Below are 58,458 nucleotides of genomic sequence, written 5' to 3'. Positions count from 1 at the left end.
GAAGATTTTCCTGGAGGGGCCAAGAGTTTTGGGACTATGATTCTGGGTAAAAGAAGAAGAAAAGGAAGAGTTTTCTGAGGATGGGAGCTGTGCAGTTTAGAGCTTTTATTTTGTGGAAATTTTGTTTTGATGAGATGTAGTTTTAGTGGAATATGAGAGTTCCAATTTGAGAAAACTCATGTGTTATTTGAATTGTATTTTTCTGAATTTTTTATACAAAAATTATTATAACGATTTGATGTATATGCAGTAAAAAAGGTGATTGGAAATTTTATGTTCATTGAAAAAGTAACAACTTTTCTTTGAAAGATTGCTTTTCATTCTTTCTTCTTCTTTTCCCTATGACAACTCGTTTTCTTTCATTTTGTTCCTTTTTTTTTTCCTCAATTCAAGTGTACCTTTTAGATTATTCAATCTGTAAAGTGGCAGAAAGCATGGTGGAGAAAGCAATTACCAGATTGTGCTAACTGCAAGAACATAGATAGGTCTGGACTAGTTTATATCTAAAAGATAATCTACAAATGAGAGTGTCTAAAGTACAATGGTAGTTAACAATGTTTTAAGAAGCTAACAGTATTTAACAATGTTTCAAGAAGCTAAGAGGCTTTGCTGTCTAATGTAGAGTATTTAAAATGAATGTAGAACAACAAAAACAGATGTGAGCTTGCAGTAATCAATTGCCTCTTTATAACCTTAATCGCTTCTATCAACCATGTTGTTATCCATCAGTAAAGCAGGTTCATTTTCCTGCAAAGTGAAAAAGGCAAAATGAAACAGAGAGTTGTCAAGAGACAGAACAATAATCGGTGTTTCAGAAAAAGAAGTTAAAATCCAGAACTCTAGTCCTCAAGGCAGAAAGATGGAGGCTAATGACAGATCCCAAACAATTAGAATACAGAGGTGAAGATATCACGGACAACTACAAATCTGCAGGATCAAATTCAGAGAAAAAAAAAAAGCCACGAGGGCTCACTCTTAATGAACTTGAGCTGCAAACAGTACGACTTAGATGATTGAAAAGCATTAAAACACGCCCATTAACTAAATCCTAGTTCAGGAACAAAAGATGCTATGAAGCTTAGAACAACATAAATTAATCGAACCTGAGATGCCAAACTAGATAGTACGTTGGCCAAGATTTGGAAGGATTCATATCACTCTTCGTCCCTTTGCTGGCCTTTTCTTAACAGTTGCTTCAAAAATTCCATCAGATCCAAAGACACCTTTAATTGGTTTCTCATAATCAATTGGCCCTGGTAGCTGGAATGAGATGGAAAATTCCCCGCGTGGACATAGATTTTGTGTTTGCATCTCAAAAACCATGGAGTCCCTCCGAACCATTTTTTCTCCAGTTGATGTCAGTCCTGTTATTGTTATTTCCCCATCATGTTGAACATCACATGTGAAATTTTCTGCAACCCAGTGACAAACATACACAAATTACCAATAGGGCAAAAATATTCTAAATTAGTCAAACAGACAGCTCATAAACTAAAGCAAAATATTCTTAAGATTTTCCAGTTACCAAGGCTGGAATTCTTTTTATGTCAGCACAAGCATATCCTTCAAATTATAACCTGGTACCACTTTGATGTCCAGGACATAATGGCATTAGCTATTTCAGTCTTTGCAACAGCTAGTCAAATTCAGAAATTCAATTCAAAAAAAGGGTGGAAAGCTGCTAGCAGCAGCTCAAGAACTAACACAGACCATACAACCGGTAGACAATTTCTAGCTAGGAACTGGTCAGAGTAAAGTTCTACAGACTGAATATTCAAAGATTAAAAAAATAAAAAAAAAGAAGAGAAAAAGGCACAGTGTTTGAATGATAATGATTAAATGAGGACAAAGCAAAAACATAGTATTATGGTGATTTCTGGAGAATAGGTAACTTAATAGATGTGATCTTAAAATATAAGGAAGTACATTATAAATAATAAATAATGGAATCGCACTGTGCCAAAGTAACATGGCTGTAAGATAAAGTAAATCAAACCAACAATGCCGTAAAAGTCAAACTACAAACTCAATTGAATGATGCCAGTTATTAATGAACATGAAACGATGAATAGCTGTTCATTGTTTGGATAACCTGATAAACAAATAATAATTTGTTTGGATAGTGCTTTTATCCCAAATAATATTTCGCTTGCATCATAAACACATTTCCCAACCTACATTTTTATATTTTCAATCACCTTTTTATCTCACATACATCATATCACAAAAAATGCTACAGTAATTATTTCAAATAATATTTCAAATAATACACTATCCAAAAAAACCCAATCCATGCCAAATATTGGTTTGAGAGGAACAATCACTTGCATATGAATAAATATGTTACTATTTTAAGTTTCCTGTGTAGCAAATGAATCTAGATGCTTAACATTCCCCAAAAAAAAAAAAAAAAAAAAAAAATCTCAATGGAGCGCAAGATTCTCTAAGACTTTCATCTCTGAGAAAATATAATGAACATATAATGACAAAGACATGATTAATGCAACTTTAATGAACATATAACGACAAAGTCCAATAATGCAACTTACTTTCATCTCTAACAACACCAGGGAGGGAAACACGAAATAAATATTCATCCTCAGATTCACCAATGTCCACTGATCCTATGGCTGGTCCAACTTTTCCCATTGCAGCACTTCCAGTAAGTGCCACTCCACTTTTAGTGGCAGTTATGATGTTATTCCACTCTTCATTGGTTGGAAGGGAAGAAAGAAATACCATAGCAGGAAGTTCTCCAAAGGAAGGGCCAGGATTGATTTCAACTGATGATGAAGAATCATCACTTTTGGTGGTTGAGGTAGCATTCATATTTGGAGGAGGTCCAGATGGAGCTAAACATTGAAGGGGGAGGACATCAAGAACAGGCTGTACAGGATCCGATGGCCCAGAGCCATTATTTTCACTAAAATGACTCCAGGGTGGGTAACAAGCTCTGAAGTCCACTGATTGGAAACAAGTTAGAATCCATGAGAATAGAAACACTATATACGAAAATCTTGTCCAGTACAAGCATTTTAGTCTACTATAAAAAGTAAAAAAATTTGAAATAAAACAAGCATGCTAACGCACATGAATATATTGCAGGCTTTTCTCTGGTAGGATCATACTTAACTAGTCAGTGCACAATGTTAACAAGCAGCATTGAACATCATTACATAGCCTATTAGAACAAAACTACCATAAAGCACTATCCTGAGGTTGAAAGAATTTAATTCCTTCTTTGTGTTAGTCACAAAGCCATGTAGATGCGATACTACTAAATTAAAGAAAACTTAGGCTGCTATTTATGCTTATAGAGTCTTTGAACAAGATACGTATTACTAATGTAAATGGGAGCCCCAAAGCACTTGGAATTTGTTATTCTGTTGGAAGAACTATACTTTCTTCAGCGTGATTTCATTCAAATCTCTGTTTCTCTAGGCCAGCAGATATCATGAATGTATTGCGTTTCACCACCTTAACAACACAACAGCATTCTTTAACTGAAATAACCAAGAAGCACTCCCAAAAAAAAAAAAAAAAAAAAAAACTCTTGATAGCAGCCAGGATCATTACTTTTTTCCTATTTGAGCCTCAAGTCTTGCTTCTTTCTATGAATTGAATCATAGCAACTAACCCTGACAGCAACCAGTTACCATAAATATTGAATCATACAGCACTAAAATGGCTACAAACTAATTTCGATTAGAAAATACTAAATTCATTATGACTATACTTCTCTGGTACATTGCAGAATGAAAGAAGAATATGAAGAAAACCAGATGCAGCACAAGGCACTAAGTGTGTGTGCGTGTGTGTGTGTGAGAGAGAGAGAGAGAGAGAGAGAGAAGCATCACTGCCCTAAAACTCTCCTTCCCTCTCTCTAATGGCTCATCCTTGTTGAAAATGTAAAAAGTAATGACTAACTAAAATAGAAACATTGAATTTACTGGTAGAAAAGGGAAAGGCAAAGAAGTCAAACAGAGAACTCCTTGTCCCACACTTTCTCAGCAGAACCAGAACAAAATGTCTATCATAGGCAAATATCAACACTGACGAAGGAAACAGTCTCAATCTTCCTATGCATTTTCGTCTAAAATGTTTTTCTGTTCGTTTCCTATTTTGATTTTCCTTCTGCTCACCATGGCTGCTGCCACTTTATGTATAACCATGTTTTCAGACTGAAAATGTATAAATTGCTATAGTCTTCAATCAGAAGACATTTCTGTGTGAATTAAGAAAAGCATTGCATAAGCAAGCTTAAGAAAGAAGAGACGTGTATATACATGTAATGAAAGCTGCAAACAAGTTAATCTATGTAAAACCCCAACATAAACTTAGACATGAACGGTGAACTTGGGACAAGCTTTATCTCCTAGTAATCCTTCAAGAGAACAATATGGGTATCCTATTCCCAGCAGCATACGCAGTTATATACATCCTGTGGCCCTATCCATAATAGAAGACTTGTGAATAATCATTAATAGACTGGGATTACAAACCAACGAGACAATTGAGATGAGTTATTTTTCTTTGAGCATCTTATATCTGCACAAATACCAGGCATCCTACATCTGATACACAAGCCTTGTTTGGATTGCTGTTTTCCGTTGAAAAATTACATCGTTTTCCATAATCACATTTCCCTATTACGTTTTTCCCTCATATACATCAAATCGCTACAGTAATTTTTCCATGAAAAATCATGAAAAATGCAATCCAAACACAAAAAAACAGGTTATTCTGCAAAGTTAAATAAACCCCCAATTTTCCTCACAGGATTAATGATTTTATGTACTACAAAAGAATAAGAGTTACATGCTAGCTTGAAGGAAAATGCTAAAGGAAAGGAAGATATTTATTTGCAGATATTCTTCTGTGGTGAATTACAAGCCTAATTAGACAGACCATGATGACTCTGCAATACATCTTGACCCTTGACAGATGAACTCATGCCTAAATGCCAAAAGCTCATGTCATATATAGTCAAAGCTGCAATAGTAGAACAATCATATTGCTTGAGACGCCAGATAGTTTCTTGAAGTAAACTCTAGAATAAAGGGTATAGCATTAAAAAAAAAAATAAATGAATAGACATAACCAAATAAAATAAGAAGACACCACTCACAAAATAAGCCACAGACTTGATCATTGCATAATCTGTGATTGAATAAAAATTGAATCTTTAACAATGTTCCAGTACAATAATAGAGGAAAAACAACATATGTAATGGGCTGCAAAACCAAGCATACACAAATGAAAATGTTAACATATGGACACAAATAAGCTCATTCAAACATGATAAAGTAAATAGAATGAGAACCCAGATAAATTAATCCTCTAATCTTGTCATCAATCTTAAGAGTAACCAAGATATACAGACACAAAGAGGAAATATCCGGGCGGAATGAAAGGGTGAAGACAAGTACCTATTATTTGAAGCCATCAAAGTCTGAGAGCTAAAAACAGGAATTGGGACAAGGATTCTTGTTCTGGTCCTTCTGGACTTGGAGAGGTGGAGAGAGAAGAGGGCAGATTTTGTTCAGAAGTACTACTAGACAGGACTACTATTAGACAGAATCTTGCAGAAGTACAGTGTCTGCAGGCAGTGAATTGATGGATGTGATATGTATATACATGGAAAGAACTTCAAAAAGGAGCGGTAAACTCGTCATGATTGTCAATTAATGCTACCCTAAACATCAAGATCCATTTAAATGGATCCTACTAATATACCTAAATTACACATAAGTAATATGTAACGATCGCACTTGTTAAGAAAAGCTTACAACCTCTGTTGATTATAAGAATACAAAAAAACGTATAAATGCAAGATGACCAATTATGGAAAGTGTATAAATTTACAGAAAATTAATAATTATTAGTTTATATATATACACGTTAGGTTGTAAGAAATATATGTATATTAGCGAATGTCCAATGACACATGGTATAAAATTTCAATATATAAATTTACATGTTTGCAATTTTTGGATTCTTTCCTAAATTAATTACACTTTTTCAGAAAATGACATCTAAGAGTTCTTTTAATGAGTGTCATTGGACATGTAGGCACCAATAGCCAAACCGAAAAATCAATAAGTTTTTAGATTAAATTAGGAGTAATAGGCCCAAAAAAGCAGAGCTTTTGCAATTATTTGTAAGCTTTATTTGTGAGCTTTTTTGCAAATTTAACAAGTTGTGTCAATATCATTTGGCCACACCTACATTTACACTATGCTTTGGCAACTAATGAATTCAACCTGAAAACAATAATGAAACACTATACCATATTGGTAGTGTGTGAGTAAGAGATAGATTGGACTATAGTCACATTTGGCTGCAAGCTACACTTCTGCATTTTCATTTCCAACCAATTCCCTAATTGGCACAAACTTCATAGTAGCACATGGGACAGTGACAAATTCTTTGGTGCTCATTACCGCTACTTGGGATGGCAACACATGGGCTGTAACCCAAAGCTGAAACTGAAGGCCCAATGCTATTTTGCTAGAATCCCAATAAAATAAATTCAGTTGCCTGTCGTGGCAGTGCAATGCACTGCATGGCCAACGTCTCAGCAGTTTTTTTTTAAAATTTTAATTTTTTGTAGAAATCAATGTCTCAGACTCTCAGCAGTGGAATCTGAGCTGAAAAGCCAGAATGTATTTTGTATTTGTCAATTACTACTACTCACCGTCTTCCTTCCTTTTACCATGCGCTCTTTCCTGTTTTCTCAAAGCTGATGAGCCATCTTTGAGGTACGCATTACTGATCGTATACTTTTTTTTTTGCAGTTAAGTCGGTGGTTAGATACTTAGATTAATCAAGTGATTATACATTGCTTTTTAGCTTGTCAAGTGTTTTTTTTTCAATCTATACTCTTTATATGGTATACATATGTCCTTGTTACCATAAAAGCTGCCCAAAAGAGAGAATTAATGCCTCTTAGTTGTGGAGAGTTGAAAGTTGAACGTTTTGTTTTGCTTTGGATTGAAACACTAAGTTCAAAAGGCTGTGCTGTTTGGAAACTTTGATGCTCTAGTGTCTTCTTTGGTACGTGTGGATACTTGAAAATATAAAAGAGTAATTTTAAGGAGTTAATGGAAAAAATTCTGCATTGATTAGTTTAACTAAATTGGGGAACATATAGGTAATTTTTCTCTTCGGTTGTGTATCAAATATTTGGAGAATGAGAACTTAGCAGTTCGAAGTTTCCATTTAAAGGAAAAGTGAACATTCTTTTAAAATGGACTATATTTGGTTTGAGACAGAGGGAGTATCCGCATTTGTGTTCACAGATTGCTACACTAGTTTTCTCTGTGTAGTAAAATATATGTATATCGTCCCCTATGAATCAGTGCTGCAGAGTATCAAACTTACTTATCAACAGACAGGTGACATCTTTTGATTTACTTTGCTCAAAAGTTAGAACTTTAAAGCAGAAGCAGACAATTGATAATCTTCGTAGTCCACCTAAAACTTCTTGATTCAACGTAAACCTGGGTGAATTTCTCTCTTACTAATCTGGAAATTTCGATTTGGGGTGACAATATGTGAGGATACAAGCATATTACAAATGTACAGGGTAATTCCCATGCTCTAATTCTAGATGCTAGATTCTCTGGAAAGTCTCAAGCTTTATATTTTCACATATCTGGTGAAATGACCAGTTGTACATTATGGATAAGTTCTTTCTAGGTCCTCTAAGCCTTCCAGAGTAACTAATGTGCTTTGATCTCAAACATAATATATCTTATAATTAAATTTTGCAGGCCCCAATGCTTATATCTGTTTAAGCTGAATAGTTCAGGGGAAGGTTTACTGCAGTCTGTGCAATGCACAAATGCAGTGAGATCTAGAGTAGAGAAGTTGCTTTAAGAAAGAGCCTCCTGTTGCGGTTGAACCGGGACTAGCTATGGATAATCTATCTACTGATCTGATACCAACGGCAGATCAGTATTTCCTCTTGAACTTTATCATAGGGATTTACTTTGCACCTGATCTCAAGGAAGAAAAAATCCGCAAGCCTGTATTACAAAGATATGTTGAAGGTCTTCCACCATACATTTCCAATCAATTGGCTGGTTCATTTATGAGTATGGTAGAAATGGAAAGGGTGTACTACTGTGTAGTAAGAAAGGCAAGTAGATCTGTCATCATGAAACCCCCAATGTTGCGCCTGTTCTTTCAAGGAAATCTTCCTGCCCCGGTTGAAGACCCCAGCTTGGCTTACCCACAATTTGATGATCTCTTCCCTCCTAAGTTGCATCCCCGTACACAAAGTGGAAACCAGTATGATATGGTTCAGAATATTGTTTTCATCAACGAGCCAGACATCTCATACATAAAGCCAGAGGATATTGACAGGTTTAAGAGGCTGACAGGACTAGAAGAGTTCCATCTGGACGGAGAGAGTTCAATGTTGCACAATTCTGTAGGGGGTGAGATGGTATATGATCTGGTAGGGCAAGAAGAAGATCAGTCTGAAGATTTTCTACACCGTGGTTCTGCGCAAAATTTTAGTGCTGTACCATATACTGGTACACCAACTGAACATAATATGCCATCTAATGGTACGCTACCTTTAGGCAATAACTTTGCTAATCCTCTAATGGATGGTGCCACAATTCCATCACCCACAAAAACTAGTTCTGCAGATGACTATGAGCCAAGAAAGATATTCCTTCCTTCTTTTCCATCAAGGGAGGTTTGGAGTAACATCATTGCAGCCACTAAGAATGGATTTTCTGTGACTGGGAGTGCAGCAAGGGGACAAGTAGGGCCTGTTATAGGACTCGTAGATATCGGCGAGAGCGATGATTCGTACCTATTCCGAGTGTCACTTCCTGGAGTGAAGAGGGATGAAAGTAAGTTGTACAATTTACTGGAAAATCCCACGTTATGACTTGCTTGATATGTTCAACATTTTGTTTTTTTTTTTTTTTTGGTAATAAAAATGCATTAAAATAAAGTCAAGTCAACATTTTGTTTCAATGCAGACAACCATTCCATGGACTTTATACAGACACTACAAGACTTAATGTAGGATACATGCTAATATACAGATATCAAGGGGTAGTTATCTGTCATATCAGTATCCACCATCTGTTTTATATATGTTTGGCCTTGATTGCTTCCTTTAACAGCTGTGCTGGTTCTTTTCTTTATTTTCTTATCAGTCAAGGAGGTTAATTAATTTCTGTCTCAATACCATTTATTTGTTTATTTAGTTTTTTGGTAAGAAACTTTTCACTTTCACTATCTCATGGCTGCAGGAGAGTTCAGCTGTGAAGTGGAGAATGACGGTAAAGTGTTAATCAAAGGAGTTGCAACAACTGGTGAGAAAACAGTCCACAAATACTCTCAAGTGTTTGAGATGCAATCTCAGAATCTTTGTCCTTCAGGAAATTTCTCCATCTCCTTCAATCTCCCTGGTCCAGTTGACCCTCGTCAATTTTCTGGTAATTTTGGTACTGATGGGATCCTTGAGGGAATTGCAATGAAAGCTGGACAATGCTAACAATAGCACGAAAAAGCTCACTCATTGGCTTCACCATTTTCTATGAGTGTGCATCTCTGACATATCCTTGCCTTGTACATGTGACAGAAAATGTGACTTTTGGATATAAAAATTCCTGTTAATTGTTGCCCAGTTCGTTGCATAGTTTGTACTCAGGATGATATCATCCCTCACCTTTGTTCTTTTTTTGAAGAGAAATTTAGCAGAGTTTTGAGTTTGTTTAGGTTCTTGATTCTTTTGAGGTCTAATGGGTTGAATATGAAATAGCTGCTAATGCAAGCCAAATTGAGCTCTTTTCTTGTTCCAAGTCTTTTTTTTTATTGCGAATCCTCCATTTATTTTTCAGCTTGCATTGGCTGTTGTCAAAAATCAATCAAAAGACTCAAGTGACTCTTTGCTAGGCAATCACCACTTTGCATGGCGGACTGAATCTAAATTTCAAGCAGGAGGCTCTGCATTATTGATCTCACCTGTTTTTCAGCAGGTGGCAACTCTATGCTAGGGATTGCTAGCAGGCTTGATGGACTCGTATAGAACCTAGTGGGGAACCCCTTCGTCTAGTGACTAAATGGACTCAAGAAAAGGCCACATATTATCAAAGTTATTTGTCATTAGATGGTTGTTGTGCAGCCAATGGGGGTAGCGTCACATGGGATCCTCAGCGTCACTTCTATATTTATGTCAACTGTCTTGTTTATTTAATTTGTTATGTGCTGTTTATTTAAATTCCTTCACCATCACGTGATAAGTGGAATTGACACTGGATTTGGCATCGAGTAGTAGCATAGAGGATCCCAACTAACGTGGTATATATACTTGTAAATGCTATATAGTTCACAAGCTGCTCAGAGGTGAAGTCAATTTTGGAAATTTCACCTTCAGTGCTAAGGTTATACTATTAGGAAATTTTGACCTATATGCAAAGGTTACATGTTTCTAGCCATATCAATCATATTATTCTCTACTTAGTTCCTGTCTTATAACCCAATTCATAAATTTAATGAATTTAGATTTAAATATGTTTTGAAAACTAAAAATTGAACATCTGAATTAATTAAGTGACACTGAATTTTTTAGATAAAACTTGCTCCCAAAAATACGTAATAAACTATTCACTTATCACTGAATGTGGTGATATATACTCAAATGTATTTGATTCAATATTCAACAATTCAATAATTTAATAGATTCAGACTTTAAATTTCATATTTCATATTTCAATTGTCAGATTTCAGTTTTATCAAACGCATCCTTAGACAGTGATTAACTAATTTGCTGTATCCTACAAAGGATTTATGCTCTTAACTAATCACTAGTTACGTCTATAGCAATTAAAAGAAAGATACTAATACACTATTTCCTGAAAATGTATTCAATTACCCTCTTAGCTAGCCATAAGTTAAATATGTTGACATTAAGAGAAAGGTAATCACTGATAGCCGAACATCTGAATGCCTTCAATTTATGATTCATGAGTTCCATTAGGCCAAGAATGGAGAGGAGATTAACCAAACTAGTCAACTGAATTACATATTAGCTTTTCCAACCTGGTTTAAAATCTATTATGTTTTTTCTTTTTTGTGGTACTTCAATAAAAAAAAAATATATGTAACCTTTGCATGATATGATATTTCGTACAAAGCAAACTTATGTTTCTCTTCTTCTTCTTTTTTCAATTTTCTCTATCCTTTTTCTTTTCCTTAACATACGAATTAGTGAACTTTGAGTATTTATCATGCATGGTTGTTGGCAGTTGAACCATCTTCCTATTCTTTTTCGGTGTTTAATCAATGCCTTGGAATTTTTTCTTCTTTTTTGCAGTAGATTCTACGTAATCTGGTTGAATATTTACATCTACTGAGCATTCAGCTATTGTTCATTATTGATCCCAACTCAATCATAGTAACTTATAACTTTACAATTATATATGCGATACAAATATATATTTTTTTATTGATATAGTTATCACATTGCCTCTTATGCAAGGGTGTAATTAATTCATATCATAATTTTCCTACCATTGTACATCTCTTATTGAATCGTTGCATATAAAAATTTTTTTCCGAAATAAGTTTTTACCTTCTTGCCTAAGTTTAAAGATTTGTTAATTTATTATACTTTCTTCGTCGATTTCCAAAAGAAATACCGATGCATTTCTAAAACCCTTCCCCAACAATTTTCTTCCGATTCAAAGTTGGAATTCACAAGAAAGTTGAAATACTTTACTGTAGCAAGTAAGAAAAGGGAAAAAACTTTCTCATGAACTTGCAATGAGATAATTATGGTAACCGTGCAGCCAATGCAGTATATAGTGCTTAAAAATGCAATGTCTAACTTTGGAAATTTGGCCTACAATGCACAAAAGGTCATACCCATTTAGCAAACGTTTATATACCTATAGCCATGAATCATATTCTATACTTAGATAATAATTAACAAGTGTAGGTTTCAGGACATGATACTGTGTAAGTAATTAATTGTGTGAAGATGTGATTGCATCTCCATCATTAACTGTTCAGAACGATTGAGGCCTAAGTGTTGATATCTCAAATCCCTGAATGGCATATTAGCTTTTCCTAGCTGGTTTAAAAACTTTGCTCAAAGCAATTTTGTATGTCAAATTTTGACACGTGGCCCGAATGGTTGTCAGTAAAATCGTTCGGATCAGTTTTGTGTAAAATGCACAAGATGTAACTTTGCATGCATATGATGTAACTCACACTCAATAATGCGTAACTATAGAATAAAATTTTGCGAACCCCATAGTGTGAAAAACTATGTACAAGATGCAATCTGAATTTTACATTTTTTTTTTTTTTGCCAAATCTTGACCATAAACCTTTAGGAACGGTTGCATTCTGCAACCGTTCTTATCCCTCCTCCGTGAAATTTTGACCTAGGGTGAATGGATTACACTCTTTTAGACATTTATGCGGTTTTTTGTCTTAGGAAATGAGTCTACATGTCAAGACACAATGCAAATGAAAATAATTACGTTAGACTCTTCAAATGTTGTAAAGATGCAAGGATCGATGTGAATCATTGCAGCCAACTATTCAAGAAAATTGAAACCTCAACCATTGAGACCTCAGATCCGTTTCAAAATTCTTATGAACTCTATTAAGTTTTTACTGTTTATAAAGGAGATTTCCCCTAATTAGCTACCCCTACACGGTTGGTTGCCAAACAACTCAACAATTACAATAGCATCGGCAACTGTTGCATTTGGATTAGGCAAAAGAACTGAAAGTCATTATCTCGAATGCTTCATTGGCAACAATCTAATTATACACTGCTACTGTCCCATTCATTTCTCTTTCCCTCCTTAATCACTAGAAAAGATACTGCAATTAGAACTGAATTAACTCTTGTGGACAATTGGTCCTGGTCTAAAGCAAAACTTCACTAATTTCAAAAGGGATACCTTAAAGGGTGTAGGAAGTTCAAAATTTTTATATAAAAAAAAAAAAAAAAAATTCTGTCTACTTGAAAATTGTTATTCCCCCTCAACCCTGGAAGGAGAAGAGAAAGGGCAAGCTTTAATGAGGTATCTTAGAAAGGAATGCATATACGACCTCTACAACCGATTAGCAGTATACACCATGTTGTGCATGGAAAATGGAATATAGGCATTTGGTATAAGAAAAGAGTATATTTGGCAAGATCTGAAGTGTTCAAAAATCTTGTATGATTAAATTAGACTATTTCTTATTGAAGATAATCGATGCCTCAATGATGATTTCCTAGTATTACCAGGACACCAGATACAACTTTGGTATTACTGCAAAGGTAATTCCCGAACACCACAAGAAATGCAATTCCATCATAAGACGTTGTAGTAAACAGGCAAAAGAACATGCTTTCATCGGTAGCATCTACATAACCAGCTGCCTTGGGTGTTAAAACGGTACATTTAAAGTTTATATATGGTTATCACATACATAAAATATTTCACATCAGGATAGACGAGCATTATGGTATTTAAGTTCACATAAGAAAAAACAAATCCACAAGTTCTACATTACATCATCCACTTAATAAACTTAAAGATCCTAAGTTGCTGTTCTGACCACCCTCTGATCTTTCTTGTTTGACAAGTTTTTCCCCAATGATTGTGGTAAATCTGCATATCAAATCCAGGTCCTTTGGGGAACAACCAGGAGCCAAAATCTGCAAGAGAATACAGTATTGGAATGCTAGACTTTATATTCAGCTAGCAACATGTGTAATTAAGATGGAAACAAAGCTTTGAGTTGTAAGTAGACAAGCCATAATTAATTAAATATACAATCATCAGTCCATGATAGTTCTCTTTACCGACTAAGAATCGAAAGGTGATTGAGGCTGCTGTGGTGCGGGTGCCTCTGACCATAAGTGCGGAGCTACTTGGTCCGACTTAGCATGGATCTATCATAATAACCATATCCAGTGTAGATCTATAACTATACACTTATAATGTAATAATATTTGAGCATTATGACATTTATATGAACATAACATATATCTACATGAAGGTAAATGGAATATATTCACTTGGATATTCTTGCTGTGAAACTGTGTACCAGCAAATGTGACGCAGATCTCAATTTGAGAGAGGTAAGGAAAAATGATATAGAGAAAGGTATGAAAGGAAGATAACAAACAAGCCTTAAGAAGGTTTCTTTGCAGGGAATGCATACTCAACAATTTGCTAGCAACATATTTCTAATGAATTGAAAGCCAATAACTTTGTCATTAAAAACTGCAAAAAAAAAAAAGAACATCTCTTAAAGAGTTGAAAAAAAAACTTTGTATATGGAATTTGCACCTACACATGCATGGATTAGCAAGCTTTCATCAATATTTGCAGTTTGTTTGTCTTGGGAAATGAGTCCACATGTCAAGACACAGTGTCGATGAGTATATCTGAACAATGTAACATATATATGTTGTTTTGGAAAATATGTACTGCAAGTCTGCAACTTCAACATCAACAGTATGTATAAAGCATTGGCAGAGCCAAAACTTGACTTGGGCAGGGGGTAGGGGGACAAGACTAGTAAAGAAGGGATTTGGGGCACAAAAGGTTTGTCGGATTCCACAAAGTGTAATTCATTGTTTTCATGATGTGACTCACTTTTAACAGAAAATAACTATAGAACAAATTTTTTTGGGCTTCACACATGCATTGAAAATTATGTACATGCAGTGATCTGAGTCTTACATTTTTTTTTCAGCTAATCTTGACCGTTAACTGCTCAGGCCGCAAAAAAGTACAATTTAGACGGCATCTGTACATTTAAAAAAAAAAAACTTTAGGTGGCAAAGTTTAATATTTTCAAGGATATAAGTGAAAATTTATAAGATTTTAATGGGGTATAACAGAATTACTAAAATCTTGGGGGGCAAGTACAATTTTTAGAAAAATATAAACAAAAGCTTTAATATTGTAAGGAGCTATTGAAGAATTTTCGAATTCTTCGGTGGTGCATCCGCCAGTGTCCGTTTCAAAATATTTCTATTAAGTTTTTACTGTTTTAAAGGAGAATTTGAAAGAACCGAAAGTCCAACCAAACTGATCCTCCTTTGGTATCGTCCCATTCCTTTCTCTTTTCTTTCCCTACCAATGGTTACTCTGGTGTATGCTAGTTTAAGATGGGGCATGTTTATGGTGGTTCAAAGATGTTTGAATCATTTTTTTTAATGATTTCATTGCTGAATTAGATGGTTCACAAATGAGAAATATGCCATCCTGTGCCCCTGAGCAATCAGAATAAGCCTGCAATGCTCTAGTTCATACCCATCTTCCAAAAGAATTAAGGAAGGAATGTGTTCTTGAGCTTAGTTTCATAATTCCAACCAGTCTTGCCATGCATAGAGGTTTCTCAAGCAGCTTTCATACCTTTTCCATTTCTTTCCTCGTCTAGTAGACTTTTGATGTTCATCATCAAATCCTTGTCAAGCAAGATGTGGATATCTGCATTCGTAGCTTTAAACAACAGTCAAGCTATGAGAATGATCATTTCTATCTCAAAAATATTGCCAAAAAAGTGAATGGTTTGTTTAAGATGATAATCACTTTTGTGGACAACTGGTCCTGGACTAAAGCAAAACACCACTAATTTCAAACGGTATACCTCAAAGGTGACTGGGAATTTCAAGAATATTTATCATGAAAATTCTAAGCCCACTTGTAAACAAGAAAATTTATGTATACATGCAAAATTTATCATTCCCCTCAACCCTAGAAGGGAGAAGAGGAAACAGGTACAGATGCCAAGAAGAGCAAGAGCAAGCATACACGAGGTATTCGAGATGGGAATGCATAAAGAACCTCTGCAATCTTTGACAGCATATACAATGTTGCTTTAGTCCAAAAAACAGAACACAGGCACCTAGAACAAGATAAACAGTGGCTAGATCTGAAGCGTTACACCATCGCTTATTCAGGACAACTGATGCCTCGGGCTCTAAATCGTCTCACAATACTTGGCTATTTGTTTACCTTCCTGTTCCCAAATGAGGATTTCCTAGTATTAACTGCAAACCAGGCACAACTTTGGGGTATTACTACAATAATAATTCCCAAACACCTCAAGAAATGCAATATCATCATAACGCTTTGTATCATAGCATCTACGCAACAAGCGCTGGATGTTCAAAAAACGGATCTAAATTTTATATATAGTTATTACATTCAGAAAATAATGCACATCAGGAAAAACAAGCTATATGGTAGAAAAGTTCAAATAGGATAAACAAAATACATAAGCTCCACAACATCATATGCACTTGACAAATTTAGACATCCCAAGTTGCTTTTCTGACCACCCTCAGAATCCTGATCCTTCTTGTTTGACAAGGTTTGCCTCAGTGATTGCTGTAAAGCAGAATATAAGGCCTAATGCGGAATAAGCAGGAGCCAAAATCTGAAGCAAACCATGAATACAGAGTGCGATACCCATTTTCAGCTGGCAGTGCAAGTTGGAAACAGAGCTCTTAGATTGTAAGTAGAGAACCTATAAGTAACAAATCGTACTTCCATCAATCCATGATAATTCTACTTACTGACTAAGAGTCAGAAGGTGATTGAGGCTGCTGTGGTGCGGTCGCCTCTGACCATAAATGTGGAGCCATGTAGGGGTGAGGCTGCTGTCCGTACAGAGTAGGATCAATAGCAGGCGTGTTCACGGGTAGTCCAGGAGCAGGAGGCCTTGCCGGTGCCATCTGCTGTGGTTGCATATAATAATAAGGCAGAGAACCAGAAGATTCCCCTAACGGCATTGCATTTCTAGGCACTGCTAGGAGCGCTTCATCTTTCAGATCTTCCCTTGGTATTATATCAACCAAAAAGTCAAATACATCAGTTCTTGCAATTGCTGCAGCAATATCATTCTTTTGAAGCGTCCTCCTTTTGTTTTCTTCAGTGTGATTCCAAGCACGCAAAGTCAGTTCCAAGATGAACATCTCACAGGCCCTGGCAAAGACAATTGGTGCCTCAGCTGATATCATTCTTACATCTTCATCAGCCTTCATGATCTTCTTAATCCTTGCCAAGGGAAGACTATGATTCTTAAATTCAGTAAGCCTATCAATCTCTTGGCGCTGATTTCCCCAGAAGGACTGAAGTTGTTGCTCCAATTCCTGTTGCTGCTGCTGGTGTATCTGCTGGTATGCACGTTGTTCTCCAATCTGAACTCCTGTTGTTTGACCAGTAGGCTGGCTGGCTACAACTGATGTCACCAATGATCCCTGACCAGGATTTCCAGTGTACACATTCGTGGCATACGAAAGCTGAGGCATGCCACCAACTATGCCACTGACCTGCGGCTGGCTATGATCTTGCTTATCCATTCTGTTTGCTTATCATAGAATAGTTCACTGACAAAAAGATAAACACAAAGTCATTTAATAGTTCATAAAAAACAAATTTCTTGAAAGACAACAAAGCAATGCATTTTATGTCAGCTAGACCATTATTTCACTTCTTTCCAAAGAAATTCCATCTATTATCAGAGGGCCTTTTAGAAACATATTCGGATATTTCCCAAAGTAAAATTCTGTTCACTGGAAACCACCTTCATAACATCCTAATTCGCACCACACCTGCATGTGGAAAGAACTTCTCAACTAACACAAAAAGAATAATACAAATGTTGCCTTATCAGAACCCTGAATGTAATAAATGCAGGAAACCCATGTAGGTTTTAACTGCAAATCCCATCCTACAATCTGCCACAACAATCGAACCAAAACTCATAAACACCTACAATGACAGAGTCATGTGCAACCAACCAGAGTGAGACACACATACACCGACAATCAATCCAGACGTCAACTGACTAGAAAATGAAAAAGAAACCATACTGCAATCAGAAGGGGAGTAAATCGACAAAATTGTCAAATAACCGTTGTATAAGAGACTTCTTAGTTTTTACAACCACTAACCTTGAACATAAAGCCATTCCAAATCAGGCAAGAAGCACAGAAGTGGCTACCAACTGCAGATAATAATATTCCAGCATAGCACATCTAATAGTATTCAATTTTTGAAGCAAAAGACATAGTAGATTAGTTGCTTTAGATTGCATTAGTCAATCAAACCACATTTCTCCATTGTGGCTAATCCACCATGCCAGATTTGGGTTACGATCACGAACATTCCAATCATATATATTTACCATCAGCGCACCTCTTACACTGCCATCCAACTTCCAAATCCAACTAAGAAATCACTTCGTGATTTTCTAGAAGCACCATTCATTGATTGTAAAGTAAAACCTTTTGTGGCACATCTTTTACTTTTCGCAGCACAATCTCGGCCAGGTAAAAAGCCCTTTCTCTTGTAGTGATGCACAACAGAAATTCAGGCAGCACTAGTGATTGTTTTTCATTTCAGCATCATAAATAACTGGAATTCTATAAATGGCAAAAGCTATACAAACAGACCTAAAAACTGAATGAGAAAAAAATTAACCTGCATGTCATTTTCCTACCATCTTTTATTCCATTTTATTTCTTCTATGCTACCATTAAGTCTAAAAATCACCTGAGGATCATAGACAACTATTCTATGGTACTGTGGTTAAAGTCCTTTTTTTTGGTCTTACAATTAAGTTTTCGGTTCTTCAATTTCTTAGTCTTCTCTTCCCCATCCCTGCATCATCCTTGCCCCTTCTCAAATTCTTCTATTTCCTTTTTCCCTTTTAAACAAAAAACAAACAGCCAAAAGTTACCTTACCCCATCAACATCAAAGTCAGCATAAAAAGAAATGTACGGTGAGAGTCAGAAAATTAATCCTAACGGAACCACACAAATTCATAATCATGAATGGACAAAGCAAAAACGTATTATACATACATCAGTCATGCACGTTGGAAACTACTAACGAAAACATAAAATCACACCCCAAATACAAGACAAGGACAATAAACAAAATTCAAACCCGAATTGTAAAAATCAATAAATCACAATCCCACAAGCACCAAGAAAATTTTCCAATACGGGCTTTCTCAGTTTTTTGTAATTTATCTTTTTTCTTGTCAAGAAAACATAAGAACACAGAGAAAGAACAAAAGGGTACCTGGTGAATCCGAAATTTTTTATGCGGGCTGCAGTGGTGTGAAAGGACAACGAGTAGAAGAAAATCTTCCGCAAAGACACGAGGACAAGATATGGTTCCGTACGTTACATAGAAATATGCAAGAAAGTCAGTCCGCTTTTGAGGTTTCGATATGGTCTAGGTTCTGGTAACTGACAACAGGACAACAGAGGCGATCAAATGATTGTCTGGTTCTGCAACTGAAAGAGAGTTCCATCTCTCATGGATTCTGGAGGACCCCAATTTTTTCATTTTTTTTCCTACCCTTTCATTTCTTTTTGTTAGCCCCCTTTCTAGCTTTATGGCCTTTTAGGCCTTTAACTTCACAAAAACTAGTTTCTTGGACCTTGGTGTGCGCTTAATGTAAAGAAAATATCGCATCTTCTATATATAAACGTACATCCAATGTGCGTGTAATTTATAAATAATTATTATTTTTTACTAATTTGTAAAATTTTATTTTTGCACAAATAAATTTTATAAGAATTTTTCATTAGAAAACTTCAATTTATAAGTAATTTTTCCTTCAATTAAAAATAAATAATTTGATAATTGCAATATTTAGAGTAGTTATAAGAGGTTATGTCGACAAATCTCATCAGGTAATTAAGGAAAAAAATTAATTTTTCTAAGGATAAAATTAAAAGAAAAAAAACAAAAAATATTTACACCAACTGTCAACTGTCATTGCTTTCCCTTATGTAAGGCATAAATAGTAAGAAAAAAAATTGGTTTTCATTTCTTGCCCCATCTGATGTGGAAATATAGACGTAGAATTGCGTCTGTGGATTCCTTCGTCATTTATTCGCTGAAATCCAATGGTGCCAGAATGGAATCTAATATGGGTCAAGGGGAAATGGGGCAGGGACGGTGCAACCGTCCTTGAACGGTTAATGGCCCTGATTTGGCCTCAAAAATTTGTGCGGCTGAAATTACAAGTTATAACTCGATTTTCACGTCATGTGTGGATCTCACAAAAATTTGCTCTAAAGTTACGCGATGTGCAAAAAAAGTTACACGATGTACAAAGAAAGTTACGCGCAGTTGATAATGACCAAAACCGTCCGTGCCTGGGTAGAGTCATTCTCTCTCTAAAATGAGAGCTCTCTCTCTCTAGTAGAGACCCTCTCTCCGGTGTGAGAGCAAAAAAGCTTTTCAAACACTCAAACACACTCAAATTTCAAATTTCAAAGCAAACAGTCCAAATTTCAAAAACAAGCCCCAGCACCGAACCAAAAACCGCCAATCAATTGTGCACGAGCTATCCAGAGTACAAACTACCATTCTTCTAGCAAACTACCAAAATCTTGTTTTCAGTTCTGAGTTTTAGTGGAGGCTGTCTCAGAAAGGGGATGCAAGTCCCTACTCTGTTTCTCTTTATTAATCGCAGGAAGCATTGATATGTCGGTTGTGGGGTCATAAAGGCAGCTCAACCCCACCTTGTGCTTCTACAAAAGAAAAAAAAAAAAAAGTTTACCGTCTGGCCTAGGCTTTTATTGTTTTACGTACTTGTTTTTACATACTTATTTTTTATCCTCTGTTTTCTTGTGGTAAATGCAGGTGGCTCTAACTCAGATACCTCCAAGGAGTGGGCAAATCTGATTAAAGCGGCTGAAATTGATACAAGCACCATTGAACAACACCACAGTATGGCCGAGAACCTTACAAAGGCTTTCCATAGGTTCGATCTTAGCAGCACAGAGATGGAAGGAATAGATCTGGAAACAGAGGATGTGTTAGCTGGAGTCGAGGAATGTAAGCTGACCTTGGTAGGAAGAATCATGGGAGAGAAAGTTGCAAATTTTACAGGGGTTAAAAACTACGCATCACATGTGTGGGGCTACCCCAGAAACCTACAAGTCAGTGAGCTCGGCCCAAATGTCTTCCAGTTTAACTTTGCAGATGAAAAAGACAAGGAGAAAGCTCTGAATGGGAGACCATGGGTCATTGATAACCAGTTACTAGTTGTTAAGCCATGGTCACCGGGAATAGAGAGGAGTCCGGAAGCATTCCATGAATCTCACATGTGGATACAAGTGTGGAACCTCCCAATCCACTGGTTGAGTAAAGCGGTGGGTTTTAAACTTGGACAAATGTTCTCTGCAGTAAAGGAAGTAATCATCCCACCAGGAGGGGGAAAGGAGGGGAGACATATGAAAATTTTAGCAGAAGTGGATATATCACAGCCACTGGCGAGAGGCACTACTATAAAGTTTAATGGGAACCCAATATGGGTTGAATTTCGATACGAAAAGTGCCCAGATTTCTGCTACAAATGCGGAATAATAGGACATGGAGATAAAAATTGCAAAGCAATGGTGGGTAGAGAGCATAACCAGAGAGAAGAACAATTTGGGACATGGATGAGAGCAGGAAACATCATGGCTTCTCCGTTAAGAGCAAGTAGAACGTCTGAAGGAAGTACCCTAGAAATGGTTGAACCACAGAAACAAAAAGAGAGAGGGATGTTAGAGGGAGTAGGGGTAAGAAATCAAGAAGTTAGGATGAATAAAATTAAAGTGGGTACAGTTGGAGAATTGAAAAAAGATGAGAAGAGTAAGGAGCAAAATGAGGTGAAAAAATCAAAGGAAGATGAAGAAAAACTGAGGAAAAATGAGGGAGTAGTGAGGGAGGAGGAAGTCAGTGGAAGTATAGAGGGAAGGAATGTGAAGGAGAATAAGGAGAATGTAGAACCAGAGGAAAAGAAAAAAGAAGATGAAAACAAAATAGCACTTGAAATAGTCCAGGTAATGGAGACGGATGAAGGAGAAGAGGAAAGGGTTTTGAGTAAAATTGGGGGACAAGGGGTTGAGGAGAACCAACCGCACACGGTGCATGGCAAAGACAGAAATGCAAGGGGAGGGGTACAGGCTAGGAGAAGGCCATGCGTCACAAGGAAACCGCTGGCAGATATCACAACTGAAATGGGAAAACCCAAGATGAGAGGTAAGAGGAAACTGACAGGTAACAATCTGGTAGATAGCATGATGGAGATTGATGAGGTAGAGGAGCAGAAACCAAAAATGATGAAGCTGGGGGAGATTTTGCATATATAACTAGGGGCATTGGAGGCAAGCCCAAGAAAGCCTCCACAGTGTAAATGAGAGTTGTGGCGTGGAACTGTCGAGGTGCTGGGAGCCCCTTGACAGTTCCCCAACTCAAGGAGGTATTACGCCTCCACTCTCCAGAGGTAGTGTTTTTATCAGAAACGAAAAATCAAAAAAGAGTCATTGATGGTATCATGAAGCAGATTCGTTTTGATCATAATGTAGTAGTAGAACCAGTAGGAAAAGCAGGGGGTCTAGCTATGATGTGGAAAAAGGAAGTAAAAGTACTACAGCTCCATACTTCAGAATTCTCAATTTAGATGAGAATCTATGATGAGGAAGTAAAAGAAGAATGGTGGTGCATTGGAATTTATGCAAGTACGGATGATGCAACCAGAAGATTGCAATGGGAAGGGCTGGAGGAAAGAATGAAGTGGGGGGGAATAAGTGGATTCTGTTGGGAGACTTCAATGATATTCTATCAAATGAAGAAAAATGGGGGGGTAGGAAAAGAAGTGAGGGTAGCTTTAGATGCTTCAGAAACTTTATCCAGAAAGCTAGCCTGGTAGACATACATTTCGAAGGCAACCCATGGACATGGAGTAACCAATGGGAGAATGGGGGAGAGATTAAGCAAAGGCTGGATAGATGTCTGAGTAGCACAGAGTGGTTCCAAATCTTTGGGAATGCAACCTGCAAACATGTGGAAAATGAGGCTTCAGACCACTCAATGCTGGTGCTGTCTACTATACCAGTTCAAAAGAAAATGAAGAAAAGGTTTGTCTTCGACCAAGTCTGGGCGCAGAGCCAAGAAGCAGAAGGGGTAGTGAGGCAGGTCTGGGCAAGACCACAGGTGGGCTCAAAAATGTTCAAGATTACTAGGAAAATTAGAGAGTGTCGGATAGCTCTTCTAAGTTGGAATAGACTGAATAAAAAAAATGCAGCTATACAGATTAATGAGATTAAAAGGAAGATACAAGAGCTAAAAGAATCTGCAGTTCAAGGGAAAAGTAGGGAAATGGCTGAATTGAAACTAAAGTTGAGTAGTGCCTATAAAGCTGAGGAAATATTCTGGGCACAAAAGGCAAGGAGCAAATGGCTAAAGGAAGGGGACAAGAATACAGCCTATTTTCATGCTTGTGTGAAGACAAGAAGGAAACGGAATCAGATAACAAGTTTACAGAAAGGAAATGGAGAATGGTGTTCAGATAATCAACAAATCATCCAAGAGATTTGCAGGTACTATGAAGACCTATACACCACATCTCAGCCACGAGACATGGAAGAAGTGCTGGAAGGGGTGCCTGTATCAATTACTAGCAGACTAAATCAGACTTTGATACAACCTGTGGAGGAAGCTGAGGTGAGAGTAGCCGTGTTCTCCATGCACCCAAATAAAGCACCTGGACCTGATGGTATGACACCCTTATTTTTTCAAAGATACTGGAATGATATTAAAACAGATGTGGTGTCTGCTATTCAAAGCTTTCTAAGCCATGGCCACCTTTTAAAGAGCATAAATGAGACTAGCATAATCCTCATTCCAAAGGTTGAAAACCCTATAGCTCTGGCAAACTATAGGCCTATCAGCCTCTGTAATGTACTTTATAGAATCTTAGCAAAAATTTTGGCCAACAGACTGAAAAAAGTTATCGCTTTGTGCATTAGCTCTTCTCAATCTGCCTTCGTTCCTGGAAGACAGATTGTTGACAACATCATTTTGGCCCATGAAATCATGCATTTTTTAAAAAGCAAAAGAAAGGGTAATACTGCTTTTATGACCTTAAAGCTTGACATGGCAAAGGCTTATGACCAGGTGGAATAGAAATTTGTGGGCAGAATGATGTTAAAAATGGGGTTCTGTCCTATTTTTGTAAGATGAATTATGAGTTGTATGTCCTCTGTGTCCTATTCTTTCAACATTAATGGGGAAAGGGTGGGGTATGTGAAACCTAGTAGGGGTATTAGACAGGGGGATCCCTTATCCCCCTATCTTTTCTTGTTCTGCTCGGAAGGGTTGTCTAATCTCATGGCAAGGGCAATTGAAGATAGGCAGATTACAGGTCTCAAACTGAGTAGAAATGGACCAGTGCTATCTCATTTATTCTTTGCTGATGACTCTTTATTTTGTTGTAAAGCGCACCCACAGGAAGCTAGAGCCATGCAAAGGATACTTGCAAAATATGAACTAGCCTCAGGACAGTGCATTAACTATGACAAATCTGCTGCTTTCTTTAGCAGAAATTGTAGCAGACAGCATAGGAGGCAGACATGTGAAAAGATGAACAACATCAGAGAGGCAAACAATGGCAAATACTTGGGACTTCCCCTGGTGATAACAGCATCAAAAAAGCAAGTTTTCGCCTACATTGTTGATAAAGCAAAATCCAGAATGCAGGGATGGAAGCACAACCTACTCAGCTATGCAGGAAAAGAGGTACTACTTAAGTCAATCGTAATGGCTTTACCAAATTACACAATGTCATGCTGTAGGTTGCCTAAAGGACTTTGTAATGAAATCTGTGGTCAAATGGCAAAATTTTGGAGAGGTCAAAATAAAGAGGATAGGAAGATGCAATGGGTAAGTTGGGAGAAAATTACACAGATGAAGGGAAATGGGGGTCTGGGCTTTAGAGATCTAGAACACTTTAATAGTGCTTTGTTAGCAAAGCAACTCTGGAGGATATTGATGCAACCAGACTTATTAGTGAGTAGAGTGCTAGGAGCAAAGTATAAAATAGCGCAAACAGACTAGGATGGAGCAGCTCCGAAGAATGCATCATGGGTGTGGAAAAGTATATACAGCTCTGGACTGGTGCTACAAAAAGGAATGTGGAAGAGAGTGGGAGATGGGACTACTATCAACATATGGAGGGATAAGTGGATCATGGCAGCACCAAATGGGAGAATAGCAACTCAGAAACCTCCAGCTTGTAACTTGCAAACTGTGGCAGACTTGCTGATAGAGAGGGAATGGAATAAGAAGCTGATTGAGGAGACGTTCTCAGAGCAGGAAACCTCACAAATATTACAGATGCCATTAAGTTTGTTTCCTAGAAAGGATGCGGTCTATTGGAAATACTCAAAATCAGGAAATTACACTGTGAAGTCAGGATATGCAGTAGAAAAGGAAGAGGTCAACGAAAGAAACAAGGAAATTCATGGAGAGGAAGGAACCAGCTACGCACAGCATAAAGGAAAAGTGTGGAAGAGCTTGTGGGGATTAAAGATGAAGCCAAAGATAAAACATTTCATATGGAAATGCCTACACAACAGCATTCCTGTAAATGTGTTGATACACAAAAGAACAGGAAGAGGCTCGCCATTATGCAAATGCTGTGGGGAGGGGGAAGAGACAGTGGAACACATGATGTTCTTTTGCAATAATGCTGAACCTATATGGAAGCTGGCCCCAATACAATGGGAGGGATTATTGCAATGGAGATCAAATTTCTGGAGATGGTGGGAAGGTATATTAGAGGCAAGGAGAAGACAAAGAGGTGAAGACCATATCACCTTAACAGCAAACATCATCTGGCAAATTTGGAAGGCAAGGAATGCTCGACAGTTTGAAGGGAAACGTGGAGAGTACATGACCATACTAGAAACTACAAAGAACGAATGGCTAGAGTTTCAAGAGGAGCAGGTGGAAAATGAAAAAAAGCACAGGACAGGAACAAGTCACCAAATGCAAAACCACCAATGGAGACCACCAGACGCAGGGGTAATGAAGATAAACACTGATGCTGCGATTACTACTAAATCAGCAGGAGTTGGATTAGGAATGATTGCGAGAGATTGTGAGGGAAACATTGTCCAAGCAAGAGGCATCAGGAAGTATAGCAGTGCAGGTGCGGAAATGGAAGAGGCAGATGCACTTCGACAAGGCCTGCTAATGGCTAGAGAAGCTGGCTGGCGAAGAATTGAAATGCAAACTGATTGCAAAGCCACCATTGAGACAATATGCAAGACAGGCTTGGGTGAAACACCAATTGGCACGATCATAGAAGATATTAGACATTTGAGTGACATGTTCCAAGACTGTACCTTTTCTTTTGTGTATAGAGATGGAAATAGAAGTGCTCATAAAATGGCACAATTTGCAACTAAACTTGTTTCCAAGATAATTTGGAAACAAAGTTTCCCCCTGTGGCTCAAAGAGAGTATACAGGAGGATAATAGGACTAATGTCCCTTTATGTAACTAAAATCTTGTATTATCAAGTTCATATATGTATAACAAGAATACCGTTTGAGAAAAAAAAAATTGAGTCAAAATATTTTTCACATGGTTTCTTCCCCTCCAATGGTACACAAGGACTTCTAGTTTTTTTTTTTTTTTTTCCTCATCAGGAGAGTGAGGGGTGAAATTTAAGAAGCGGGAAAGGTAAGGATAAAAATCATACATTATACATGTGATCTATCAAAATTAGAAACACCGCATGGGGAAAATTTTGTATGATATTTTAAAGTAAATATAAATACAATAGTAGGAGTGGTAATTTTCGACACGACCTGAAAGCAAGACATGAATGTAATACCAAATTAATGGGTTTGGATTGAGATTTCACGAGTTCAGATCAGAATCGAATCGGGTCGAATCTGATGAACTCGAAAAGAAAACAGATCGAATTCAGGTCACCTACGGGTTGACCCGATAACCCATTTATAAATTAAAAATAATTTTATGAATATAAAAAATATTTCATCTAATTAAACTAAATTATTTTTTTCCCAAAGGCATTAACCACTTAATCATAAATGAATTTGTTTGATTTGTGTGAAGTTGGAATTGTTATGTTTGGACAAATGGACAAATGATGTATTACATTATTTTTACTTTTATCGTGTCTTAATTCATTTCAAATCTGGTTTGGAATAAAACATTTTTACGTTCATTCATTATGGTTTCAAATCTGAATTGATTTTGTTAGAAACTACACTGATAAATTAGTAAATTGGAGTCATATTTCAGGTCATTCAGTGACCTATCAACTCAAAAATTTTGGAGTCAAGTCAGATATCCTAACTTGCCCTAAGTTGACAGATTGTGTTCTGGTCAGCAGGTTTTCTATTGTAATTGGATCTCAACACAACCCGCTTTACCACCCCTATACAATAGGACACATTATTTCCACGTTGAACTACAACATATGTGAATGAGGATATTTCAAGTAAGTTTTCCAATTCAGTTGATTATCAACCGGTCATGACTTTATCAAATTCAGCGACTTTCAACTTCGAAAACTTCAGTTTCAATATTCAGAGTTCAGACTTCAACTTCGAAAGTTACCAACAAATTTACCAGCTGATGCTAATACCAAGTGAATTGTAAAGGTCAAATGGAAAATTAGATGGGACCTTTTCACCTCGGAAAAGGGTCAGAATAAGGAGTAAAGGCAGCATGTTTCCTACCAAGAACAACTACAGATGAATATATTCATCATTTACTATATGATTCCACCATTCATGTTCAATGTAAATAACAAAAGAAAGAAAGAATTTTCTTTGATAGGCATCTGTAGAGGTGGCTGCTATACTTCTCGGGTACCTTTGGATTACAGACGAGGCGCTAATAAGGTATGGTATTTTGATACAATCAAAGGTTTTGCTGTTATTCTTGCAAGAATGGAGGGTGACTACCAGAAGTTATTAGTAAGGAAACATAAGATCAAAAGCTGTTTCTCTTCACAGGAAAAGGAACCCACGGTTCTGTAATTCTTCGCACTCAATCTTTGGTGAGGCGTAATTCTTCAAAAATGATCAAACGCAAGTCCCTCAATTCTTGCTCGATCCTCCTTTATCTTCATGAGAACAGGTCCTGTAAGTGAGTTCTTTATGACACATCTAACCTGTTCTGCAGATGGTATGCGCAGCAGCTTAGATTCTTCACCATCATCAGAATCATACCCAGAACATTGCAATGATCAGGCTCAGTATCATGAAAATAACGTAAAGCCCAACAAGGCAGAACCCCCAGAATCTTGGAACACGGAATCGGTGCCAAGTTACCACCAAAATGGATCCCATCAAGCTCAAAAGCAAGAAAATAAACGCCATAACGATACTAACATGGAAATGGAGGGCGTATGCATCTGGATAGACGTTAGCTGCTTGCATCACCAAAGCTGTACCAAGCCCAAACAGCATGTTAAACATTGGACAAGCAAAGCACCCGGCCATAGCCATCGCCGGCTGGCCAGCTTTTGCAAGTGCTACATCAGCAACTAGATCACCGACAGAGTTTCCCCATGCAAGCACTGTCAACCCAAGGATTGCTGGGGGCAGTTTTAGAAGTGCTCCAAGAGCTGCAAGGCAATTCAGGAGCTCGCCAGCAACAGTCGAGATCCAGAATACACTCATCACAAATGCTACAAGTACTACAGGTATTTGCTCAGTTTTGGGGGGTTCCTTTTCGACTATGAAATGAAGAATAGCTAGAGAGCAGCTTCCGCAAAGCACTATAAGCCAAAGAGCAAAATGAACATTCGAAAAAAGAAAAAGAACAGGATGATCTAACGGCATAAATGATCTGCAAGAATACAGAAGAGCAAGAGGACAAAGTGCAATATTTGCAGATTGATAGAATCTGCTCCACTCAGAAGGTGAAGTTTGGGGAATGGTGAGTTTGAGAAGCACTGAGACCGGAAGCTCCCATACTTGTGAGATCTGTGAAGAACGAAGAAAATATCACACCATAACCCACATTAATGTCTATAAACTAAATATTTCATACTCTCATACGGATCTGAAGTACAAGAAAACTACGAGTTATACACAACTTAGTACTTGTTCTACATCTACAACACATGGACATATTTTTTACAGAACATAATTGGAAACTATTTCCATATCCATGTTGAAACTATGTATTTGCTGCTCTAACTGGGATGAAGTCGTGCAAGTCCAGCTAATTATTTCTGAAAAGAAAAACAAAAATTTTCACTTAAAAGGACAATTTCCCCATAAAAGTTTGCCAATCCAAACCTCAAAAAGCCTTTAGATGAATAAAAGAGGGTTTCAAGCAACTGTTTATGTACTTCCCCGTATTATGTTTCAGCAAAAATGACTAATACATCACTAAGCATATAAATGCTGTTTTAAAATTAATGACTTCTTCTCTTAAGGAAGTAACGTATTTGACAAGATACTCCAGTATCTCAGTGTATTTATGTACCATATAAACCTGTTAAAAGCTAAAAATGTTTCAAATAAGCTAAATGGTCGCTACTGAAATGGTAAATCCTTACACAATAGCAAACTACAATGTTGTGCTACTCTCTACTTTCTTTCCTACAATTTTTGCTTCACCTACAAACTGAAGGCAGGTGCAGTAGTTCTTAGGACTCAACTCTCAGAAGAGTAGCTCATTGCCTGGGTAGATAATGTTAATTGTATGCATCTCCTTTCATCCCTAAGCCCAAAAGAACTCAATCCATGCATTTCTCAATGGCTTCCTCCATGGTAGGGCTGGGCTTAGATTGGATTAAGCTAGATTCCCTGTTTTTGCTATTGTTTCCACTCTTCCACCCCTAGTTGAAACCTATGTTACATGGACTCAGGTGCAGGGGTTGGATATGGCTAAGTGTCGAAGTGTCAGAATTGCATATTTGAAAATTGTAGGATCCGGAGATATCTGTCCAATTTTGGGTAAAGGTAGGGGTTGTGGGGTTGCACTCCTTAAACTCATAGATGGATAACATTTTTAGAAATAAATCATTCTAAAATTTATGCACAATGATGTATAAAGTGTATTTTAATAAAAAATTTCAATTAAATGTGCAATTAGGTTGAAAAGAACCATAAGCTTGGTTAGAAAGGTAAAATTTTCAAGTATGAGGGGCTGAAATTATATTAAAAAGTGCAAAATTGTAAAGAGATAAGTTACTTGTTGAAAATGATAATTACAGTCAAAATACAGGGATTTAGTTGCAAAATAAATATCATTGTCAATTCCTATATTCCTCATCCCTCATTCAGCTGTGCCGTCACCTCATTTACAGAGCATTTAAAACGAATGAGCACCTCTTCTCCGAAAACAAAGCCACTCTTACTCTTAGATGCCATTGTTGCTACAATCCCATATCTGCCAATGAAAGAGAATCAACAGCCGGCCTGTATTAAGTGAAAATATAGCGGGTGTTGTGAGTATTTTTCTATTCAAATCTCTAGCAGCTTTCTTCTCCTTTCTTTCTCCCCCGCAGAGCCACCCTTCTTTTCCTTCCACTTTCTTACCACTTCTTGTCCATCTCTCCTCCTCCGCCATCAACATCACATCTTGCACATCTCACATTAGTCAACGTATCCAAAAAAATTTTACCATATCAGGTACGGATTCTGTACCCGTACCCGTATCGTGTCAACACGGGTGCTTCTAGGTGAATGGCGAGCCCGGGTAACATAGGTTGCAACATGTATTGCTCATAAGCCTCCATAAACAGTTTCATGAACTATGCGGTTACAGCCATATACCATACTCTTCTCTAAGATCCTATCAAACATTTCTCGTTTCTTAATAAAAATTTTTTTGTTCCCTTTACAATAATTTGCTTCCATTACCTTCATTCCTAAATCTAAAGGCCAACTTCTTTCATCTAAATGTGCCCAAAGCTATATGAATCCAATGATTCCCAGCCAAAATCTGTACCTTATCTTCAAGTTTCAACAGGGATTTCTGTTAATGGGAAATCCAACTTTGTATCTTTTTTTAAATCGTGTATAGAGACTTCTAGTACCAGAAACCAATGCAAATCTTTTTCCTGTTTTTAATTAAACCAACCAACAGTTGTAGCACTATTGGTTTAGGCGCTCAATCATCAGTTGATTTGTTATGCATCAAGCACAATCAGACAAAGTAGAATGATTAATTCAAGATAGTGCAAGGTAAAGAGAGGGTCACAAACTACAGAATTTATAGGATGATTCCCGACTAATCCTATCCTCTACTGTTTCAATTCAACAACATCACTTGAAAACAAACTCCCCTTTATATTCAATTGATATCAATACTCTCATAACAAAGAAAGAAACAACAAACAGATATTTTAGCAAACGGAAAAGAACTGGTAAAATCATTTCCAATGATACTGGAAAGTTGAGCATGACAGCTCAACTATGGGCAGAACAAAAGAAAAAATTAAGTCAATGAGTCAAAAATAGCTCAATAATTTGGATTGTGAAAAGAACCTTGAAAAGCCACTCACAAATATTCATAATTCAACACCAAGCACGTAATCTCTAGTAAGTCACCCAGCAACAACTACCTATTTGCTACCTGTTATTGAGAGAAAACTAAACACAATATGACACTGATCAGATGGAGATATACATGATATATATATATATATGTGTGTGTGTAATCTTTCCGCCGTTTGAACAGTGAAATTTGTCGCTATACCAAAATTACAAACCAAAGAAGGCATATACCTACAGCTATAGCTTCTCAAGAAGTTCAACGACAGACTATACAAAGTGACAATACAATCAATGTGTCGCTTGAGGAAATCCAACAAAGAGGTTGTTATGTTTTCAAATCAAATTTCCCCCGTTGGTATTTCTCCTCCTATTACTTTCCATCAATATAGTCGATACAAGTGCTAAAGGAGCAATATAAGGTGACAATCTTCTTCCTTAATTTGCATGTAAAGCATTCAGTAAATGGACTGTTCTCAATTTCCCAGGTTCTCTTCAGAAATAACTGCATGCCCTATTGCTCACATTAAGTGGATGTAGTTCGAGATATAAGCACACAAACTAGAGACATACACTTTATACCAGACAGAACCCTTCAAAAGGCTATCTTTCTTCCAGAATTCACATTTTTCTCTACCCAAGCTAGACATGATACCCCAATCCATTTGCTCCAGTTATTACATAAATTTGGGTGCCTCCCTTGACAATCCCTATTCTCCCTCCAATTGGTTGAGTTCCAACTTCTTCATGCTATCCAATGTATCTTTGACCACACCTCAGTCTCCTCCAGAACTCATGGTCCAGGGCTTCTTTGTCACATCCCTCCACCCACTCTTACGGAAAATGACTGTCATCAACTCCAACAGCTTGCCTCAAAGAAACCACGTCCACTATCAACTGGACATCCAAGCGAAATTTCAAGAGACAAGGAGTAAACACTTTGATATGGTATGCATTGATTTTACAAAATGCTGGCTAATTTCCCCCTCAGACTCCCCTATCTGAAAGAAGTCACGCTCAAACCGTCACTTTTACCAAATTGACTTCATCTTTTAAGGGCACATAATCTAAGTTTGTCCCATCAAGAACATTAAATGTATTTCCAAGATTTTCCTGCTGTCTTTAACCACTGTTCTTTTGTAAATGTTATTAAGCCTTAATCAGTGCTCTTCCTCGTCTACTATTACTACAAAAATGGCTTCCCATGTCAACAGTTTACCTCTTAGATTCCCCTGCAAATAAATAGATTCCCCTGCATATAAGTAGTCAAACTAGCACCATCAATTTCCCCAAACTGACTTCTTATCCTGTACATAAAATTCTATGGGTACTTGCCACTGACACATACTTTGAAGACTTTGAAGGTCCTACTACAGTCCCATGGCATTCTATGACCAAAAAGATAAACTTCCATTCGCCTCCTTCCCATACCTAACCTATCTTCCTTCAATATTACCCAGCCTTCAACATGCAAAATACTGAAAAATTAGTCTCCCCACAAAAAATTGCAGAATGGCAAGTTTTACATTTACTTTAAGGTTACTGAATAAATTGAAGGAGTTTGCAATTGTTTTCCTCTCGATTTGGTAGCAATAATCTTAGGTCCCGTAAACACTATGAGCCCACCAATTAGTCATAACATCTTTTACCATAATTATAGATGTCGTTAGCTTTAATTGTTGACTTGCTATCCATATAAGTTTCTGATAAGTGAGTTTTCAAATTCATGACTGAGAACAGTTTTTTCTCCATTTCTTTTGAAAGGGATAATTGGGACTAATGAGAAATGTCCACGATTGTTAGTCCTGAAAGGTAGTAGTAACTTGTATACTTTTTGGCTGAGATTTTACCAGATGTTCATGCTTTAACATTGATTAAGTTCTTTCTGTAAACAAGCCCCGAAAAAAGTCACACTCTTAACAAGAGAAGGTGCTATGCTATACCTAAAACCAAAAACCATCCAAGGAGCATGGAAGTGATAAGAAAACAGAAAGACTTCAACCTTGTACAGAAGAGGAACAAAGAGAATAACATTACAAGGCCTTTAAGATTATAGCTTCATAGCTTATACGCATAGTAACTTGCATGAATTTTATTGGAGATTCCTTTGGCATTAGTGATACATTTTTTTGGCCGTGAAATCTTTGCAAGTTCTTGATCTTTTAAACCCTAATTAAATGAGAATTCTTATTGTCACAATGTCATATTTCCCAGGATTGGTGAAACTTCAATATGGCATCTCAAAATACTTACCTATTCCAAAAGCAAAACTACAATTTATTCCATCTCATAACTTAACAAGTAAGGTACACCACTTTTGTCACCAGCATATATGCCATTTTTTTTACTCACTAAAACAAATACAACATTTTCATTTAGGTAGCAATCAACATCAGAGTAGAAGCAGTGGGTCTGACCAAAACAAAATAGGTAGTTCTCAGTGTCTGCATCCAATCGTTCTAATTTTTCTACTAACAAAACCGTACCAAACAATACCTCTATGCTTCCCCTTGCAGTTGACAATAAGAAGCAAGTGTAAAGAAGATTAAAATCCAACTTTTGGGCCACTACCCGACATCACTCCCTTGTTACAAAATGTTACTCAAATTTCACCTTTTTTTCTTTTTTGTAAGCTCCGTTTTCATTGATCAAGAGATTTGAGTGTACAAAGTGTGGGGGATCCCCAATACACATCAGCAAAGTGCTGAGCATACATCACTGAGCAGGCTATGATCTATCTTGAATTTACAAGGTTCATTCCTAATGCAACACATCCCTATCTAGCTGAATTCGACTGTTTATTACATGAAAAATTTCAGATAGTTCCGTTAATGCAATATGATAATACAATTTCAGAAATGTAACTAAAACTTGTAACACCCATGGAGAGCTATGACCATTTTTTTCTACTTAGATGTCGCTTGCTTTTTTGGATTGTAGGAATACTATTTTCACAGGAAAACCATTTTTCCTGCCTATTCTCCCAGCCCCCCAAAAACTGCTTATTTATCTCTACATCATTGTTTATGAATGATATATTTGTAACAGCCTTTGAACCGTTTCATTCCTATGCTGCTGTTAGCTCTCTCTTTGCAAATAAATGATGCTGTCTAGCTATTGATTGTGCTCTTTCCACCTTTGTATCCTCTGCATTTCACAGTCAGACTAAAGCCCTGAACTAAGCATAAGTTAGGCAAACTAGTGCCACTTCGTCTAGATCCCATAAGTAAATTTCAGAAGCAATCCAATCTCTTACTACATTTGTCATCTTTTTCATTACCACTATACATTAAAAAAACAGCACCTTATACGTCCTTCTAATCACCAAATCAATCAAGAACCAGATTTCATACTCATGCGACAGTAATGACAGGAGAAAAGCATCTAAAATAGAAAGCACAACATCAACGTCCATCAATTATACAAATTGCACTGGTAAATGATAACAAATATCTTTCTTAAAACAGGACTCACAACTTTCTATCATTATCAACAAAATGGAAAAGTAACAAAAATCCATCCAACCAGAAACTGAAAACATACCTTTCCGAGAACTCGCCAAAACCCATAAATCTGCTTCTTGCTATCTTCAGATTTCATTAGAACTTCTCCACTTTCATAATCCATCTCTATCAACCCCTTCTGCTCCTCCTCATTCCCAATCAGCTCCACCTCACTCCCATCACCACCGCCACCAATCCCCCTCCTCTTCCCCTTCCCGCTACTCGTTCCCACATCCATCCAAAACACAATCCCAACGAAAAACAAGTAAAATCCAACAAACCCAAGCGCCTGCCACAAAAAAATCTCGGCACTCAAGTAAACATAGAACAGAAACAATGCAGCAATCAAGTAAAACAACACATCCCTTACAAAAGGCCCAGGATCAACCGCGAAGGGCGCGGCGTAAATGGCCACAAAACCAACAACAAAAGCAGAGACAAAAGTCCCAGCTGAGAGAATTGCGCCAAAACCAGTCCTAGCTTGTCCTCCCCTCACTGCAGCCACTGACGCAAAAACATCAGGGGCACCATTACCTAAAGCCAAAAGGGTCACAGCACCCATCGAAGGAGAGAGCTTCAAATGAGTACAAAGCTTTGTGACCACCACAGAGAACCGGTCTTGGGCGGTTTTGACAAGGATATAGAACTGGAGGAGGACAGAGAGAGCAAGAAATGGGATGGAAAGAAAATGGTTTTCTTGGAAGAGGCAAAAATGGAAGGAGAAGTAGTTGAATAGGCCATTGGTGGATGTCAGATTGGAAATTGAGCATGATGGGATAGTGGGACTGGTGTGAAGTGATCTATGGGGAAAAGATGGGATTTTGAAGGGGTTCTCTGGAGGATTTAGGAGTTGGGTTGGTGGTGAAGGGATGTACAGGAGGTAGAACAAGAGGGTTGTGAGGATTGTCAATGAAATTGCTGTGGATTTGAAGAAATTTGATTGTAAAGATGGTGAGAAGAGAAAGGCCATGCCATTCCAGAAAAAAAAATGGAAGCTTTCTTTTTTATTTTGTTTGGGAGCTGCTGAATTGGGAATTTTCAGTTATATCTGTTGGATTTAGAGTGTAAAAGTTCAGTTCAGTGGCTTTTGGAGTTTGGAGAATCCGTGGATCGTTGGTTAGCAAAATGCAAATCTTCTTTTCATTTCTGCTTTTGTGCTTTACGCGTTTTTGAGGCCTTTTGGCTTATGATCGGTTGCAGGATGTTGTTTGATTTGTTTCATGGAAACTTCTTTATTTAATTTAATCTTTGCGATAACGACTGAAACTTCTTTTGGTTGTGCAAAATTAGCTTTTCAACCTTGAGATTAAAATCCGAAACTTCTTTGTTAGTTCGAAAAAAGGAGATTAAATTTGAAAAGCATCTAAATGCGTGCAAGGAAAAGAATAGACATGATTATGTGTATTCGTATGGTAAATTCGATACAGCCATTAAGAAAAAACACAAACACGTAGATTTTGTGTATGTATTTGCCATAAAAACTAGCAACTTGGATCGTTAGAATTTTTTTTTTTTATTGGTTAGTTTGTTTTTCCAATTAGCTTAAGCAAATATGAAACTAGTTTAAAGTTTTTTTTTTTTTATTTACTATGGGGAGGTACTGGATATTAGAATGTTGATCAAGAAATTCGATCTCTTAACTTACAACTAAATCGAGTCTTAAAACTTTTTTGATATCCAATTACTTCATAAGTATTAACTAATTTACCGTTCAACATACTCAAAATGTCATGTTGGTACAAGGACTACTAACGAGTTTAGCCATTTGCAAGTAGCTTGTGAGCAGTTTGGTTATATACTCAGTTCGAGTTCAATTAACTCGATGCATATACTAAATTGAGATCAAGTCTCAATTTGTGCTACTCAAGTGCTTGTCAAGATGTCTGATTATTGGTATATTATTTATATTATATTTTTATTTTAATTATGAAATGACTGATAAGGATTTATATTTTAATTAATTTACCATAAGTGTTGCTTACTCAATAAAATTCATAAATGGCAAAAATGCAATATTGTAAAAACCAAAAAAGAAGTGAAGATTTTAGATAATTTACCATAAATTTTTGAGGATTTTTTTTCGAGTTTTATTTCCAATCTTAAAACTTGTTAGTCTCGAAATTTAACGAGTTGAATTCGAGTTTAGAATATCGTCGAATGACCGAATCAAGTTGAGTTACATAGCCCCTAGGGCATATGGCACAGCGGTTGAGGGGTCAGCCTTGTGTTGCTGGCTTCCCTACTGACCAGGGTTCGATTCGCGCCCGCTGCGTCGCACATCTTGACTCGCCCGAAATAAGCCGTATGGGGTTGTCGGCTTCCCTTCCGGTTTGGTGTGCCGGCTCGGGTTCTAAGGGCTCGGGTTGGATTTTGGGTTACAAAAAAAAAAAAAAATTGAGTTACATATAATTTTTTGCTCGCTCAAATTCGAACTCGAACTTGAATAAGCTTATGTAACATCGAGTTCCAATTCGAACATAGGACTACTCAATCTTGATTTGACTTGTTAACATCCTAGTTGGTACGTTTAGAAAAGAAAAAGGGCAAAAAAAAAAAACAAAAACCAGAAAAATAATCAATATAAGTTTCCAATTGGGCTTGAGATCAGCGATGTGGCTTTCCCATGCAGAATGGATGGAGCATACGTTCTTCCCTGTGAAATGTGAAGCTTCAGGAGTGAAGGCAAATTGACCAGCGATTTGAAAGTTAACCGGGCCAACACATTCTTGTTCCAGGCTTCTCATTAGGGAAAGACAATCAGGCCACCATTTTCTTTCGGTGTCTGATTGGGTTAAATCAGGTGGACTGGGTGCTCCCCAAAAATAATAGACCATCGGCTTGCAGGCTTAGGAGCCCAATACTCAACTTTGCTTGACATTTCTCCATTCTTTGCCATCAGAAGTTCAGAACTAGCAAACTGGATCATAAGCATTTTCTTTGTTTATTAGTTAGGCCATTTTTCCATAGGGGTAATTTTGGAAACCTTCCCTGAGGTTTCTTCTAATATCACTTAATATCCCTAAAGTTTTTGAAATCTTACCTCCTTTATCAGTTTCACAAGGTTAGATATCCCTTGCAATGATAAAAAATCGATGGCACTACCCCTGCATTCTGTTAGGTTGCATTTTTGTTATTAAATTTATGATTGTTTTCTCCTTGATTTTTATCAAATATTATGTTAATTGGTAGATTCTACTCATATATTGATAATTGGCGTTGGTTGTAGGGATTTGGAACAAAAAAGAATTAAAGATGTGATTTTCACTGGACTTTTATATTGTTTAGCGCGGCCATGTAAATGTCCATGACTCCCTGTATTACCCTGCATGTCCGGGAAGCTCGGAATTTGGCACGTAAGAAGATCTCCAATTCTAAATCAAAGTCATGAGGATCAGATTTTCCTCACCGAATGAATAGTCTTTCACTTTTAATAAGATATTAGTCTAATCTATCTATCTTGACTTTTTGGAAATAATCATTGGCCAATCGGGAATTTGATTTCGTTTAGGAAAGTAATTAGAGTAGGAGTATAAAACGAAGCAAGAAACAATTCAGTTGGTATCTTACGGTTGGGAGAGGAACGGGAACGACGTTCTCTTTTACCTTTTTCCTCTTGACTCTTTATTTGATAATCGAAGAATGGCTTGGCGATCAACTCAACTATTTTGCATGTGATTTCTTCAATGAAGATGAATTAAGCTTTTCATTATAGTCAAGGAACAACAAAAGATTTGGTTTAACTAAAATTGTAAAATCAAATTGACTATATTTGTTTCTTTTATTTATTGGTATCCATATATTTCCTGATTTAATTTCTTATGATTATTACATTATTTGATATCTGGAGGCCGGTATTTGAATTAATCAAATAACCTAGAACCAATTAGAGCAATTAAATCCGTAATTGTTTAATTACTTCAAAATAGTAATAACTGATATGATTGGGTTTGTGTCAAGGGAACATATGGACTAATTTAAAATAACCCTCATAGCGTGTTATTTGGTTAGAACATGATTTCTCTAATTCTTAAGGCAATTGAGAAATTGAATTCTAAAATCGTACTTAGAGTTGTTTCTTGATTGGGGTAGTGGTTAACGGTCATACCTTAATCACCATCGCTTATTTGACAGTTATAACTTGTTTATCACTGAATAAATGGAATTATTATTGCTCAATGATCAATTGAATAAACCATCTTTGAAGTTATTTCTTAACTAGAGTTTATTTATTATCGATTTAATTGTAATAAATTGTCATTTAGTCTTTTTATTTGAGTTATTTAATTATTCTCATTTTTATAAAAATCGCCCTTACTCTATGCTCCAGAATAAACGAATTTTTCCCAATTCCTGTGGATTCAATCCTGTTCACCACTATATGCAAAATTTCTATTTTTCTTAAGTAGGTTTTTACTATTGCACAGGATCGACACCTGTCATATTTTTAAATTATTTAACAAAAAATTCAAAATTAAAAGAGAATTTTTAACCCACAAAATATAAACAAAAATAACCAAATGACTATCCAATATTAGTCTCCATATATCTCTATGTTGAGATGGTAGTAAGGCAGCAAAGGTGGTGGTTAAGTTAAAATTAGTAACGTCAATCGCTTCAAAGGATTTTGATAAGTAATTACACCTTGAAAAACTTTCCAAGATGGATTTAAGGAAGTGAAGCAATGTTTTTAGGAAATATGTTTTAATACATGATGTAATTCAAGTTCTATTTCAAATTAAAATTATCTTTTTTACACAAGCGATTTGCATGTAAAGCATAATTATAGAAAAAAAATTATAAATAAGCCAGCATTGAAAAAATTAATAAAAAATTATCTCATGACCAAATATCGAAACGTTGCCTATGCTTATTTTCTTTTTCTCCCTATGAAAAGAACATATGCAATTCTAGATATTTTCAGCTTTATTTTTTAGCCTTATTTTAATTTTTTATTGTTGATGTAAGTATCATAAATATGATAACATGTGGGTAGTATTGGAAGGAAAGTTTTATCTTTCTTGCTTTTCCCCAGAAGAGGTTGAAATGTTACAAAACATTTTAATAAAAGAGAGGTAAGTTAAATTTTAGAAACCTTAGAGGTGCTAAATGATATTATGAGAAACCTCAAGGGAGGCTTCTAAAATTGCCCCTTTTCCATATGCACGCCAAGTCCCAAATGGAGTATGCCATGTGGCCACATTTTACCTGTAATAATTCAATGATGCATTATTCTCACATAATTAGCAAATTATTTCAAATTTGGAAGCATTTTTCTCATCCAAAATTAACTAAACTATAATACAAAACCATCTTCTTTGTCATGGGTTGAAACAGAGGTTGGGAAAAAATGTGTATAGGAGTTGGTTTTGAGCCAAAAACAAAAAAGGATTGGAGCTAGTGTATTTAATTGTAAGTACAATTCTTTTGGTTTTATTTTTAGAAGCTATAGTTTTATATTCGTGGTGACAGTATGAAAGATGGTTTTGAAAGTAGTGGTAGTTCTTCAAGTAAACAAAGTGGTATGGGAGTATTTTTTTTTTTTTTTTGGGACAAAAGAGTAGTTTAGGGTTTCCATTCAAAATTTTGATGTTTTTAAGGTTTTGTTACACTGTAATAAAAGTAAGAAAGGTATATGATAATTCTAAACTTCGAGGGTGTAAGTTATATTATGAGAAATCTCACGGTAGGTCTTTGATATTATCCCCAATTTGTGGGCTTGGGTCATGGGTATGAAAAAAGAGGTTGGACAAAAGGAAGGTGTACTAGGAGTTGGTTTTTGAGTAGATAAAATTGTTTTGGTGCTAGTGTATTTCTTTATAAGTAATTTTTTTTTTATTTTTAAAAGGTATATTTCTGTAGTTGTGGTGGCAGTACTAGAGATGGTTATATAGGTCGTAGTAATAGTTCTGCTAGTGAAAAAAAGTGACGGATGAGTTTTTTTTTTTTCCTTTGAGCAAAAGAGTGGTTTATAGTTTTCATTCAAAACTTATCCATTTAGATTAACTGTTTTTAAGAGTGTTTTTAAAATATTTTACTGTAACAGTGTATATGAAAAACTTTCACTATGAATGTTTTTTGTGGTGTTTATGGAAGGATTTTTGGAATATATTTTGGATATATTCTGGGGTACCTTTTAAAATAAAAAAAAATTTAGGATACTTTTTAAAAATTAACACTACCATCCCAACCACCAACCCCTCCCTACTCTGTTCTCCTCCCCCTCCTCTTCCTCCTCCTCCTCTCTCTCTTCCTTCTCTCTCTCCTTCCCTCTTCCTTCTCCCCTCCCCTTTCCCAAGACTTTCCACCCCCTTCCCTCTCTCCCTACCCCTGATTTGGCCTCGACTAGGTTGCTGCCTTTTTGTCGCAATCTAGCCTCAATTTGGTCGAGACTATATCGGATGAGAGGGGCGGGGATTGGCGGGGAAGGAGAGGAAAGGAAAAGAGGGTAAGGGGAAGGAGAGGACAAAGGAAGAGGGCAGGAGAGGGAGAAGGAAGAGAGGGGAGGAAAAGGAGGGAAGGAGGAAGGTTGGTGGCAGTGGCGGGTGGTGGTGGTGATAGGTGGAAGATATTGTAAAATTTATTTTTTAATTATTTTTGTATATTTGTGAGTTGATTTTGATATGTTGTATGGATAGAGTGTTTTTGAAATTGTTTTTATTTATGCATTACTGTAACATTATATTTGAAAAATTAGCTTTTAAAAAATAGGCCAATCCTCTCTATTGGATTTCTCTTTATTGATTTCTCCATATGCTTATAATTAAAAATTTAAAAATCCACAAATTTATCCAATTATGTCATTACTTTTTTTTTATCTTTAAATCAACATATTAAAAAATGATATTCTTTTGCAGATACTTTGGCATTCAATTTTTACGAAACATTTAAATGGTAAAAAACGAGTCAAAATTGTAACAAATTTGTAATGATTAATTAGAGGGCAAATTTTATTTAATTTCATATGAAATTTTATGTATGGACGGTGTTGACTTTCAAAAATAATTATAGAGTTAATTTTATTGAAGTACAATAGAGTAAATTCTTTTCAATGCAATGAAGAGGAGTTTAGTCCAATTCTCTGGTATTATCCCTAAAAGGAAAATCTCCCCTACCCAAGCCCATAAAGGTTATAAGTAAAAGACTTAGGCGTCAAGAATGGCATGTTCTACGTTTTCTACCATTGAAATTAGCATCATAAGATGCATGTGGTTTACTTAGACTAAAAAGTGGTAAAAAATAAGAGTTGGGATCACAATGAGGTGCTTTTTAATATTTAAGGGATTAAAACGCATTAATTCGGAGGTGGGAACTTCCACAATGCAAGGAGTCAATATGCAATTAATTCGTTTATTAAATACCAAATTTCATTTATTAATTCGTTTAAGAATGTCGCGATTTTTCAACTGGACTCTTTCTAATAGAAAAATTCTTTATTAAGTAACATATGATTGAAGTGACAGAAACAAATTAAAAGACAACTCACCTTCTTGATTTTAGAGATTCTCATATATTTGTATATTTCTGTCTATCACTTCGATTTTGTAGGTGGACTCTTTCTAAAATAAAAGCAAAAGAAGTACCGCTCAAGTGTCCAACAATTTAGAGGGCTAACTTTTATGGAACTCGTCCTGTCTAGTTTAGATGGCTAGTGTGGTTTTGCTTGGCTTGGTCCTATTGTTGTATTTAATGACTCAATAGTATTATATTGATTGAACCAGTTTGGATCGCATCTTTTAGGGATTCTTGATCGAATGTAGTGAGTTTTTTTAGATGGAACGAGATAAAAAAATGATTTAAAAATGTGTCTAAAAAAATATGGTTAAAAAATTAAAAAAATTTTTGTTCTCCAAAACTACCAATCCATACATTGATATAGAGATGTTCGCGAGCCGAGCTACTTGCGAGTAGCTCGCGAGTAGCTCGGTCAACAGCTCGACTCGAACTCGGGTTGATCGAGTTCGAGTCGAGTTTCGAGTAACTCGACTTCCAATCGAGTCGAGTTTCGAGCCGTATTATCCCGGCTCGTGGCTCGTCGAGTAACTCGACGAGCCGGAGTTAATTAAATAAATATTTATAATTTAAATAATATACATTTCTTCCTTCTCTGTGCCGACTGTGCGACTTTCTTCTCTGTTCGAAGAAAGCCTAGCAAAAAAATTCAGTTTACCAGCCGGCAGCTGACTCTGACTGATTTAGATCTACACCCTCACTCCGTTCGTCGCCGACGCCGTTGCTCGCCGCATCTGTGAGACTCCATCGCCATCGCCATCGCCTTAACAAGTCCCAAGTCCCAAATCGAAGCTGCTCTCTGCCTCTCCGGCCTCCGCCAGTCCGCCGCGCTCTACGTCTCCTGTCGGCTGTGTCCTGCCGTGCTGGTTCATCGCTCCAAATCGAAGCTGCTCTCTGCCTCTCCAGCCTCCGCCAGTCCGCCGCGCTCTACGTCTCCTGTCGGCTGTGTCCTGCCGTGCTGGTTCATCGCTGCCGAGTGTCGAAGACGAAGCACCAAGATCTCACTAGTTCATCGCTGGTTCATCACTGCTCATCTCTGGCTCACTTAGGTAAGTGCTCCTCTGTTTTTGGCTCTGTGTCTCTGGCATTAAAATGGGCCAAGATCGACTAGGAAACTTGTTATCCTGAATTGATAAGGGGACGAAATCTCTCAGAGACCCAGAGATTTCAATCCATCTGCCATTATCCTATTACTCTCGGCCAAAAAAAAATAATAATAAAAAAAAAGAACCGACGGGAAACAGAGGAGGAGCAGCCGCCACTGCTGGGTCGTCGGAGTTTGCCCATACCGCCACGGTTATCCAATTCTTCATTTAAAACGCCCCGTGAGCTATTCTTTGCTTTCCAACTTGAATTTCAATTTGATATTTTCTGGAACCATCTTTTGCTAGTTTCTTCTTGAATTTTTTTAATCTGGAGTTATTTACAATTTTCATGGCTGAGTATACTCTTTGGCCTTTGTTGGACCGAAATCGTATTTTGATTACAAGTTTTGGGTCTTTCTTTCGTTGGAATTTGATGGGGATCTTTAGAATTTTCGTATGCCCTTCTACTGTTTGAAGAAATGCCTAAACGAGAACTTGAAATAAAGAGACAAATCTCTTGTATCTGTGCTCGTGGGGAGCAGCTCCTATCAGTCCAACGCTGATAGGAGCCCGTGAGTTCGGCGGAAATCCATCAAAGACCCAGAGATTTGCTAGTAATAGTATGCGTCATATGAGGCATCTGCGGATTTCTAAGTACTTCAATTCTGTGGGCGCTCAAGAAGCGCCAAATACCTGATGCAGATTTAGGAATCGTGCAATATTTATGTAAATAATTTTAATTTGTGCTCTTAAAAAAATCAGACTTAGGATAATGGTGTGCAAAAATATAGCTAAGACTGACTTCAAAATCCTTTGTGTTATGATTTGACCAACTAGGTGTGATGAATTTGCCCAAATTCGGATTTGAGCTTGTGGTAGTTGGGATATTGTGGCTGTTTGAGATAATTGTTTGTCTCTCAATTTGGTGGCTCAGCTCATGTTTTGCTGAGTTTTGAAATTTTGTGGGGAATTTTGGTTAGTTTGGGTACTTTTGCAGCACACTTAGGAACTATGATCCGAGGAATTAGAATCATCCATATTTTCTGCTCTTGTGGGCACCTACCGATGGTGGGTAATTGCTGAATTTGAAAGTTTCATGTCAAGCAATCCAGCAAGTGGGAATTTCCCTTTTTTCTTCTCTATTCTTCTTTGTGGTGAATCTGATTTTTAGGGGTGTTAAAGATGCTAACTGTGGGAGGTAGAATGTGGATAATTTTAGTTGTATTTGTATTGATGAATCATGGATTTTATGCCTCATTTACTCCAGCTGATAGCTACTTGCTTGCCTTTGAATCTTCCCAAAACATCACCTTTGATCTGTTTTTTTCGTCAAATCGAGTCAAAAAGCTTGATAAGACTCGACTTGATAAGGCTCGATTAAAGATCGAGCCTTATCGAGTCGAGTCTCGAGCCTGAGGAAATTCTTCGAGTCGATCTTCGAGTATCGATTTTCTTGGCTCGATCGAGCTCGAGTCGAGCTCGAGCCTCTGTGTGTATGAGTCGAGTCGAGCTCGAGTATAGTGATACTCGAGCTCGACTCGGCTCGATTACATCCCTACATTGATAGCAACATCACTAGCCTAACGTAAGACCAATTTTCTTCTTTCCCTATCTAGCATGTCCCTGTCCACGTGTTACACGTTTTGGTTTCAATTTCCACTTGGTGGGCTCCGTGATGTGCAAAATCCACAGAGTAAAGACAGCAGAAGCAAAATGTGAGACTTATGATCTGGTCCAAACCATAAAAAATGCTGTTCTAGTCATAGTTTTTTGTTTTTTTTTTTTGAGCAAACATTGAGATTTTCATATATCAGGAACGATACAGTTTACAGTTACGCATGAAAATCTTTTAGCCTTTTATATTGTAGTGTTTTAGTGCCAATAGATAAATTAGTATACCAAATATACCCACCCAATGGAGGGAAATTTGGGTTGCCATTTAAGGTTTCTCAAATAGGGGAGGTAGGTATCTTTTCTTCAGCTGGGAATGATATGTATCCTTTTGTGCTTAGAATTAGTCTTGTTATGCTAAGAAATTTGGTGAATTGTTTGCTTAACTATTAGATTGTGGTTCAATCTGAAATGAGTGCTATGTATTGCTTGGTAATAGGAGTGATGTGTATCATCTCATGTTTGGAGGTGTCTTATTTCCTAATAATAGAGAAATATTAATTATTTGCTTCTCTAGCTCTATGAAATGTTCTGGCTGTAATTCACTTTTATTGCATTAATTTTGAAATAGATAAAGTTTTTCTTGGAGCAGTTGTATTTTCGGTTAAGAAATGAGGAACAAGAAGCTGTTTCTTTCATATAATACTCCCTCGGTCCCATTTTATTTGTCTTGATTTCTATTGGCTTGTCCCAAATTATTTGTCATGGTCCTAAAAGGGTAATGAAAAAGCATTTACCTCCTATTTTACCCTTCATTCAATTTACAAAAAGAACATTAAAGTTATGTTTCAACATTAAATGTTCTAACTAACTAATGTAAAATTCAAAGATTCAGAAACAACTAACAAAATTTGAATTTAAATTAAGGAGCAATGATGGAAAAAGTTATCTAATAGTTGGTCAAAATTTAGGTTTTTGAAATTATGTATAAAGTTGGTCATGACAAGTAAAATAAGTTGAAGGGAGTATATAATTAATAAGCACAAGCCACTGCTTAAAATAAAGTCACTGTCTACCTCCAATTATAAGGGTAAATTTGTCTTTAGATTTTAATTGTTAAAATTTGATGTCAGTTAGTTTAAGTCCGTTAAAAGGCGAATAGGAATTGCAACTTAAAGGGGTATTTTGTTTATCTCATGAATACGGGGATGAACTGAAACCAATCTCTAATTACAGGGGGCAATATGTTTTTAAGCCTAATAATTAAGAGTCCAAAATTTGTACAATTCCTTTGGACCATTCAGCCGTTAACCACTAAGGGCAGACGGAAAAAGACCCAACAAATTAAAACACTTTGGGGAAATGTTGGAATAAGAGTATAACAAACAATTCAACCTCTTTCCTCTCTCCTCGCCATGTACCAGAGTGTGATCTTCCTCTTCTGTCCAATCTTGCCATCCTGATAAAAAGCTTTATTCTCCACCACAGGCTATATAATTTGCAATTTTTTGAAATGCAAATTGGGTTTCTGTAGATAAATTTGGAATTTTTTTTATGGATAAATACGATCTCCTAAGAATTTGAAGTCAATATCTTGGGGAATACGAGGGGAATAGCTTCATAAGTTAATTTCTTCTTCAACACTTTTTTTTTTTTTTTTTTTTTTTGCATCTCAAACAATGTACTTTTTTTTTTTTTGGGCTTGGATGCAGAAAACTCCTAAAAACTGTTACAGTAGTTGCACTTTACACTCTAAAGTATTTCAATATGCATATTGCACCCTTGGTCAACTAAAAAATAACATGAAAATTAATTTCATTTAAGTAATTGATGAAATGACCAATTTATCCTTCATTAAAAACTTAAGAGGCAGAAATACCATTTTGATGGGAAAGATTACTACTTTAAACAGACTAATACTCATTTTATAAAAAAGGTCTAATTGTTAACACATAAAAAATATATTGCATCACTTCGAATGAGATTTAAGATTAGTGGGTCAAAATGGGAATGATAACTGCTGTAATTTTTAAAATCTCATAATTTTTTTCCAACACATTATAATGCTATAACTTCATATAATCAGCAAAATTTCACTTAACATCTTCACAAGAATAAAACTAGCGTAGAACCCAAAATTTATCATATGAATTTAACACAATAATTGCAATAAAGATTCAATACCAAACCAAAATTAAAACCCACATATTAGTAAACAAAATATTGGACTTAGAAGTTTCAATAAAACACCTCAATTATTTACTTTTCCTTAATCACAATCTTTTCTTACCTAGGCTAACTTGACTTATGTATTAAAATAGGGTCGTTGAGATTATTGAATTGAATTTATTCCCTTTTTTCTTTTTTCCCCTATTTTGCTTGTTTTAATTAGAATTTTAGTATGAAGTGATCATATATATGTTTGCAATTAGAATTTTATTATGAAGTGAAAATTAATTCATTTAAAATGAAAGGGCATTTTTGTCTTTTACAAATTTTTAATGGAGGATAGATTGGTTGTTTTATCAATTATTTCAGATGAAGTAAATTTTCTTATTGACTAAGGGTGTAAAGTACCTCTTAAAATAGTTTAGGATGCAAAATGCAACTAGTGTAATAGAATCTTTTACATTTAACACCTTTTTTTGGGAATATACACATAAACTGTTGATTAAGGCACTGTTTGTTTTGAGGGAATGGCAAGGAAGGGAAAGGAAATGAAGGGATAAAATTTTTGGCATTTGGTTTGGTTTTTGAGGAGGGAAAGGCAAGGATTGGGAGGAAAAGGGAGGAATAAGATTTAATTATTTTTTGTCAATCTTCTTGTCCTCCAAAAGTGGGCGAAAATAGAGAGAGATCACACCAAAATTAACGAAAAAATTAATATTTTTTTAAAAAAAACCTACTATGTATTTACAAATTAAACTTTTAAATTATGAATAAAATCTTAATTGATGCGTGATAATTTACTTTCCTTTTCTTCCGTAATCCAAACAAAATGGAAGGATTCAGATTCCCTCTACTCTCGTTTCTTTCTTTTTCCATGAGGGTCTTCTCCTTTCCTTCCCTTCCCTTCCCATTCCTTCAATCCAACGGTGCATAATGTTCTATTGCTCCTCCATTATAGTTATTCATAATTGGATGACAGTAATATTAAGCATCAAATATCGAGATCTTCTTCGGTAAAATGGGGAGTTTTAAAACTAGTGATCAACTCTTTCTGTATTCTACTGGTATATGATATGACAGCTTCAAAACGATTAAATAGTAGTACTATGCACCAAGCCATCATTAATGGTCTCTGAAAGCTGCTCAACCTTTGAAATAATTTTCCCATTGCAAAAGTTTCACAAGTTTCTTGGCCTGTCTAAGCTTTGTTAAATGTGAAAAAGACTCAGAAGACCAGCATAACCAGCAAAATTTTACGACGTGTCCCAGCAAGACCAACCAATCATACAGATACCGAGTACAGATCATCATCATCTCATAATTTCTTATATGTTCAATCAGGAGCCTGATTAATTTGCACGCATTTTCTTACTCTCCTCAACCCCACGGTCTCCAATGGCTGCCGTGTCTTCTCTAGCTTTCTTATCTCTCCTTATCTTCCTCTTTTGCATCCATGCAAGGATAGTTGCTGCCTCTTCCGACTACGGTTATAAAACCTACATTGTTTACGTCTCCGAGTCCGTAAAGCCACCCGTTAACACCTCCCACCATGACTGGTACTCCTCTATTCTCCAGTCCCTCTCTCCTCTATCCACTGATCTTGACACATATTACTCCTACTCTTTAGTTTGCCCTGCTGAACCATTGTCCACGGTACTTCCATACCAGAGTCCAAGTAACGTGTATTATGACCTTCCCAAGACCAAACTCCTCTATTCCTACGAGCACGCTATCCATGGCTTTGCCGCCCGCCTTAGCGCCTCCCAGGCTGAAGAGCTCCGTCATCAACCCGGAATTCTGTCTGTCATCCCAGACAGCATCTCCCAGCTTCAAACCACCCGCAGCCTTCAATTCCTAGGCCTAGCTGACTCCTGGGGCATCTGGCCCAACACCAACTATGGTGAGGACATCATCATCGGCATCCTTGACTCCGGCATTCGGCCTGACCATCCTAGCTTCTCCGATGCAGGCCTTTCTCCTGTTCCATCAAGCTGGAGAGGAGGATGCGAAACAGCGTTGGACTTTCCCTCAGGTTCATGCAACAGAAAACTCATTGGTGCCAGATCTTATTACGGAGGATACGAGGAATCCATGAGAAGGTCCTTAGAGGAGATGGGAGAATCTAGGTCGCCTACGGATGACGACGGTCACGGAACGCATACGGCGTCTACAGCAGCTGGGTCGGTGGTCAGGAGTGCAGGTTTCTATGAATATGCTACAGGCGAAGCCAAAGGAGTGGCGATTAAGGCCAGGATTGCAGCATACAAAGTCTGTTGGGGAGGTGGATGTTTCGATTCGGATATATTAGCAGCCATGAATCAAGCTATATCAGATGGAGTTCATGTGCTTTCGTTGTCCCTCGGCAGAAGCCCAGCTAGGCATTATTACGAGGATCCAATTGCAATTGCTGCATTTCATGCTGCAGAGCGCGGAATTCTTACTTCTGCTTCAGCGGGAAATTCTGGTCCTAGCTACGGGACTGTCGCCAATATTGCACCTTGGATTCTTTCTGTTGGTGCATCCACCATCGATCGGGAGTTTCCAACGGATGTTGTTCTTGGCGACGGAAGCATTTTACAAGGTGTGTCTCTGTACCATGGCAACCCTCTAGTGAATGCTCTGCTTCCCCTGGTTTACGCCTCAGGTGCTGGAAACAGATTCTGTCGCCAAGGAGAACTCGTTCCTTCCATGGTCACGGGAAAGATTGTGGTGTGCGACGTTGGGGGTAATACTGGGGGAGTTGCCAAAGGATATGCAGTCCACCTCGCCGGTGGCGTGGGGATGATACTCGCCAACACTGAGGAACAAGTGGAGGAACTCAAGTCGGAAGCCCATCTAATTCCAGCCACCATGGTGGGGGTAACAAACGGCAACATAATTAAGAACTACGTCAGGTCCCAATTAGCACCGACGGCTACAATTATCTTCAGAGGAACGGTGGTGTGGATAACACCATCGGCGCCACGGGTGGGGGTATTCTCCAGCCGTGGTCCAAATGTTATTACACCGGAGATTTTAAAACCGGATGTTATTGCTCCTGGAGTGAATATCTTAGCCGCCTGGTCCAAGTTTGCTAATCCATCCCGTTTTGACGGCAACATAGATAAGAGAAGAGTGGATTTCAATATTATATCCGGCACCTCCATGGCATGCCCTCACGTCAGTGGAATAGCAGCTCTGCTTCGCAAAGCTCGTCCCTACTGGTCTCCGGCAGCGATAAAATCAGCTATTATGACCACTGCCTATAATGTCGACAACAATGGGAGTAACATTGTGGACCTTGCCACTGGTGTAGCATCCACCCCATTTGCTCACGGCTCGGGTCATGTGGATCCTAACAAGGCCCTTAATCCGGGCTTGGTTTACGACATGGGAACTAGCGATTACGTGCAGTTCTTGTGTTCTATTGGGTATACTCAGACTAGAATTGCAGTCTTTGTTTCGAATCCGGAGAGCTGCCGTCCAGGGATTACACCTGGAGACGTCAACTATCCCTCTTTCTCTGTGGTTTTCAGTCGTCAGAGAACCGTAGTTACGCATACAAGAAGGGTTAGAAAAGTCGAGAGCACAGCAGCCGCAGTGTATACTGTCACAGGGATTCCTCCTGAGTTTGTGGAGGTCAAAGTGACGCCAGATAAGCTGGCGTTCGACCAATACAGCGACACCTTGTCCTACCAAGTCACCTTTACGAGTGCTGCAATTGAGACAATAGGCAACACTACTTCTGCTTTTGGGTATCTGGAATGGACTGATGGGCAGCAGCATATTGTGAGAAGCCCCATTGCAGTCCTGTGGAATCGTGATCCTTGGGTGGATGCAATGTAAGGTTTCAAGGGAAAAAATGGTAATGCAACCTTCTGGCTGTTATATGGTTGCAAATCTAGTATGCAACTTTCTGGCTGTTATATGATTATCGTTGTGTGCATCTATCTGAGATATATTTGCATACTCATATGCGAGTATCTCATTCAATAAGAAAAAATTACTATGTTAGTTTATTATCTTTGTGGTTAAGATTACTATATATAGTTGTAGTTTGTTCATTTATGATAACTTATTCACTTATAGTTCTCTTCGGAACGAAGTGGACATCAAGATCCTCAACCTGTGTGCTTTTTTTTTGTTGTCATGATAGACCAACACCTTATCCAAATAAGCCAAATATTTCCACATTTTCATAGCTAGGTAATACATATGTTCATAGGTAGGTAATCGTAAAGACTTCATTATGAAAAGGAAAAAATCTAATAATACCACAAAGCACAAAACAAGAACCACAAAGAGAAACAAATAGGGTCGTTCGTATATCCATGGCAGGCAAAATGATCAAATCAGAATTCTGGTCGTTATCCAACTTATGGCGTAGGGTCGAATTTGAGCTTGTCACAGGTAGTGGAATCAGCCTTTAGGGTCAACCTTAAACCCAACCGAGACCTAGACAGATCATACTCAAATATCTGATGCTTCAACTGACATGCACCCAAGACTATTGGAGCATTGGGCTCGTACGCTCCCGGCCGCTTGGACAATGGTATTTGAACACTAAACGCGTCGCGGTTTTGCTTCACAAGAGTAGCTGTACTGACTTTGGGAACTGAAGGAGGCAACTAGAGCTCTTAAAAGGAACCAAACTATTTGCAAGCTCAGCTGTAATTGTTTATAATTAGCAACTATTCGGCCTGGTTTATTTCTTACTATTTCAGCCTGGTTTCTTACCATAAATACAGGTGAAGAATGGAGAGAAACCTCACTGGAGCTTGGTTTATTTGTTTAATTAAATGAGTCAAGTTTGAACATAAAATTAAGCTCGTTTAGTAAATAGACAGGCTTGACTCAGCTGTCGTTTATACATGTGATGGAGTTAGTATATCTAATTTACTTTGGTAATTATGTACAGTTAGATTGTCGTTGTTTAGAAAATATATTGTATTAAGCATGTAAGTACCTTCTTTTATTTGGTATTTTACCTATTCAGTAGGTTCATTAAAATGGACTCGTTAGGTTGAAATTTTGTGTAGAACTTTCAGGTTTATTTGAGCCTTTTCAAATTCGAGTTTGGACTTGAACACAGAAATTTTTTTTTATCAGTCAAACTCAAACACAATTTCAGACTCATTTGATATATTGGTCAAGCTCAAGTCGGGCTCATTAAATAATCAAATCGAGCTCAAAACCCAAGTACTCAGCTCCTTTTAGCTCGTGTATGGCTCTGCAAGCAACATATTGAAGCATTTTCCAAAAGATGGTACAGGATTCAATTGAGATGCGCCAGTGACAGTGAATTCATCGTTCGTCAAACACTGAGTTCTTGAAAATTGAGTGCCCTATGACAGTACATGGATCATTGTTCCGTCAAAGCTTATGGCTCTTGAAAGCAAAGCAAAGGTGCGTTAAACTGGACAAGCTTGTAATTTATCCGGATTAGCATTTTAAAATGCATTATTGGGGTGAGCCCTGGAGTGGGGCATTCTTCAAATGGCCCAAGGCAATTGCTTGTGCTATAAGTCTTGTTGGGTGTTCCTCCTTGACTGTAGAGGAAGCGCCTGGACATTTGGGCCATTTTGGCCTTTTTTTTTAAGTCTTAATTGAGACCTAATTTTCTTTCAAACATACATTTCTTCCTTTTCCATTGATATCAAGATATGATTATTCTCTGCTAATATGATTAGATGACTAATGTAGGGTTAGACTTTAGACCTTGATCCTTTTTTTATTTTGTTTTGAACGGAACATAAGCTGCAGGTTTGAGCAATTGAGCATTAGTCTTAATTTGGACACTTCAATGGTCATAATTCCTAGTAAAAATAGAATAAAATTCAGGATATTAAGTTTATTGTCTAAGTTTGTCGTCCTTGATTTTATCGCGTAAGTTTGTTATATTTTATTTGATTGTGAGTTTAAATTACCATTCCATATTGATACTTGTTGTGATTTGTATTTGTTTGAAACATTTGTGGTTGTGCTGATTCTGATAAGATTGTACTCGTTAGAGAATAATATTTAGTTATATTTTATTTCTTAGTTTTATCAAATTTTTTGTATTTATTAGTAGTGTATAGTGGTGCATGTGTGCGTGTCTATAATATGTGTGTACGCATATTTGTGTACATGTATATAATATATTGACTGTAATTTTTTTAAAATTAACACATTTTTTATGCTTTTTAATATTTAAAAACTCAAAATTGGTGAGTCCTGTGAAGGTTTCGCCCACCTAAACAGATACTAAACACCCGTACAAGTCTAACAAGTGACATGGTTTGGATTAACTGTTTTTGGGGATATTTTTGAAATATTTTACTATAGCATTATACATTAAAAATTTTGTATGTATATTTGTGAGTTGTTTTTGATGTTTTGTATGTATAAAATAATTTTATACATGAGTATGGAAATGATCAGATGAGTATGGAAACTTTGAGAAGCAAACTTAGAGAGTTTTAAGAGTCAAAAATGACAACTAGAAACAACTCATTTGGCTCTTGAATCCTCTATATATAGAAGCCCTTTGAGGATATTTTAACAATTTTGGAAGGCTAGAGAAACTCACCAAAAATGTAACTTTTACTAGAGTTTCCTTAGTTCATTAGTTAGGGTAGTATAGATTAGTTAGTATAGTGTTTCCTTCTTGTATTTGTAGTTAGATTTGGATGAACATTGGAGGAGTAAAGATGGAGAGTTTGAAGCTCATGTGACAAGGGTGACTTCTCTCATTTTCTCTTTTGTATTTGATTTCATGTTTAACTATAATACAAGTTTGGATCTTATTTTCATGTTTAGTTAAAATTTATGCCTAGAGTTATGGTTGAACTTACTATATCTTGTTAGTGATGTTTATTTGGTTATATGATGATATTATTTTAAACAAGTTATTTATCACTTTTGCTCTCCTAATCATGATTAACCGGCCATTAATTGTGATTATCTAAAGGTGTTAAGTTTGTAATGGAATTGGAATTTAACACTAGTTCAAGGAAGTGATAAACCTAGGGAGTACATTCACGAGAGTAGAGATGCACATTTGTTGCTTAAGTGACTTGTTTCATGTAATTTCATAGAAAAAATGACCTTGTAGTTAATTTCATAACCACGAAAGTAGGTATGGCTTAGCTACAAGTATAGTTGATTCACTACGAGAGTAAGTTTTATATACATTAGAAAATTACGCCATAACTAGCCAAGATAATAGGATTCACTTAACCGATAATCTCATTTGCAAGTATAGTAAGGAATTCCATATCTCTAGGAGCTTTCTAGTGTTATTTTCATTAATTTTATGTTTATGGTAGTTTAGATAATAAAGGAATTCAAAAAACACCGATAGTTGCAATTTTCCCTGGGGGATCGACCCTTAATACCCTATACTCGTTCACGATTCGTATATTTGCGATAAATCGCGTGTGGGGTATTTAGGAGTTTATAAATGTAAAACTTGATTGTGGATGAGCTAAATGTTATATGTATACCCCGCGCACGTCAATAAAAGACACAAGAGTAGATCTAGTTATTCACCATGAAAATAGGGAAAACTAAACTAGTCTAACCCATTACATCATGAGAATGAGTTTTGGTAAATATGAAAATGAATCCCTAGTTAAACAAGAGTAGTAATATGAGGTAAATCTATTCATTTGTATCTTTTGTGCCATAAGTGGACTCTACATTTAGTTAAGATAGTTGATTAATAAGTATTGTGATTTCTATTGCTTTATTTGATAGTTAGTCCAAATAATAGAGTAAGTAAATCTCTAGTATTTGCATTTGTTGTTTCTCGTGGAATTGATCTGATATATGCCCTAAACTACTATTTGACCTGTATACTTGCAGTCAAATAAGTGTATTTTAGATATAAACTTGTACTTATATCAAGAACCCGTCAATTTTAAATGATGGATTATATTATTAGCTTAGCATGCTATGTTTGCTAGGGGTATATACACTTTAGCTAAATTGACAGTTAAAAATTTCTTTCTCCTGTACCCTTTATTTCGTTGAATTTCATTATCTTGTATTCTTTTCCAATTGAAGATTTTCTTTTTCAAGAAATGCAGTTTGATTTTAGAAAATCCACTTATACTAACTAGGGCATGATAAGGATGCGATTAGATGCAATGGAAGGGTAGCCATTACTGAATCTGTCCTAAACATATACAAAGGAGAGTAATTTCGGACTGCAATGTTAACTTTTCACAGTTGTTTTCCTTGTACTTATGCCTGATTTGGATTTCTTAATTACTTAGACTAATATTAATGAGTGCATTATTATAAAGTTTGGCTTTGTAAACATAAACAACTGATTCTCCCTCTATCCTTCCCCTGATTTTCCTTTTGATTTCTTACTTTGATATATCATAGCATCATTTTGATGCTATTAAGAGTTTTATGTGGTCATTATAAATACCTATAGAGATTACCAACTTATTATTTCGATTTAACTCCAACAACTTTTCATTTTGAAGCACTAGAATTATAAACTAATAATATCTACTTCATAATTTGCAATTTCTAAAGAGTACTTGGGCACTACCACGCATTTTTAATTATGTGACCCTAACCTGCTTCGCATCTAAGTGAGTACCCGACCATCTTTTGATTTGGTCAAATAGTACGGATCGGATATCCTAATTTTCAAATCGGATCAGATCTTCAAATTCGCGAATATTCTTGTCCACCCCTAATTGCCATATTAATATCCACTCCTAAAGTTAATGGCCCTAGAATCCCGTCTGGATTGCTATTTTTAAAAATTTTTATAGCAAAATATACTATAGCGATTTAATGTGTATAAGGTAAAAAACTGATTTAGAAATGTGTTCATTAAAAAAGTAAAAATTTTCTACAAAAAATCGCAATGACCTTGTTTGGATTGCTACTTTTAGGAGTTTTTATAGAAATGTACCGTAGCGATTTAATGTATGTAAGGTAAAAATATGATTGGAAAATGTGTTCAACAAAAATGTAAAAGTTTTTCAGCAAAAAATTACAATCCTTGTTTGCATAAAAGTTTGGAATATTTTCAGAAACCTTTCTTAAGGTTTCTGACAATTTTACTAGCCTCTCTTGAAATTTACAAAATTACACAAACCTCCCATGAGATTAAGGTTTTTACAACAAAATTAGTCTAAGTTAGAAAAAGTAACATCAAAAAAGTATTTTAAGGAAAAAGATGAAACTTTTATTCCATAAATACACTTTATGCATGTATATAGGTTGTATTAGTAAAAGAATCAAAATAATTAAAAGTTAGAAACAATTAATATACATATTTTACTACTCAAAACGTTCACATTAAATACATTAAACAACACAAATAAGCAACAAACCTATAATAATGATCACAAGACTCAACAAAATAGGCTAGTCATCTCTTTTAATATGATGTTTGCTATGATTTTTGTAATTTGGAATAAAGCAGAATTCAAACTTTGTCTTTCTTTCCCTCCTTTTTCCTTTACTTGCATGAAATTACTTATAAGGGATAATTGCAGAAACCTCCCCTGAGATTTTTGATAGTTGCATTCACCTCCTTTTGAGATTTGGAAAATAGCACTAATCTCCCTTAGCATGAATTTAGGGTCTATAGTTGACATAAGCTAGGATAAATTTACTTCTATACCCTAAGAGTTTAAGGTTGTTAGTAAACAAATTTGGGGCAAAAAAATTAGGGCAATAAACAAGTCTATGATAACTGATTAAACAAAATTAACAGTTATTTTTTGTTTGATTAGGTACTGTAAGTGCACTTACAAAATAGTGCCATTTTGATGCTCCAACATAGTACTATTTTGTGATTGACAACAGTTGAGAGGACAATACAAATCATATATTTACTACATAGAAGAGAAGCAGAAGCAAGAAAATGTGGGAGAAAGAAACCTCCAATAAGGTTTCATAAAAGAATAAGTTTTGGTGATTTTGGTTGAGTTTATTTCATCTTATGCATTCATGAAACAAAAGGAGAAAGAAAGCAGAAATCAAGGCAAAAATTTAAGAATTTTTCTGTTAAAAATCTATGACAATCAAAAGATGATAGATAAGCAATCCTTTATTATCTCAATTTAATACACAAAGTTGTGGTGTTAGTTATAGTATGATGAAATAGTTGTGTCGATCATAAGAGAACATAGCTGTTTGTGAAATACAGTAAATAGTGTGAGATCAATATACTATAAAATATGATAATAAGAAACTCTGTTGCATTGATCAAAGGTAAATTTTCGTGCTTGATCAACAGTCTTTTTATATGCTTTGGAACCTCATATTTCGAAACATATATTTGTTGTTTCTTCCAGATTTTACTGTTGTCATTGTTCTCTTTGGACATATATCCTCTGAGTTTCACTAATTGTTTCCATCTCTTAATATGTTTTATTCTTTTACTAATACTACCTCATAAGAGGCAAAAAGGGTAAAAATGAAACAAAATTATTATCTCACTTTCCAAAAGACTTTTTTAATGGCACATTTTCTAACATAGGATGAAGTTGCTATCAAAATCTTAAGATTAGGAGAGGTGAGTGCTATTTTCCAAATCTCAGGAGAGGTGAGTGCAATTGTCAAAAACCTCAGGAGAGGTTTCTGCAATTATTCCTACTTTAAACTGTCACAAATTTAAGAGTTTCAAAGAAAATTTTCTTATAAACAACCTTCTTTTGTCCTGTATATTTTTCTTCTACCAAATCCCTTCTTCTAACATTGTGTATAACTGATTTCTATTCATTGTTAAGTTCTATCAGTCACAAAATAGCGCTATTTGGTATATCAATTGGCATTATTTTGTAATTGCAAGTCATTGTTCATCATTAAAGAAATTTTCAACAGTTATTTTCATAAATCAGTTACTAATAATTAATCAGAGTTATTTTCATAAATTAGTTACTAATAATTAATCAGTGCTCTAATTACTTCATTGTTAGATATTAGTTTCTAATAAGACATAATGTCTTAGGGTATACGAGTAATTTTTTCCCTTGTGATGTAAGTAACTGGGCCCACAATTTTGCCAACGGAGCTAAGTCTAATTTTATAAACCTCAAGAAAGGCTGTTGAAATTGTTAGAAACCTCAAGGGAGGATTCCGAAATTATCCCTAAAAATTTTTAGGACCTTGTGATGTTCATATGCCAGCAAGAGTTCAATGATTCAATGGTTGAACAGATCTATTGTGGGATCAATCTTTGTGTGCTTAAGCTTAACTTTTTGTTATTATTACCTAGTTTGTCTGATGTATAGACTCCTT

At 36.4% G+C, this 58,458-nt stretch overlaps 5 protein-coding genes across 9 annotated transcripts; 2 read left to right on the top strand and 3 right to left on the bottom strand.

Annotated features, from left to right (window-relative positions):
• Nucleotides 1-458: 458 nt before the first annotated feature.
• On the bottom strand, nucleotides 459-5,804 carry LOC113727599 (alpha-crystallin domain-containing protein 22.3). The gene is made up of 4 exons (XM_027251854.2): nucleotides 5,431-5,804; nucleotides 2,550-2,953; nucleotides 1,104-1,412; nucleotides 459-747 (listed from the first exon to the last, which is right to left on the bottom strand). Exons 1-3 carry the CDS (start codon nucleotides 5,445-5,447, stop codon nucleotides 1,150-1,152), a joined length of 684 nt encoding a protein of 227 aa, XP_027107655.1. The 5' UTR covers nucleotides 5,448-5,804; the 3' UTR covers nucleotides 459-747; nucleotides 1,104-1,149.
• A 787-nt stretch (nucleotides 5,805-6,591) lies between these two features.
• LOC113727598 (increased DNA methylation 2) lies at nucleotides 6,592-9,747 on the top strand. Its single transcript, XM_027251851.2, has 3 exons — nucleotides 6,592-6,762; nucleotides 7,777-8,871; nucleotides 9,280-9,747. Exons 2-3 carry the CDS (start codon nucleotides 7,920-7,922, stop codon nucleotides 9,522-9,524), a joined length of 1,197 nt encoding a protein of 398 aa, XP_027107652.2. The 5' UTR covers nucleotides 6,592-6,762; nucleotides 7,777-7,919; the 3' UTR covers nucleotides 9,525-9,747.
• Nucleotides 9,748-16,112: 6,365 nt separating this feature from the next.
• Nucleotides 16,113-19,463, bottom strand: LOC113727597 (nuclear transcription factor Y subunit C-2-like). Of its 2 annotated transcripts, none has more exons than XM_027251849.2 (2): nucleotides 19,088-19,463; nucleotides 16,113-17,384 (listed from the first exon to the last, which is right to left on the bottom strand). In XM_027251849.2, exon 2 carries the CDS (start codon nucleotides 17,355-17,357, stop codon nucleotides 16,575-16,577), a length of 783 nt encoding a protein of 260 aa, XP_027107650.1. In that variant the 5' UTR covers nucleotides 17,358-17,384; nucleotides 19,088-19,463; the 3' UTR covers nucleotides 16,113-16,574. The 2 variants fall into 2 exon arrangements, with proteins under 2 accessions (XP_027107650.1, XP_027107651.1); XM_027251850.2 differs by lacking the exon at nucleotides 19,088-19,463 and adding an exon at nucleotides 18,614-19,026.
• Nucleotides 19,464-27,558: 8,095 nt separating this feature from the next.
• LOC113727596 (cation/calcium exchanger 5) lies at nucleotides 27,559-36,057 on the bottom strand. Of its 3 annotated transcripts, none has more exons than XM_027251848.2 (3): nucleotides 34,887-36,057; nucleotides 28,224-28,820; nucleotides 27,559-28,038 (listed from the first exon to the last, which is right to left on the bottom strand). In XM_027251848.2, the coding sequence occupies exons 1-3, from the start codon at nucleotides 35,814-35,816 to the stop codon at nucleotides 27,988-27,990; spliced, it is 1,578 nt and encodes a 525-aa protein (XP_027107649.2). In that variant the 5' UTR covers nucleotides 35,817-36,057; the 3' UTR covers nucleotides 27,559-27,987. The 3 variants fall into 3 exon arrangements, with proteins under 3 accessions (XP_027107649.2, XP_071932370.1, XP_027107648.1); XM_072076269.1 differs by having other exon boundaries at nucleotides 27,559-28,820; nucleotides 34,887-35,135; nucleotides 35,217-36,057; XM_027251847.2 differs by having other exon boundaries at nucleotides 27,559-28,820.
• A 6,721-nt stretch (nucleotides 36,058-42,778) lies between these two features.
• Nucleotides 42,779-51,324, top strand: LOC113724593 (subtilisin-like protease SBT1.4). 2 transcript variants are annotated; one of them, XM_072076268.1, is made up of 2 exons: nucleotides 48,651-48,776; nucleotides 48,848-51,324. In XM_072076268.1, the coding sequence occupies exons 1-2, from the start codon at nucleotides 48,770-48,772 to the stop codon at nucleotides 51,043-51,045; spliced, it is 2,205 nt and encodes a 734-aa protein (XP_071932369.1). In that variant the 5' UTR covers nucleotides 48,651-48,769; the 3' UTR covers nucleotides 51,046-51,324. The 2 variants fall into 2 exon arrangements, with proteins under 2 accessions (XP_071932368.1, XP_071932369.1); XM_072076267.1 differs by having other exon boundaries at nucleotides 42,779-51,324.
• The last annotated feature ends 7,134 nt before the right edge of the window (nucleotides 51,325-58,458 follow it).

The sequence above is a fragment of the Coffea arabica genome, chromosome 2c (assembly GCF_036785885.1).
Source record: "Coffea arabica cultivar ET-39 chromosome 2c, Coffea Arabica ET-39 HiFi, whole genome shotgun sequence".
Lineage (NCBI taxonomy): Eukaryota > Viridiplantae > Streptophyta > Magnoliopsida > Gentianales > Rubiaceae > Coffea > Coffea arabica.
This window is presented reverse-complemented; position numbering and strand designations above follow the sequence as displayed.

What these genes read in the sequence shown, in the direction of transcription:
- LOC113727599 (XM_027251854.2), bottom strand. An exon ending in TGGTGTTGTTAGAGATGAAA is followed by an intron (nt 1,413 to 2,549) that starts GTAAGTTGCATT and finishes ACTGGGTTGCAG; the next exon opens with AAAATTTCACATGTGATGTT.
- LOC113724593 (XM_072076267.1), top strand. Translation starts at nt 48,616, where the DNA reads ATGGCTGCCGTGTCTTCTCTAGCTTTCTTATCTCTCCTTATCTTCCTC.
- LOC113727597 (XM_027251849.2), bottom strand. Translation starts at nt 17,357, where the DNA reads ATGGATAAGCAAGATCATAGCCAGCCGCAGGTCAGTGGCATAGTTGGT.
- LOC113727596 (XM_027251847.2), bottom strand. Translation starts at nt 35,816, where the DNA reads ATGGCCTTTCTCTTCTCACCATCTTTACAATCAAATTTCTTCAAATCC. An exon ending in TTTGGCGAGTTCTCGGAAAG is followed by an intron (nt 28,821 to 34,886) that starts GTATGTTTTCAG and finishes CGTTCTTCACAG; the next exon opens with ATCTCACAAGTATGGGAGCT.
- LOC113727598 (XM_027251851.2), top strand. Translation starts at nt 7,920, where the DNA reads ATGGATAATCTATCTACTGATCTGATACCAACGGCAGATCAGTATTTC. An exon ending in TGGAGTGAAGAGGGATGAAA is followed by an intron (nt 8,872 to 9,279) that starts GTAAGTTGTACA and finishes TCATGGCTGCAG; the next exon opens with GAGAGTTCAGCTGTGAAGTG.